A 72,089-nucleotide genomic window follows, 5' to 3' on the forward strand; every position below is an offset into this window, starting at 1 on the left:
ACAGCATCCAGCCCCCCCCTCCCCCACGTAAACACACACACACATACATAGAAACACGCACACACCTCAGCCCACTCAGGCCGTGTTGATTAGCGGTGCAAATAGCCCATAACTTCTCTTTTTCCAGGCTGAATGGAGGCGATAATGGGTCGTTATCTTACCCCGGTCAGGGGGACATTTTCGGAAGGTCTGACCCCGCGGAGAGGGGAGCTGCTGCCGAGAGGAAAACCTGCTCCCCGTGGCGAGAGGAGCGGAGGCCGGATAATGAGATATATAACGCTCAGTGGATCCAGTCTGACATGAAAATATATTCAGATGGTCAAGAAGTGAAGACAAAGAGGAACGAATAAAGGCCGTGATTAAAGTCTGACTCAACATGTTCACTTATTGTGCGTAAAAACGCACGGGTCGGGTCAGGGGAGCTTTAAGGCACTGGAGAGAGAAATCCATGTACTGTGGGCCTGACGAGATTCAATGTTAAAACCGTTTACAATAATTAATAAATAAATACATAATAAAAAAAATCAAGAATTGATAATAATAGTTATCATTATAAGCTGCACACCAATCATTAAAGCCTCCCCAAGTAAGGTCTAAATATTTCTTCCCTTTACATTTGTTCAAAATATTATCATTATTATTATTATTATTTTGCATTGCGTTTGGTGAAGGTCAGATTTTTCAGATGTTTTTATTTTTTCCCGATTTCTTTTATTTATTTGTATTGTTTCAGACGAGTTAAATTAACTCCAATCTCTGCATGCTGTAGTCTGTTTTTATTCTCATCCACATCCCTCATATTCATAAACAGCATTTTTGTAGTTTAAATGTTTTTTATTGAGGTAGCAATAACAGAACAATCAATGTTACAGATATTTTCCTTTTTTTAAATTAAATGAAGAAAAACATAAAGAACAAACAAACATACAAGTCAACATATGTAGTGAGTAACACTAAAAGAAAAACACAAACAACATTTTAAATAAGCACGTTAGTGTAGTAATGTTGGCACACTCCGTTTGATTTTATAAACGGCTTTTTTTATTATGTTTTAATGTGCAATAAAAACTAAGAGAAATATAACACCATGGTTAAACTCTGTTTTATATTTTTTTCTATTACATGCGATTATAATTTTGGAAATTAATACAATCTTTGAATAATTCACGTGACCACAGGAAGACGAAAGTTGATCAGCTGTGATTTACTGTTTGTTTTAATCTCAAACTAAAACATTCCCCCACTCCTGCTCCTTCTGACAGTTTAAAGCAGAACATGTCGGAGCTCCTCTGCTCCAGAGAATAATCTGGAGTTATTTTTTCGGTTCTTTCAGACTCTGAGTTGACTAAAAGGCCGTGTCCTGCCCTCACTGTAAACTCTGATACTTAATGTGTGTTAATGTGTCCCACATATTATGATGCCTTCACTGACAAGGAAATAATCGGATTACTGTGTGGCCCCCAGCAGCAGAGTTTCCTAAAGTCTGCAAACAGTGCGGATTATCTTAATTGAATTAATTCTCAATACACAGATCTGTGGCCGTTCACGCCGCGCGCTGCAGCAGCAGCTGATCCCAGAGCAGCTCCGCTCTGCTGTGACGTCAGCAGCCTATAAAAACCAGCCCTGCTCCCAACTGGTCCCATTAAAACCCCCCATTCCGCATCCACGAGAGACGAAGCCCGCGTAGCCGCGCATGCAGAGTGATCATGACGCACTTTTAGAGGAACTCGAACATCTTTCTGTCCGGACACCTTTTTTTTTATTTACACCGAGAAACGTTCACTTTAAAGACTTCTGCTTTCCACGTCCCCGAGCCCTCCACGCACCGGTGTGATGCCCGCTGGGATGTTTAGCATCGACAGCATCCTGTCCGGCCGGCCGAGCTGCAAGGAGCCGCTGCTGCTGCACCGGAGCGGCCCGGTGGTTCTCTCCGCCGGCCTCACGGACTCTATCTACACCGACTACAACGGACTGTACTCGGCCACGTGTGGGCCTTCTCCTCCCGGGATTCAGTCTGTGAACGGGACCAGGATTGGATATAACGGCTACTACTACGGACAGCTGCACGTCCAGGGCCCCGGAGGAGGTCCACCGTGCTGCGGCTCAGTGCCCGGCCTCAGCCCGCAGCAGTGCCCCTGCATCCCGGCAGGTAGGAACAACACAGCCCCCTCTCTGTGGAGAGCTTTTAATAAATTCAGTGTAGGCGTGGAAATAAAAGTCTGCTTCCAGAAATCCACAAGGAATAATCTTTCTGCAAATTTCTAATGCTAGATATTATTTTAAATGACCACGAAGATGTGTGTGTGTGTGTGTGTGTTGGCAGAAAGTCGCTTTCCTTAATGAATCCTGTCTTATTCTGAAACACTCTGTAGACAGAAGTTTATTTGAAAGGCTGATGTAAGTTTCTGTAACTTTTGGTGCTTCAGATTTTGAGTTTCCAAGATAAAAAAATCCTTGTGAACCAAAGTATCCTGAGACTTTTTAATTGAGAGCAGCAGCGAAATTAAACTGAGTTTTTACGCACAGAGATCTACTCCAGAAAATCAAATTTATGAGATGTGATGCTTGGTGACATTTTAGCCCTTATCATTTAGTGACACCAGCACTGCTTCTTTCGATTTACCGTCCACATTAAATGTCACTAAACTATCCTAACTGTCGCTTTACGCACGATCCAACCATCATATGAAGTTTATTTTTACGCATGAGCTGAAATGTGCAGAAGACGACATGACTTATCCCAGAGAGTGACACTGAACGCACCATCTGTAATCTGCATGTAAACAAGCAGAGCCAAAGTTTAAAATTAGCCTCATAACTCATGAACAGTGTTTATGTGCTTATTCACGCTGTGACACTCTGATTGTTCCAACTCATCCATGCCTCATGTGTCTCCCTGCAGGCTACGACAGTCCGGGCTCGGTGCTGCTCTCCCCGGTCCCGCACCAGATGATGTCCTACATGAACATGGGAAGCCTGTCGCGGACTGAGCTGCAGCTCCTCAACCAGCTGCACTGTCGGAGGAAGCGGAGGCACCGCACCATCTTCACGGACGAGCAGCTGGAGGCTCTGGAGGGCCTCTTCCAGGAGACCAAGTACCCGGACGTCGGGACGCGGGAGCAGCTGGCCCGAAAGGTTCACCTCCGGGAGGAGAAGGTGGAGGTCAGTGCAGCTTCCAGATTTTCCTTTTCTTTCTCTCCTTTTTTTGTCTATTTAAGCCACAACATGTACAAAGAACTCAGATTTCAGAGTTTGATTTTTTGTAAAAATGACAGCGAGAGACAAAACACCAGATTCACCAACAACACTGAAGTCTTTTATCCCTCCGAACTGGATCGTTTCGACATGTTTATCTCAATTTAAAGAAAGGAAAAATTATATTTCTATTAATTAACTTAGCACATAAATATGGTTATCACTAATGAAATTTCAGTATTAATAAAAATGTTTTTTAATTTTGGATTTTTCACAACAGCGCTGTTCATCTGAGGAAATATTTATCTGTAGGCTATTTAACATGTTGCCGATTTAAATTACACAAAGCAGTAAAAACACTTGGATCAAATGTATAATAATAATAATAATAATAATAATAATAATAATAATAATAATAATAATAATAATAGACTTATTATAATAATGATAATAATAATAATTAAAAGAGTATTTTACCCAGCGAATAACGACATTACAACATAATAAACATCAGTGTTCATGGACTTCATTTGAATGATTTAAAAAAAGGAAACTAATCATTACAAACAATAATTAAAAACATGACAATAAGATGCTATTCGGGGCCTTTGACTGGACTCTCTTTGGACGTTTTAAATGTTACAATATTACAATGTCATTTAGCTGACGCTTCTATCCAAAGCGACGTACATCCGAGGACAAGAACAACACAAGCAAAGATCTAGACAAGAGGAAACAAGATCAGTAAGAGTAACAAAGTGCGTCAAGTCAATTTGGGTGCAGATACTGCCAAGCAGTGTAAAGGCAATACACAAAAGTAAGTAGGGTTTTTTTTATTATTATTTTTTAAATAATAAAATAAGGAACATCTACAATGAAGCAACCAAACCATTTAAAACCATCCATTATCATCATCAACAATTAACAGCAGCACAATAATTACCAAAGTATCAAGTGCTGGGTCCCTCAAGAGCTGAACACAGATTCCCAGAGTAGAGCAGGACAGTGCGAGTCAACTGTAGCTGGAAGACATGATCTGCCACTGGGGGACAAATAAACAGACTCTTAAAAACTGAAGCTGAATTAAAAACAAACAAACAAACAGCCTCACTGTGAATAAATAAAATAATTCAGCCTAATTAATATTGAACGAAATCAAAATGTGGAGCCTCTTAAATCCTGCGAACTGTTCCGGTTATATTTGATTTAACTGCGTCAGGGACTTCTTCACAGATCATGTGATAAAAAACACTCTGTATAACTCTGGACTCGATTAAAAACCTCAAACCGTGCCGGGCCTCAGATTAAAGCTGTTCTCTTCTATCACGTAGGTTTGGTTCAAAAACAGACGCGCGAAGTGGAGGAGGCAGAAGCGCTCTTCCTCAGAGGAATCAGAGAACACGCAGAAATGGAACAAAGGGACCAAAGCGTCCGTGGAGAAAAGCGAGCAGAGTAAAAGCGACGTGGACTCGGACAGCTGATGAAAACACAGCAGGTCCACGTGGATCCGTGTGTGTACATAGAGTGGACTCGACGACATGCTGGTGGTGGTGTGATGATGATGATGATGAAAACGTGTTGCCATGTTGCACAGTTGTACATATCTACATTTTATTATTGGTTCTGTGTGTGCGCTATTTATATTTAATTTAAGTTGGTGATGTGACGCAGGCCGGGGCCCCACGTGACGCCCACTGACGTGTCTGAATATATCGTAATGATCTCTGTGACATTTTTATGGATACTAAATGTTGTAATTCTGCCTGTTTGTACCCGATGTAACTTCTCTGCAGCCGCGATGTTTATGTCATTTTTATTTGGCAGAAAAAAAATGAGAATCTACCTAAAGTGAGAAATTATAAACATTAAAATACAAATGAATCAGCATCCACGCGTGGGCTCATTTTTTAAATATATTTCCACGGGCTCTCAGGCCCCACCACGCGCCCCAGGCCGGTCTCTGTGGTCTGACCCGGTTAGTCGGTCTCAGGTCGGTGTTACACCTGAACACAGCACGCCTGGTCTGATCACTGCATGCAGTCACACGACATAGGTTCTCTCTATTGTAACAAATCCTCCTTCACACACTCTGATCAACAGATTCTGGTTAAGATGACAGAGCTCACAACACTCCCCACGCTGCTATCCGTCCCCTGTACTCTCAGCTGAACTGGCCTCCACTCCGCTCTCGCAGGCAAACACACTGGTTTCTATTCATTTATAAATCCCTCACTGGTAAACCCCTGTTATATCCACAGTTACTAGTCAAACTTTAGCCTGCGCTTAAGTAACTTTACTAACCTTATCACACCCAAAGCCCGGACCTCCTTTGGTCGCACCTCCTTCCAGTTTTTACGCGCACCAATCCCTAAAGCTGACCTCCCTCAGTCCACTCACTTTCAAAAACGTATTTGCTTTTAAGTTGTTCACTCCTGTCATTTTTTTGTATTGTTCTGTCTAAGAGTCTCTGGTTTTTGATTTATTGTCATGCCACCTGTGTTGCCTCTTCGCCCAGCTCGTTATTGTAAATAATAATAATAATAATAATTCATAGAATTTATATAGCGCTTTTCTTAATACTCAAAGTCGCTTTACATAAGGTGAAAACTAAAACATATAAATAAAACAAAACAGGGACAGAGGTGGGGCGGGGGGGTGGAGAGGTCATGTGTTGTATGCTTTTTGGAACAGGTAGGTCTTGAGGTTGTTTTTAAATGAGAGGAGAGAGTCAGAGTTGCGGATGTGTGGAGGGAGAGAGTTGGGGCAGCGATGGCAAAGGCTCTGTCCCCCAAGGTGCGGTGCTTGGACTTGGTGATAGGGGACAGGAGGTTGGCAAATGAGAATTGGTTGGGCTCAGTTGACTTACCTGGTAAAATAAAGGTTCAATAAAGAAAAGTGTGAGGGCGATGAAACCGGATGTTTCAGAGCTTCATGAGAGAAATGAAGGTTACCTCACCTGCAGGAACCTCCAGATCGACTGTGTGTTTAAATGGTTAACATTAGATCTGCCTGCGTCCCTGCAGGAAGCAGCAGAGTTTAGTTTCAATGTTAAACAGTAAACAGCTTTACGACAGAGTGTGTGTGAGGAGACATAAATCAACAGGTATTATTTTCTCTTGAACTCTTCATTATCAGAGTCACATGGAGACTAAAGACACATCGATTAGTTGTAAACTTTTCTTTAAATATGAAAAACATTTAAAGTGTTCTCTGGATAATTAAACTTCATGATATCTCAGGTTCTCATGAATCTGTGGCAGAAAACAAAATAAATATCAGTCTTAATTATGGTGAAAATTATTATCTTATGAGCTTTCATGAAACTTCAACGCTTTAAATCAATTGGAGTGAGCAGCTGATCGACTAATCGAGTAAACAGTGGATGGAAACCCGCAGTGAAAGAAATAAACGGTGTCTCTGAGCTTCTAGAGTTGATTGAGGTTCATTTTAACCCTCCTGTTATGTTCCTTTCTGTGGAACAGAAATAATGTTTCTGGGTATAATCAATTATCCAAAAGTGTCAGAACCGAAATAATCCCAATAAACACTTAAAAAATTTTTTTTTTTTTTCTCCATTACTAACCATTTAAATCAAGATGTGGTCCACTGGTGTTCTTTAATTCTCACAGATCATGGTTCAATGAGGATAATTCACTAATTTTTCATTAAAATTAATGTTTAACATTTTTTTAATGGACCTACAAATAAATACAAAAGTTTTACATGACATAGATTTTTGTTTATTTTATTTTACATTTTGATTTTGGATTTTTTTATGAAGTGATTTTGATAAAGTAACACTCTGTCACATGCTGCCCAGATTTTTGTTCTGCATTTAGCTGGTTTGGAAGGCATATATTGCCTGAAGTAGACTTTAACCCTCCTGTTATGTTGCGGGTCAAATCGACCCTTTTTAAAGTTCAAAAATCCCCCAAAAATTGTTAAAAGTATTTTTTCGGTATGAAAGTTCTTCTGCTTGACTTAATAAGTGAAACCAACATATAAAATGAAAATGGTTGATTTCACATATTTGCAACCCCCCCCCCCCCCCTGCATGTTTATAGATATACTGTTTGTGGGTCAATTTGACCCGGCAGTCAAAGTGGAGGCTGAAAGGGGTCAGAAGTGTCAAATACGAGTTGTTTCTTTGCAACTGTGTGACATATTTCCTCCCACTCATACACAAACGCACACACACACCCTTTTAAAATGAATTTTCATAAAAAACAAGTGAGATATCCTCATTAAACCATGATTTGTTAGAATTAAAGAACACCATTGCACTAAATATTGATTCAAGTGGTTAGTAATGGAGTTAATAATGAGATTAAAAAAATGTTTATTGGGATTTTCTTGGGTTCTGACACTTTTGGATAATTGAATATGCCCCGTGTTAAATTGACCCAGGAACATTATTGCTGTTCCTGGAGGGTTAAAAAGGGTCAATTTGACCCGCTACATAACAGGAGGGTTAAGACTAGTTGTGATGTGGAGTCATAAAGACTTCACACCCTGCTCTGTGTTTTTATCAGACTCACATGTAAACTAATGAAACACCAGCTGATCCTCATTCTGCTTTATGACTCTGTAATGTTCACAGTGAACGACACGCTGGTTTACTGCTGAGGTCAGAGTCACTCTGTGTTCTGGACTACATTATGTCTAATAATCCGCCCCACTAAAAGGACCACCTCTAATGTAGATCATCAGTTAAATATGTGTTTGAATTTACAGATTTATAATAATGTCAAAATAACTCAGATTTAAAAACGGTCTAATTTACAGCAGAGAGGTTTAATAATCTGCAGCACATACAGGTGTGTTCCCTGAAATCTGCAACAATAACTCATCAAAGCTTCACAGTCTGCAGAGAAGGGGAGAGAAGCCGACTTTAAATATAATTCATGATTTTTAAAAAGGTATTTGAATGTGCTGTTTGTCTGCCTCAGGGTAGATTTAGAGGGATTTAAATAAGATTGTACTTATTGAGCGTTTTGGCCTCATTACTCAGATTATAATTTGATCCTTGTGTGCAGTCTGCAGGATCAGAGGGAAGTGTGAATAAAAAGAGAACTGGATGCTTCACTGGATTAAAAAGAATAAACCTAGTATCAAAATGAGAGTAAGAATTATAATAAAAATGAAAGGTTGAGTTTGTGTTTAGAGTTTTGTTGTTGGTGTATTTTTTAAATTCCCAGCCCTGCAACTCAGAATGATCAAACTATAGATTTTATTTTTTAGAATATTTAATAATCTGATGGAAATCTGTCTGAACTAAATCTACTAACTGTGTCTTTACCCTGAAAAATCAGCCAGCACATCTGGAGCCCAGCAGCTGGTTTGCTGAATTACTTGATTCAAAGGAAATTATTGATTACTCGTCTCTGAATGAATTCCCAGATTAATTCGATGGTTAAAGTTTAAACAGCCTGATGGAATAATCTGGACTCCCTCAGTTAGAGCAGGGTATGTTAGTCACTCCTGGAGTAAGCGTTGTCGTTGTCAGAGACTGAAGCAGTGAAAATGATCGTCAGTCAGACGTGTTGTTGGTCAAAGTTTTCCACGGAGCGATCCAGAGGCATTGTGTGTTTCTCTGCTCTTTAACTCACTTCCACATCTCAGCCCTTTAAAGCTCTCTGAAGTGAAAGCTGAGACATTGTGTATTCCAGGTTTACATCCATTCAGTGTTGTTGTTAGATAAAAACAGATAAGCTGCATTAAAAATCAGTGAAACAGTAAATCACTGCAAACAGGAATACATCAGATGGTTACTGATTTGTGCTCTCAGAGGATAGCATCCTCACACAACCTGCCAGAGTTAAAGAGAGGTGAAGCTGCTGACAGCCAACAGATACTCAGACTTTTGATGTTTAACGTTTCTCTGCCAAAAAATAAAAAGCAAACAATCCCATATTCCAGCAGAGTGTTATTTATATCAGCTGAAACACAGCAGAGACAGGATCCTGCTGGAAGCCACCATATTTTAATTCTTTCAGTTTTCTGTTTTGATTTTCTGCTCAACATCTGACTGATGCAGATTCACAGAGCCCGCTTTGAGCCGGGCTGCAGCACTGAAAGCATCAGCAGAGTCTGATGGGTTTTTAAAAAACGTCTGAAGAAACACCTGATGGTAAAAATGTAACAGCAATCCTTCCTCAATATCCCAGCCTGCATGTGACAACACAAACATTACAGGTTTGAGAAATCCCTGCGTACGAGAGAACGGCTGTGGGATTATTAAAGAGGCAAGAAGGAAGTGTGTGACACTATTTAAAAAGATGTTTTTATTCAGAGCGCTGCATGAACAGCTCTTCAGATGTTTGGGTCACGCAGGTTAGAGAGGGAGACATGACGGACTTTAAATTAAGATTAACTTGGTGAAAGCAGAATAGTCTACAGGAAGACAAACTGATCCTTCAGCTGCAGGAGGAGCAGAGATCCAAGCCTCAGCGTTAGAGTGACTAATCACTCACATCAGCAGCAGACGGGAAAACAGAAATCTGTCTGATTTTTTGATCACGTGCAAAAATATAAATATACTTCTATGTGCTCACTGGAGTCAGTGTTTGGTTTCTGCAGTCTTAATGCACAGCTGGATATTTAACTCCTCCAGACATGAGGATGTTTTTGTGCACCTTTGATTTTTTCCACACAGACGACAACGACAGACAAAATATCTCTCTTTAAAACTAACGTCTGTGAGCTCCATGTTTTATTTTGTAAAGTCTGTCTTGTGAATTCAGCTTAGCTCACTTGTCAGCTATAAAAACCATCAGATCACAAATATTTTCTTCATCATAAATCATGGAGTACAAGATTTCACCTCGAGGCATCTTGATTGAAATTCAACAAAAAACAGAACAAATAAAATCAAGGTTGAAGAGCCGCTTACTGCAGCTTTAATCGAGTCCTTGGTCTCCCCTCTGCAGAGAGAGCACACCACATCGTTCTGCAGCAGCATGGGACTGCTAGCATGCTCCAATGGCGCTGGTTGTAACGGGGTTATGTGCATCTGCTCATGGTTTAAATGAATCATAACTGCAGCTCTGTAGATGCTTTTCAAGCAAAGAAACATTTAGACGACCAGGGTGAGAAAAACCTCCCTGATGGGTGAAGCAGGACGCTGAGTCAGAGAGGTCAGAGACTGAATCATGAGGGGATCTTGTGTGCGTGTTTTCATGAACTGATTTCTCTGCAGACGTCCTGCAGCTCTCTACAGAGAATGAGAGAGACAGAACTTACAGCCTTTGTGATGCTCGTGTTTGCACAAACTGGACTGAGAGACAAAGAGATGTTAGTCCTTGTCTGGTCAGTGTGTGTGTGTGTTTCAGTTAAAGTGCAGAGGGTGCAGTTTTTAAGTCTTCATCGTCTGTCTCTTTATAACTCTGCTGAGCTGATGTGCACCGATTGTACGGAAGCCCAGTGTGGCCATTTTTCAAACATGTTGAACTCAAGATTCTGGCGCAGGATCAGGGTGTCATTGAAGGAAAACAACAACCAGAGATTTCAGGTTTAGAGTTCAGATACGATGAGACAAAAGAGAAACTTCACACTCTGCTCAATTTCAGTGCAAACAGCCGTCTGCTCTGATATTCTCCTTTAAAATAACACCAACTGTGAATCACGACTTTAATCTTGAATACTCGGACTTTTCCATCTAATCCATCACTAACACTCCATCTTACAAGAACTTATGTTTATTTTTCCTTGTTCTGAGATAACAGAGCCTTTCTTTTTTATATAACATAATTATAAAATCAGATAGAAGTTGAAGCAAGTTCATATTATCACACATGACTTCAGCAGCATATCTCAGGACAGTCGAGGAGTCTTTATCAGTGATGATTGAAACTCCCTGATCAGTTTCAGCTCGTATCAGCTGCTGCAGGCGCCGTCTCTACTGTACACTCGCCTCAGGCTCTCTTTTCTGTCAGTAACGTTTTCATTAAAATTAGAAAACTGTAAATATATTTTATCTGGAGATAGAAGGACTTTAGAAAAATAATTTACATTTCAGGGTAACTACGATGAAATCATAACAGCATGGATGATAAGTCCTGTGTTCTCCCAGCTGTGATCACGTCACCGGACACTTCTGTCCCACATTAGATTTTAAAACTTAATACTTCATGTTGTTGAGACGCTTTTGCTTTGTAAATAGGATAAAATAATGTGTGACGTCTTTTTAACAAAAAAAAAAGGAACATGTTGGTGCCGGTGTTCCATCAAATATAGCTACCCATCGAGATGTGCTACTTAGCAGCTCTGCAGCATTATTGCACAGAGGATAATCTGTCCTGGAACACACACCGATCCTGGAGTCTTCCATTTAGGTTTTGTGATACAGTTTAAAAACATGCTGGACTTCTTCTGACAATGCGACGCGAAGGGAGTGATTTCAAATAACTCAACGCATACTGACGCCTCTGCAATCCATTCACATTATAGAAGCATGTTCAACAAAGCAGCACATCTCCACAGAACACATGTTCATACACTAACAATGAGCCGGAGACTTGTGTTGTAACGTGGATCACAGCATGATGATGATGATGATGATGATTGTTCGTGATTATTAAAGCTGTCTTAGTGTCGGTGCTGTGCAGATGTGCAGACGTGCAGACTGACAGCTTCACGGCTTCATTCTGATCAGAGCTGACTGCAGAGCTGACTGCAGAGCTGCCCACACGGCTGACCACAGGTGGACACAGCAAACACACACACACACTGTGCAAAACATCAACAGAGTTTCATACGACAAAGAACAGAGCACGGAGAAGTGCTGCAGCTGAAAACACGGGATGATCTGTCTGATACAGAAGCTTTGTTATCTGAGGGCTGAGTTGTTTTATTTAAGTGTTAAAAAATATAGAAAGCTTTTACTCTCATAACAGAATATACTACAAAACAAAGAAATTCTTCAGTGCAGGAGATTCAGGCCTCCACGGTAACATGGCAAGCATGCATTCAGGTACAGAGCAGCATATATTGAACTGTGAGTAATGTATTGCATGGCAGATTTTGTTTATTATTATAAAATATGATATTAAAAAAAAAAGGACCACAAAGAGGAGCTGTGAGCAGCTGTGTCGTCCTGGGTGGATCTTAATCTTCTGAAATTTGATTTAAACTTTTCTGCAGGGTTGCAGCATCTCTAGATACAAACACACCACCAGAGAGGTGATGTTTGTATTCATTAGATTCATTAGATTCATTTCTTGCAGCTTTCTCTTCGTTCATCAGTTTTAAAGCTTTCTGTAGTTTTTGTCAAAAAAGGAGATTTTAGAAGAGTCCTGCTGTTAACTGAGTATAAAAACTAATCATATACAAATATTAAAAGACATTAAATTGATTTAAAGAAGCAAAGTAAATGTCAGGATTTGATCAAATATTGTTTTATTATTTGGGGGATTTATGCGGCTCAGACATGCAGCCGTCAGAGAGGCTGCTGCTGCTCCTGTCTGTATTTAATGTGAACCTCAGCACAAACAATTTAAACTTATGACTTATTATTATTCTCACGAGCCAATATTCACATTTAAGGTTCTATAAAAAAAATGTGAACAAAGATTCAAATGGAATTCACCTTCAGAAACACAGGACTCAAGCTGTGGAATACTCCAGGGTGCGGTCTTCCAGGTCCTGAGTATAATTGAAACAGTGAGGTGTGTGAATGTGCTCTCTGATGATCTGCACCACATGATGCTGCGGCTCAAGTTACTGCAGGAAGAGGGGAAACGCCGCACGGCGTTCAGGTCCAGGTGGGAAGAGCTGAGGAACGGGAACGTCTGGGTGCCGGCTGAGAGAGCAGCTTCTTTTTAAAGAATGAAGAACGTTTCTTTGAATCATGAGACAGGATGGCGTCGTGCAGCCTGCAGACTGAACGCATCTGATTTTACTTTTGCATGTTTGAGCTAATGAACAAACCAAATGAAGGGAGACAGACGTACAGACTGCAGATGATGAAGAGGAAATGATTTACTAGCACAACACTAATATTTATATTATTAATCAGGCAAGTCAAAAAACAATAACCTTACAAACTAGATGTTTTTATTTAGATGTGAATCTTCTTTATAGTGCATCAAACAGCATCCAAATAAAGCCCTGGATCTCTCCAGCCTGTACCAACCTGTCCCTGTTTCTGAAGTGTTTTAATGAATGATGGAGGCAGCGTAGCCACCAAACAGTCCATGTGTGCCCTCTCAAATATTACTGGAACTGCGACATGATGCATCAATGCATCAGTGCAAAGCAAAGTGAGCCGAGGGAAATGTCTCCTCTCATTTTACATGTTCGTTCCAGGAGAAAAAACAGGATCAGAGAAATGTTAAAACACTGAGATGTCTCTTCATCATCATCTGTAGTTATGCATCTGTAGTATTTGTTGTGCTGCAGCCAGGCTTTGTGTTGTTGTTTTGTAGATACTGCATATACATGATCATGGTATTTAATCTATGAATCATTCATGTATGACTGAATGAATTTACAGAGCGTAGGGAAGTTATCTGCATGCTATCAGTGCCATCACCGCTGAATTCAGGGCGGGAATATAATAAAGCAACCACTTAGACTTAAGAGTATTAACGTTCAAATACCCTGTTTCCCTTTAAAGATATCTGTGTGCCAACAATGAGTGATGGCGTTTAGGTGCTCAGACACACGGGGAGATGATTCTTCTCATATCACTGAGAGAGAGTGAGGGGACTCTGAAGAGCAGCCGGAGCCAGCAGCGCTCATGTCCAGATGTGAGACTGGAGGGACACAAACCCCTCCACACGGACTGAGAATCATAAACTGTGGGTTGCAGTAGTTGTAAAGCATTTATAAATGTGTGAAATATTTCAGTTTTTCAGCTGACGATGATCAAAACAGAATTTGTGTCACATGTAAACTCAGATTGATTCATGCTCTGCAGGAACAAACCGCCTCTCTGTCTTAGAGCACGATGTTTACACTCCGCTCATGCTCAGATCTGTGATGTTGTCATGATTTGTGATCATATAGTGTTTATAAGGGAAAAATATTGCCCGGTCAAATATTAAAACCAACAGTGATTTAAAGGGTGACACAAAACAATATTGCACCGAAGCCTCGCTCGATCCGTCACTGTGACCGAGTGTTTGAATCCAGGACGTCCTGCGGTTTGTGCTCACAGCGTCGACTGTCACCTCGAGATGCTTCAGCTTACATCCTGGAAAAGGAGAATAATGCTGCCTTCTCAAATTCACGTGTCCAAAATATGTAAACCGAGTGGATTTGGCTCTCGATCCGGGGACGCAGGAATCGATGAAATCATACCCATAATTTGTTTCCAACTAAGCTGAGTCACTTAAATTTAATTATACATTTAATCACAAAATGAGCGTAAAAGTAGTCGACATGGAGACTCCACAACACGGCAGCAGAATATTTTTATAGCACTTTATGGAAACAATGACTTATTTACAGAAAGCACACCTCAGGTCTGCAGAGTGATGAGGTTATTTAAAGTTAATCACTCATTAAAAGCAACATTAATGTCACGTGGTCATGTTTTTTTTTACACTCTCGACTTCAGGGATCCCTGAGACTCTCTTTGAGAAGCTGATTTATGAAATCAGGTTTCTGTGCGTCTGTGTGAACGTGCATTTTTAACCAAAACAGGTTAGATTACATTGTCAAAGTCTGCCGAAAGACCTTTGGCACTAATCTTAATAATCTTGGCCATCTCTATCAAATGCAAAGGCCATCCTTGAAGACCCTCACCACCCCCTTTTTTCAGAGTTTAGACTTTTGCCAACAGGGAGGAGGCTCACTTACACTAGGAGGGCAAGATGGAACCGATATCTTAGATCATTTGTGCCCTCAGCTGTTGGGCTTTTAAACAAGCTGTAGGACCTTACCTTGGTCTCATGCACAGGAAGAATGATGTCATCCACGGGGGTTAAGTTATATGGATACATACTTGAATTGATTTGTGAACTTGTGTGTATTGCTTGTATGTATAAGGATGTGTGGATTGCTGTTGCGACACAAATTGCCCCTTGGGGACAATAAAGATTTTCTAATCTAATCATGGCGTCGTCATGCTCACCGTTGCTTTGCGTAAGGCATGCTCTGTCTGGTCCGATGTTTTAAAGATCAACACTAGGGCTGTTTTCAAAATGTCCTGCTACATTCTACCTACTAATGTAGTAAACAGTAGGTAATGCCGACTACATACTGTGTTTGAATTTAGTATGTAGAAAAAGAAGAGAAAGAAACGTACTTTATTAATGCCCAGGGGGGAAATTCAACTTTTTCACTCGTGTTGTTTTTTTGGTCATGCTACACTCACAGTTTTTTTGGTATATATACATACAATCATGCACACACATGCAGTGGAAATGCACTTTGGGAGAGATGTCAGAGTGAGGATATTGCCAACAACCATCGAACCCCAAGCAGTTGGGGGTTCGGTGCCTTGCTCAAGGGCACCTCGGCAGTGCCCAGGCAAGTGAACCAGCACCTCTCCAGCCACCAGTCCACTTGCCAAGCTTCATCCATGCTGGGACTCGAACCAGCGACCCTTCGGTTCCCATGCCAAGTCCCTATGGACTGAGCTACTGCCGCCCCCATGACTGTTCTGTTCGATCTGTGTTACAGTACGCTGGGCCAGTTGTCTGGTTTTGGAAAGTGGAAGTAAACAACGGCGAAGCTGATAGAGAAACTGCTTCTTTAGCATCCACTTATGATTTAAAAAGGTAAGAAGTGGTTTATATGGTATTTAATAATTTTCACAGCACCTAAAAACTGAGTTCCCCCGTCAAAAAAAGAAGAAAAAAGAAAAAGTGGAATGAGCGCTGTGCATTGTGGGAAACAGTACGCGTGGGAGACTGGTCCGATGCATACTGAGACATGTTCCTGAATCAGTAGACATCCAGGGAGTTTTAGCATACTGCAGATTTTGCTCTTGTTCACATACTGCTTACACCTGAATTTTGGCCAAATCAGTACGTACTGCCAGTAAAGTAGGCAGTTTCGAAAACAGCCTAGGACAGTCAGCTTGATGCTTCCTCTATCAAACATCATCATTAATGTTAGATTCAGCGCCACCCACTGGCCCGGCACGTACCTCCCACTTAGCTCAGATGTTTACGGTACTCTTGACTCTGGAGAGGACGGACCATAGACTGTATAAAATATGGACGTAGTATCCGTGATGTCACCCATCTGTTCCTGAGAGCTGCCAATCGACAGTGGCAGCCATATTGGAAATGCGGAACTCAACCAGGCAGAGTGTGACGTAAAGAGGCGGAGTTTGAGTCTCTTAGCCAACAGCTATGTGTTCCCGACAGGAAGTCAAGTCAGTCATGTCCTTATTTGGGCGAAAACTCGTAGTCTTAATATCTTCTGAAAAAAATTCACCCCCCGTACAGTGTGTGCCGATAGAGAGATTAGCTTTGTAGGGCCAAGCCGTTTTTTGAACCAGGCTGTTAACATGTTTATTAATGCTGCAAAGATCGTCTTTTTCCCATTCATGTCTATGTTGTTTCTGGTGTTTCTGCAGCCAGCCTCAAGTGGATTCTCGATGAATTGCAGTTTATAACACTTCCGCATGGGCTTCATAGTTTGAGACCGGAGGTTGCCGCTTGATCGCACAATGTAACAGGCTCTAATGGGGACTCCCTTTGTTTTGAAGACAGCCTCTAGTGGACACCTGAAGAACTGCAGTTTCTTTCCCTTCCACTTCAAGGCAAATATATGCATGACTTTTCACCTCGATATCGTTCAAACAGATGAGCTTTATATAAAAAATAACATCCTGAAAATAATATTATCTTTAGCAGTGAACATGGAATTTGCAGCCTGCCTCGTGTGGACACTCATGGAACTGCAGTTTGCATTTCCGCCTCAGATTATTTTCCAACAGCTTGGTTGTAATTTGTTTAGGTTGCCGCTTGGGCCAGACTCAAGGTCAGGATGAATTCTGGTTTGCAAAGTTTGGAGTTATTTTAGTTTTGCATGCATGAAATATTAAATAGCAGAGTAATATTGTTTTTGGTAGACGTCAAACATCAAGAGAAACATTTTTAAAAAATCTGTAAGCACTGAAATAAATGATAAAATCTGGGGAATATTAAATTAACACTAATGTTGAATTAAAACGAGCTTATCATATCATATAAAATCAGAATCATTCTTTGGTGCACTGGACTGCAAGACAGTTTTTAAGCTACAGACAAAGTTAACCTCATTTTATCATGTGTATTATTGTTTACACTTCCTGTTTTGCTAAATATAAGAGTATTGAGGATTTCTTCCTTAAGCAAGACGCAGCGCCGCCATCTTCAATTCAGGATCTGAATTATCAAAACAACAATTAGGTTCAAACAGAAAGCGTCGCACTCGGCTGTGTTTTGTGCAGAGTGAACAAAGTTAAAGTTTGTCACGACTGTTACAGCAGATGAAAACTCCACAGGTTCTCCCCGCTGTCCGTCACATCACCGTCAGAAGTAAAGTTACAAAGGCAGTCAGAGTAAAAACAGAGGACTGCTCACGTCTAAGGACAGCGTGCATACAGACGAAGGAAGATGTCACTGCAGCGGCGACGGCCGGACAGCTTCAGTAATCTGAGTTTTTTTTTAAAAGCTAGAAACATCCCCAAATATTCTGGTGGGGGAGGTGCACTCCGGCCCACTCGCTCGGCTTAACTTTGCTGATGATGGGAGCGTCCCTGGAGAGAAGAAATATGGAGCGTGGAAACAGAACTTCCACTCTTTATCTCTGGAAACACTGCAGCAGAATCAGTCACATGCTGAGCTGTGTTTACAGAAAGAAGACAAATACTTTCTCATATCTGCATCAGTAATCTGTTCAGTGCAGACGTTTACCCTCGCATTAAACCTCAGACTTCATGCACAGATACTGATCCTTCTGCCTTTCTATCTGCAAGTGTTAAACAATCTCTAACGAGGGGAAATTATCGCCTCTGCGCTCCGGCTCTGTTTGGTTCAGGAGCAGGGCTTCGGCAGCAGCAGCTTCTCAGGTGACTTTTGAAAAACAGATTAGAGCCGGGGCCAGATCGGCTCTCTGAGATTTGGCACTAACACAAATCCATGAAAACACACCATCCCTATTAATTCCTTGTATGTACTGCTGTGATTTATTAAGTGCTTTAGTGCACAGAACCAGAGATCCACAAAGCCCACAGCCAGAACCATTAATCTGTTTTTCAGCAGCAGTAATTTTCTATTTCACAAATTTAATACAAGTCGTTTTTTTTCTCTCGACCATTATTTCTTTGACCTTTTTATGCACAGTTCCAAGCACTTGGAAAAACAAAGGTGGAGTCCAAGAAAAATTAGGTATGGAGTTAACTTTCAGAGCAGATAAATCTTTGCTCCTTTTGCAGAAAGTTGTTTTTCATTTATCCGTCTTTCTGAGCGACGTTCAGTGGGCGAGCGGCTCTTACGTAAGCCCAGCTGATGATGCAGAGGTCTGATTTATTTACTCTTCAACAAAATACCTCCACATCTGACGCTATCAGAGCCTGCGTGTGTGTTTGTGTGTGTTTGTGTGTGTGTGTGTGAGGCCGCCGGGTGGACGTCTCTGAATGATGCTGTTAGTGTTCGGGGGTCTGGAGAGTTTTAGCAGTCGAGGATTTGGCGGCTGGACTGACAGCTCTTGGGTGGATTCCCGGCTCTAAAGATAGACAGGGGTGTTGGCCGCTCTGTGGTCCACATCCAGAAACATTTCAGAAAATGGCCTCCCTCATCACGGCGGCTCAGCCAGTCATAAACCAAAGCTAAGACAAATAACGCATATTTTTACAGAATGTAAACTTCCTCCTATATTATTACCATATTTCACTGGGATGACGCGCGGTTTGGAGTTTGTTTTTCTTTCTGTCCGCGACTATCTTTTTGGCCTCTGGATGTTTCCAGGGAGCCGAGGCTTGAGGCTGCATTAGGGCTGCATGGATACACCGACACGCATAAAGACATGTTCAAAATCTGCTGCAGAGAAACACCACAGACATTTAAATACCCAGTATGTGGCTGCAGAGTACGGAGCTGCCGGCTGACTGCCTCACCGCTGCAGCATCATTTCCACACAGCTCCAGAGGATTAAAAGTCCCTTTTGATTTATGTCACCAGCTAACACGAGACATGACAGCTTTATCTTTACCACCATTTCAAACGAGGATCTTCATCTAAATGCTGTTATTTATTCAGAACAAACAGGATCTGAATATAAAACAGCTCAGTGCAAAAGGTTTACTTCCTGGTAAAAGGTGCTTCAGAAGTTTGTTCCATTGCAGCCATGCAGCTGTATTTGCTGCAACATGATCCCTGATCAACATGAGTCCTTTAAGAGGTCTTGTTTTTGTCCCCGACAGGCTCAGGTTGTTTTTCTAACGCACAACTTCCACCAGATCCGTGTCCGGTCCATCCTCGATCCGCTGTGGTCCAGCTTCATGCTCTCTCGTCCATCAACACCCTCCGGTTGCATTTTCAGAACGCAGCACAGAGCAGGACCGCCGGACAGCTGGAGTCATGTGACCGAGGTTTTCCCGCGGTAATCACTGAATCAAGGATCCTCCTCCTCCTCTCCTCATCCATGTTGTCTTTCTGGTCCTCTGAAAACCTCTGACCTGTTGACTCCAGGCCTGGCTCCGCTCATCATGACGGTTTGTTGTTGTAGTTAAGTGAAATACGATCTGTTGATAACACAGAGTGTTTTATTTTGAAAATTAACCGGATGTTTTCATTTTGTTTTGGTGCCTGACTTCCTGTCCTGCTCCATCTGCTCTGTTGAGATTGATGCGTCGTGCTCCGGCATCTGGCAAAAATAGAAGTCATGTGTATTTAATCCGGAGGGCTCTGACCTGCCGGATCAGAGATGCAGCCGGAACGCAACGGAGCGGATCCAGTGGAAGTTAACACATTGACTAGAATAGAAACCTATCAGATCCGGATTGGAGACGGACCGTGCATGGATACAGATCTGGTGGAATTTGGCCGTAAGACCACATTACAGAAAGGATCCCACGGGAGTCTTGACCATGTCTTTGATTTGTTCAATTTCTGTCATGTAAGGGATGATGTATAGTGAGCGGGTGGTTATGCGAGCTGGCCCAACACAAAAAATAGTATCCTTCTGATTCCACGGTTGTTAACACTTTCATGCAAACGTCTCTCATCAGCCTCCTGAGGGATGAATTAATCTTAAAAATAAATGAGTCAAATGTCTCCTCTTTGAACATTGTGTCTGTCATCTCTACCTCTCCTGGTTTCAGTGACTCTGTAGAGATCAGCAGCTTAGAGATACTCTCTCCAGCTCTGGATCCCAGGACAGCATGTTGCTCCACTTCTCCCTCTCAGAGATGGTTGGTGTCCAGCAGCTCCTCAGGCTGCTCTCACATCTGTGCCCTTTTACTGTCATTATTTCCCCACGACCAAGACCAGCCTGAGACCACACTAACGTTTTTACCACAGTGTCAACAGGCAGAGGGGGAATGAGATGGTTTGGGGTCCAGTAGCTCCTCAGGCTGCCCTCACTTTATGGGGTTTTGGCCAATCAGTGTCGAGTATTTAACACAGGTGGGCAATGATGTGTGCTGTAGCTGTCAAACGATAACAAAGTGAGCTTTGAGGCGGCTGAAGAACCGTCCTGCTCTGCGGGTGAAGTTCACGTGTTAGTCTGGAAGCTTTATAAAGGGAGCTGTGTGAAGACTGAGTCTTGGTCTTCCTCTTTCACATGAAGCTCTCTCTCTGCAGGGATCCTCTCTGTAACATCATCAGACAACCTGAGCCTGTCAGGGACAGAATCAAGACCCTTTAGAGGACCTATAGTTTGATCGATGCAGGATAAATGTGGAGTCTGAGTTTCTGCTGCAGGATCTACTGAACTTTTGGGGCAATTCAAGAACTTTTCAAATACCCGTGAATCATTCAGACCCCAAAATATGTCTCAACAGTTTAAAGATATGAGAATAAGTCTTGAAGGCTGAGGTTCAGTGGTTCAGGTTCAAGGTTCTCAAAGCCTGTTTCACATCTGAACCCTGAAACAATCAAATGATGCATTCTGAAACTTTTTTTAAACGGTACAGATAAAAACGAAAAACCAGACTAACTCTTGAAGTGGATCATAGAGACAAGCTGCTGCCCCCTAGTGGCCAAAAGGAAAGACACATAATGAATAAAGCAAAGTCTCACTCGTCCTTCATTTCCATTCATTCAAAGTGTTTTGGTGTTACACTTCTTCAGGTGAGTTGAGCATGTTGGAGCTTTGTCACTTTGCATCGTGCAGAATATGTAAAGAGGAAAAGACAGACCTTACTCAGAGGACAATCAAGTATGTGAGGAAGTAACCGCGTCTTTATGTGAAGTAGTATTTGTGATTCTGATTTGGTTTCAGCGTGTATAGAGTTAAAACAGAGTCAGTCCTCCGGCTGCATGAAAAGGTTTATCATCTCTCTTCTTTGCATTCTGTAAATCACTGGCTCCTGAAGCCTCTTGTTACATACTTGCAGAGATTTCCTGTTTAAAGGAGGGATAAAGAGATGTAAATTGCTCATGCCCACCCCCACACAAACAAACCTATATTCAGCAGCATGGCAGCTCTGCCCGCTCTTCACAAACACTGAAGTGTAAGGATCCTTTTATTGGCCGAGTTAGCGCCGCCAAAAAGCTCTTAACTACTGTAATGTTCCCTCTGACCAGCCGTGTAATTACACCGCCTGTCACCACACAAATCACAGCACACCCGTCATCCGCTGACTTCAATTAGCCGCCCCCCCAGAGCCCCCACCCGGCTGCTTTAAAACCACCGAGGAGTCTTAAATCTGAGGAGAGGGTCAGAGCCGACCACTGCAAGTGTTCACGGAGGAGGAGGAGGAGGAGGAGGAGGAGGAGGAGGAGGAGGAGGAGGAGGAGGAGGGGATCTTAAACCCACTGACAACCCTGAGCTGAGCCACCACAAGGGGACCAGACCTACACTGTAAAAAGTAAAGGTACTGCTGCTATATCAACACACAACACTGTAAAAAGCAGCTTCATCATAAAGGTTCTTTCCACCTGTTTCACATTAACATTTAAAGGCAAAACAGTGATTGCAAATTCAGACAAAAACATGACATAAAAACAGACAGATTAAACAAAGGCAAGTCTAAACAGATAGGTCTACAACTGCTTTTCGAACCTGTCCACAGTGTCCACAGTTCTCAGTTCCAGAGGGAGACTGTTCCAGAGTTTAGGACCAACAACCTGGAAAGCACAGTCTCCTTTAGTTTTTAACCTGGTACGAGGCCCAACCAGTAAACCCTGATCAGAGGACCTCAGAGTCCTGCTGGAGTTAAAAGGCTAAAGCAGCTCCCTAATGTAGACTGTAGACTATTGAGCGCTCTGTACACAACAAAAAGAATTTTAAACTGGATCCTACATTTAACTGGAAACCAGTGCAAAGAAATGAGGATCGGTGTAACATGAGATCTCCTAGATGATTTGGTTCAAGGATGCATTGCTAAGACCTGTAAAGAGAGAATTACAATAATCCAAGCAAGATGACACAAAAGCATGTATAATCATTTCCAGCTCAGCTGTGGACACAAAAGGAAGAACGTACCAAACTATTCACATCCTGGTCCAGGCTAAGGGCCTGGCCCATTTGGACCTCTAGATTGCGTCGGGCAGGCTTAACAGCAGAGGACAAAAACCCAAGGCTTCTCTTCACCTCAGGAACAACACGGTCAGGAGCTGAGATAAGAACCTCAGTCTTATCTGAATTCACCTGAAGGTAATTCTCTGCCATCCAGCGCTTTATACAGTCCACACAATCAAGCAGGATAGACAACAAGCACAGCTGAATGTCATCAGCATAGAAGTGATAAGAGATGTCTTTAAAAGTTCTTATAAGATACCCCAGGGGGAGCAGATAGAGAGAAAACAACATGGGGCCCAAGACAGAACCTTTTGGGACACCACAGGACAGGTTTTCTACTGATGAGACATATTTTCCAGCATGAACTGAAAAAGTTCTTCCAAAAAGATATGAGGAAAACCAGTCCAAGGCTGTCCTAGAGACACCCACCCTGTAATCTCTGAACTGATACTCCATGATGACTGAATTATTTTATTTACATGTTTGATGTTTCATGGTTTTTAAGTATGCTCCATAATTTAAATGAGTCATCACTTATTTGTAAACACATGTCTGCCTTTTGCATTTAAAGAGTGAACAATAAAGTGTTGTTATTCTTATTTTTAAGGTTCTTTATTGTCAGATGAAGCTGCAGAAAGTGGAATTAATTTGTCTACATAGTTTTTAAGACACTAAGATAAAGCCTTTTAAAGGACACGATAACACACTAAAAGTGAAACCCCAGAGCTTGTAGAAGTTAAACGCATCATTTAAAAAATTTAAAAGAGCATCTGGAATATATGAAAAAGTATTGAAATATATGTAAAGCATGAAGTATTTTCTTTTCTCTTCTAAACCACAGTCGCTCACTGATCACCAGGACAAACACTAATTTAGATCTTCTATATCTGGGGTGTCCAAACTTTTTCAAAGAGGGACACATTTGATGCTGTCAGAATACCTCAGGGCTAGGCTCCTACTGAGACTGAGTAATCATAAAAGTTATATATGAAATCTCTATTTGATAACAATTATATTAAACATTTTCTCAATAAAACAGTAACTAGGTAGTCCTCAGGTCTCTTCAAGCCACGTAAACTTTATCTTCTTCTGGAGGAAAATGTTTTTCATTTGGGTTGGGCAATGTGGGAAAAATATTGTATCATTATTTTTCTATGGCAGGATCACAATCTGGATTTCATCACACTTCTTTTTCATGTTGTTTTTTAGACTTTTCTGACCAACAGACAACAATTTAAGAACTAAATAATTATTTTCCTGCATTCTGAACAATTTTTATTCATCAAATTTTGCCTTTTCTGCACAATTTCATAATTTTGATCTTGTCTTGTGTCCTCTTTTGTGTCTTCTGAACTTTAAGTGTTCTTCAAGAACATTTTCACATCATGATGAAAACATTGATTTGAAAACCTGTCAGCTTTAAGGGTTCTTGTGTTTCTTTTTTAATGCAGTCTTGCAGAATTCCCAGTGCTATTGATTTAGACAGGGAGTCCATATGAAGCTTTTTGAGACATTTCTTGATTGACTTTAGTTTTGTTTGTGCGCTTGAAAGAAACTGCAAATGTACAGATGATTTAGAATGTGATTCATTTCTGTGCTATAAATAACACAATTTAAGATGGAAGCTTGGGGACATAAATAAATCGACCTTGGGCCGCGATTGGCCCCCGGGCCGTACTTTGGACACCCCTGTTCTACATGTTGGCTGAGTTTAAAGGTTTTTTCACGCTGAAGCCTCGGGACGTTTTTGAATGAAGGTCATAAAACATGTACGAGCTTTGGCTTTTATAATACAGTGAAAAGAAGAAGATATAAGTCCCCTTTCTTTTGCATGAAGGAGATTGAGACTTACCTGTTGATGGGCTGATGTCTGAGTGTTTCCCTCCGTGGATCCGCCGTCCTGCAGGCGATGATCGGTGGCCTTCCCTTCAGGAGAAAATGGTTTGTTTGAGGGTTAGACAGCCGAGAGCAACAGTTTCTGACCACATCATTTTGAATCTTTTGTTTGATTTGTTTTATTTTTGGAAAGTCCACCAGAGTTTATAGCTCAGTAAATTATGTGTCAGATATTTAACAGCCAATATCTTCAAACTGTGTGTGCTTTATGAACAGAATGTCGGCAGCTGACCGCCTAAACTCAGCCGGCTAAATGACGGAAACGTTGGGATTAATCACACGAGCGGGTTTGTCTATGACGGCCATGCTTCACTGAAGAGACAGCATGTATTCTCTGTGTGTCTGCAGTGTTTGATTGGTTCAAATACTACATTACCCATGAACCACATGCAGAGTCAGAGGCGTGAATCACAGCTGCAGCAAACCCAAACACTCAGTTTATCATTGAGGAACTAAACATTTCAGAGCGGTTACTGCAGAAAGTAAACCAATCCTAACTCCAGACTATTTAATCAGATTTTTATGACGTTTTTTTTTTAAGCTTCCACTCACCCAGAGAAGCATCCTCCTTCATTCAGTGCTCTTTCCTCTAACGTGGTTTTTACTTTGTGAAGCAGAGAGAGCACAAACTGAAGCGTGTGATTCTTCATGAGAATTTCAAATTACACCAAGAGGAACTAGCAGCCTTATAATCCCTCCCTGCTGCAGGAAATTAGACGGACTAGACCAGATTAAGAGGGGCAGCAAGCACAAGATTTAACAAATACTGATAAAAGAATCTGACACAATGCAAAAAAATGAAACGCATGTTGAGTGCATTTCAAAAATACATCAAATAAACAGATAAACCAACAACACACAATGAAGAATAGTCACATACATCTGCATGACTTAGTGCATCCCCCCTCTGTATCTTAATGGTTTCATCCAGGAGCTCTTCAGCAGGTGTTCAGACCTCCTGCAATCTTTGGCTCCACCCCCTGCCAAGGAGAAAACCAGGAAGCGACGAGTACTGCTACTTTTTGGAATAGCTTTGTGTGTTAGCATGGTAACTGTGGAGGGAAAGGGAGTTTTCGGTAGTGATGGCGAGATGAAGCTTCTTGAAGCATTGAGGCTTTCCATCCAATTGGTTCACTCATGGGCCGAAGCTTCATGGTGCTCCATTTGCTCTACTGCGCCATCAAGTGGACAATAAATGTAAATAAACGCAGTGATTATAATGACACCATCCCTTTGGTGTGTGAAGCTTTGAATTGAATAAATTAAGGATGTTTGTGATGCCAATACATAAATAATGAACTTCTAAATATGGTGTCTGTCTTTATGATACAATGGCCGGGTCAAAAGGGAAAGTGGAAACAAATTGTGGGGAGAAGGTTGTGACTGTGCGCTGACCCTTATATTCAGTTGTGGTTCTAGACCAATTTTACTGGGGGGGCCAGGCTTGGGCCAAGGGTGTTGTCAGAGGGACACATTCAACCCTGACAAAAGAGACTGAGAAGGGCGAGGACCGGCTGAGAACAAACTGGCAAAACATCAGTGCATCCCTTTATACTAGACAAATATACTACTGTGTACTAGATCAACATGCAGACTGACAGCAGCTGTTTGGATGTTTACACTCAACATGAGTCCCTTAGCGCTCCAAGGGACTGGAACCAAGTGCCACACGCATGTGTTCCGCCTGTAACATCCGAGCGATACCAAAGCTTTTTTTATTGTATTATATTATTTTGGTGTGGAGGGGGAGGGGGGGGACACAGGAGGGTCCAGGTTCAGTTTTACAGGGGCACTGGCCCCTGTTGGCCCCTCCCAAGAACCGCCACTGCTTATATTTCAAATTGGCACCAAAACGGCGAACTGGTTCCTGAATCAGTCACGTGGTACAGGCGGTTCGCCAGGCTTTGAACGTCACCACATATGTCATCAACACAAGCCTCAATACGCTCTTCACAGAAATCTTCCTGGATTACTCAGCACACTCTTTGAAGCCTCGACACAAGGGGGACACATCACCAGTTTTTGGCTTTATTTCTCGAATCAAAAACAGAAAACATGAAACTTTAAAGCTTCGAGGATGGACTCTGCAGACTCAACAGCATCATGTGGTCCTAGGGTTTAAAGGAACTCACTGTTCAACTCACTGATATTTATTGAAGTCAAATGTGTGAGCAAGGAAAGTCCAACATGAAACATAAAAACAGAGGATAGTTTTGCTGACAGAAAACATGAATGCACTTTAATAGTTCAGCTTGTCATGGTCTCTTCTTCTAAATGTCCTGGCTTGCGTTTGTGTGACATCTCGTTGATGCAGTGAGCATTTTGATCAGTGTGATGAGTCTTAAATCATCACTGAACATGTTTGTCAGAGATTGTTCTGCAGAGATTTGCTCCAAAAACTAAATGAAGAGCTTTCTGGCTACATCAGACAGCTGATGCTTTTTCATTCTGCTCTCTGGGGATGAAAGGAATTCTGGGAATTGTAGTAGAAAGTTTGAAGAGAGTGGATGGAAAAGTAAATTTCCCCCGCTCCAGTAAAAGTCTTAAAATGCAGTTAACATGACAGAGTGATGCAGTGCGACAGTGGCAGTGAGTAAAGAGGTGACGGCCGCGCTGCTCTGTGGGTTTTTAAAGCACCGCTTCTATTCTGGAGGTCTTTAGGCCCTTGTCCCGCTCTGATAGGAGGGTATAACGTGTTCGCTGCGGCCGCCTCTCGCCAAAGCAAACACACATGAATAATCTAGATGAAGTGTATCTATCAAAACACGTGTCCGCCTCGCCCCGGCCTGCATACTGTGCACCGCAGCCTGGGGTAATTGTGGTTTTTCAATTGGTCGGTGATGGAGAGCGGAGCGAGCGTTTACTGGAGTGAACGTCTGACCACTTATTACCGCTGCAGGGTGAAGCTGAGGCTGCAGGCCCGGGGGACAGGGTGTGGTTTAGGGGCTGCAGGGTGAGCTAAAGGCAAAAAGAAAGAGAGAGGGAGAGAGGGCATGCAGGGAAAGAAGGATACTTTGTGATAAAGGAGAGGTAGGATGTAAAGAGGAGAGCTGAACCCAGTCTCTAACAGCTGCTGACGACCTGTGCAGGCGAGGCCTCAGCCAACATGGCCGCTGCAACGAGAGCGTCTTCTCAAGCAAAGAGGAACCTGAGTTTTGTCTTTAAAGGAATAATCAAATATGAGTTAAGGATAGAGGAAGCATCAAACAGCTGACCTATTCAACTCTGTGTGCTGTCGCTTTCTTCTCTCATTGTTGGAAACGAGGAGGATACGCTAAGCCCACATGAAACCACAGAGGTCTCCTTTTTCTCAGACTTCAGATTTTCTCTGGTTTGCGTTTAAAAAAAATAAACATCCCAGGCGCCTGCACAAATAAGATGCAGTAATCAGAAACCAGGATACAAGGGTTTAACCAGGTTTCTCTGTGTGCAGCTAAACGCCCAATATATCCCCGATATGATCAAAACCAGGATGAGGTTTATAACCGGGATACTCCGGTCCATGAAGACGCAGGTTCACACACAGAAACATGGAGACAGGTCTGTTGAGTATTTGAGGGTTTATTATAAGATGGTTACAGGAAGTCTCTTTATATTCAAGCAGACAGTGAGGACTACAGAATGCGATGAATGAGATATTTACAGTGTTGATCTTATCTTTTAATTTGTAGTCCTGGACCTTATGGGACTTGGTTCTGAGCTCCAACATGTGCTTAGTTTCTAAAAAGTGCTCTCACTGCGAGTGAATTAAAAGCACGTTTAAAATTGTATTTGGTTAATGTTAGATTTATGAAGAGTCAGATGAAGGTTGATTTATTCTGACAGCTGTCTTTATTGAGACTAAATCTTTAATTTCTTATTAAGACTTTGCAGATGAGTGTCTATTTTAACTGCTTTAATATTTACTACGTTTTTTGTTTTTTCCAAAGATTTTTTTTTAGATTTTTACACACTACAAACAAAAGATCAATGCAAACAATTCAAGTAAGTGATGTTTTTGTATAAGAGACACAATAAGTGAATATGTGATAATAATTTAAAATAAAAGATTGATAAATACATAAACAGGAGAATAAAGAATAATGAAACTTTAATACAATGAATAAGTTATTTAAAAAAAAAAGAATAATTGGAAAAGGTAAAAGAGCAATAAGTATGAAAATACAAATAAATATATACACAACATACATACATTTATATACAAACACATATACTGCGTGCACAATTATTAGGCACGTGAGTATTATTGTGAATATGTTAAAAACTATGTTAACAGTCGTTTTCAAATTTGTCAAGAAGTCAGATAGTGAATATATTTCTTCAACTGTGTGGTTAAAATGATGCTTTTCAAATTACATTGGCTGTATTTTTTAAATAAATGCAGAATCTGCAGAAATGAGCGAGACAAATTATTATGCAAGTTGGTGATAAGAGCATATAACTTGTGAAAATTAAGAACTAGGCACCATTTCAAACGTTCTGTTGATTGAAAATAATAATATTTACAACTGTATTCAAACTTCAACAAAAACAACCGTTTTCTTTAGATTTGTGTACAAAATAAAACCTTTAATGTCTCTGAAACATTTCAAATCTAAAGTGTTTCTCAAATGTCCAATATAACCTCCTTTTCTTTCAGTGAGGGTCAGCGGTCACTGGTAAACTGATTTAGTGAGGTTTCTGATGACTTCTCTGCTGACACTGTGAGCTGTACCTTGTATGGCTTTCCAAAGAGGCTCTTTTGAGCTGTATTTCTTGCCATTACTGTAAATTATCTTCTTCAGTATTGACCACAAGTTCTCAGTTGGGTTGAGATCGGGTGAGCAGGCAGGCCAGTTCATGAGGCGATCCTCTTTAAGCCAAAAAATACATGCACATACATACACATGGAAATGATTCTAATAAAAAAATGAATGGATAAATAACTATTTACTAAGTTTAAGAAATAAACTGCAACATGTAAATGAGTGTCAGCAGTAAATCCTGCTTGATCCAGATGTTGCTCTGTTTAAACGTTTTTACTGCAGTTTGTTGAAATTTAGCCTCAATTTATCCCTGTACCGGGATCAGGGATCAATATTTTAAGATAAAGAAAAATGTTTCAGGATCTAATCCAATTTATGAATATATGTTTTTTTATTTTAAATATTCACTTTCAATGTTTTATCCAGCCTGAGATCAGATTACTGGAAACCAAACTGGACTGAAGGCCAGTTGAGATGTGAGGTGAATCATTTTATGGGATGCAGGTGTGCAAAGATGCTTTCGTGCATCTTCTGCTGAGAGATAAAATAATTTTGTGCAAGAAATACTTCTGTCTGATTGAAGCTGTGGAAACAGTCTGTTGAATCCCTGTAGGACTTGTGTTTTTCTTTAAATGTGCATGAATTAGATCTCTCTAAACCTTCACTCAGAGTGATTAAAATAAAAAGCTGAGTGTGATGGAGAAGGTGTGATCAGTTGATTTCAGGGGGGAGCTGGCTCGTGTGGTTTTTGTTGAGGACCCAGGTTTGTGTTTAGGTGTTGGGGGTGGGTGGAGGACTTGTAGGTGTGCGTGCCCCGCTGACCCGCTCAGGAATGTTTGCCCCAAGTTCAAACCCGCCCTCGGGGGATCTCTGGGTCTGTAGCTGTTGCTCACCTCTGTCGGCGACATTATCCAGAGAACTTCACCACAGCTCCACCTGAACGTCCAGCAGGCAGCATATTTATATTACCCCACCACGTCAGCCCATCCTCCCCCACCCGCCCCCACCCGTCAGGCCCGGTCTCACAGTGGATCGCTTGTTTTTGACCCCAGAGTGTCCCCCCCTGTCCTCCTCCACTCTGTCTCCTAGCTGCTGAGAGCGAGGGGTAAATAAAACAATGTGTGGATTAATGATCAAGTGATTTGAAGGCTGTGTTCTTCCAAGAGCCGCAGCAAACCGCTCTTTATTTACCCAGAGGATAAATCAAAATTATGGCCTGTATCAACAATAGAACAGCGCTCCCCAGAGGAAAAGAAAATGATAGATCATCAGTGGAAAAGAGTGTGCTGTGAATTACAAAAGTCCCTTCTGTCTACTTATCTGATAAAAGCTGCTCCTTCACACGCAACAACATGACAAACAGATCATTTCAGGATTTCTGTTCAACGCTCTGAAATGATCCTCTGATGGTTCTGTCACAGGGTCAGAGAGGTGAAAGAAAACATCTCACAATCTGTAGTTTCTTCAGCACCGTGATGTGTTTATAGGAGCATAAACACAAAATCCATTTTGATCACGTTGGACAGAGATTTATCAAAGGAGAATTTTCCATCTCATGGGGGGTCCTGACCCTTCAAACTCGGCCGTGAGGAGAGGCGGAAAGCTCCTCAAAAAGGACTTTAACTCCTCAAGGGTGAAGATTAAATGCTCGTCCTCAACTTTCAAGCATCAGGATACTTAAAATATTCCCTAGTTTTTTCTTTTCCATGTTTGAGGTCCACTAAAGTCATTATTCGTCTGCTGGTCGGCACTGTCAAACACTTCTCTTCTTCCCAGCAGTGAAACCGTCTCATTCGTTCTGAGGCTTGTCTGGAAAATCATTCTTTCATTCACACTTGATTTAAACATTTTATTTCTCTTTCAAATAAACAAATTACAACCAAGCTGTTGGAAAATAATCTGAGGCGGAAATGCAAACTGCAGTTCCATGAGTGTCCACACGACACAGGCTGCAAATTCCACGTTCACTGCTAAAGATAATATTATTTTCAGGATGTTAATTTTTATATAAAGCTCATCTGTTTGAACGATATCGAGGTGAAAAGTCATGCATTTATTTGCCTTGAAGTGGAAGGGAAAGAAACTGCAGTTCTTCAGGTGTCCACTAGAGGCTGTCTTCAAAACAAAGGGATCCCTGTTAGAGCCTGTAACATGGTACAATCAAGCGGCAACCTCCGGTCTCAAACTATGAAGCCCATGTGGAAGTGTTATAAACTGCAATACATTGAGAATCCGCTTGAGGCTGAACACCGGAAACCACATAGACATGAATGGGAAAAAGACGATCTTTGCAGCATTAATAAAAATGTTTACAGCCTGGTTCAAAAAACGGCTTAGCCCTACGTAGCTAATCTCTCTATCGGCACTCACTGAACGTTGGGTGTATTTTTTTCTAACGCGACGGTTCAGAAGATATTAAGATTACGAGTTTTTGCCCAAATAAGGACATGACTGACTTGACTTCCTGTCGGCAACACATAGCTACTGGCTAGGAGGCTGAAACTCCGCTCCTTTGCGTCACACCCTGCCTGGTTGAGTTCCACATTTCCAATATGGCTGCCGCCGTCGATTGGCTTCAAAACAGCGCTCAGGAACAGTGACGTCACCGATACTACGTCCATGTTTTATACAGTCTATGGGTGTGATCTGCAGTCTCATCTGAGGTCAGCTGTAAGAACTGAGCTTATTATTTGAACCCCTCCCCTCTCGTGTAAATGCCATGAAAGAGTTTATCTTATGGCTGATTTGGCTGTCAGGGAAGCACATTGTGGCTGTTCACCAGGAGGCTTAAAGTCGGCTTCAGCTCCACCTTTTTGTTTCTAGATTAACTCAAAGAGCATCTTTGGGCTTCATGACCCCTCTGTTAAAACACTGTGAAAAAAATCCACACCGGTGACGCCATATTTACTCTCTCATCAGCTTGTTGTGGCTGTGCTTGCTCTTTTTCTCTGTATGTAATGGTGGATAACAATATATAAATCATGTAGCGGTTGTGCTAACATGTCGGGTTTCATTTTGAACAGAAGCTGCAGAGGAATGGTGGTCGACATTTAAAAATGCTGACTTGGACTATCTTCTGATTTATCCAGAAACGGGCAAAGAGGTGGATCGGAGGCTTAAAGCTTTTAAATCCTCTCTGGGATCTCTTCAGGCCTGGCTTCATTTTTTAAAACTGGAGCTGCTGTGTAGTTCCTTCCTCTTTGGTGCCTTCTAGTAGTTGCTTTAAAGTTTTTATAAGCTGTTAGACATTCAATACATTCTCGTTTCATTCTCTTATCGTAGGTTTTTACCATACGGAGACCCGCTCTGTAAATGAAGGGTTAGGGTTAAGCACACATTCCTGGGCGAGTTAATCCCAGTCTGTGTCTTTCTGTGTCTGGGGCTCTTGGAGGATTATTCCTGTGTCAGAGAGGGCTGGTACTTGTGGATTCTCTATTTTTAGTTCTGAGGGCAGCGCTGAGTATTTCCTATCTTTCAACATGTCTGTCCTTTAGAGTTTCCCCTGGAGCTGCAGCTCACCCATGAACAGCTGTCTCTGCTTATAGCTAACACACAGCCAGTAGACCCTAATTGACTGTTGCATTAGATTTGCTTGTCAGTCTGCCAACATCAGCCTTAAACAGCAAGCGGGCTGTAGTTTGCTTTCGAGGAGAGGGCGGCGTGCGTGCAGTCTGAGAGGCACGGCTCAGTCCGGAGTGTGCACAGGCTGCTTCAGCCCCCTGCTGGATCAAATCTGTACTACACTTAAAGAAACTCTGATTCTAGTCTATTTAAATTCTGCACATTTTTTATCCATTCAGGCTCCACAACAGAACAGGAAGTGATGCCTGTAGTTCACCGCTGCACAAAGTGTCCTATCTGTCCTATCACCACACCCACTGACCTGTGGACCTTAAATCACATTTCTTGAACTATGTGAGGATTACTGCTGAGGGGGGTCATGGCAGTTTGGGGGATTTCTGCATCACCCTGGAGGCCGAGGGTCCGCGGAGGTCCAGAGCCAAGAATCCTGGCTCAGTTGGCCGTCATGGTCAAGAGAATGTTCATGCTCGAATGTCTGATTATGGCGGCGTGTGTGTTTGTGCGTGTGTGTGGTATGTTGTGTTTTAATATGCATGAGCTCGACATATTTTGACCATGAAATGTAATGAAATTAAAGCAGGAAGGGTTGAACTTTGAGAGAGTTTAAACTAAATACATGTCAGCATTGCTTCAACATTCACAGTTACAGTAGTGCTGGAGTTTTTGAGAAGCATTTGTTCTAAAAGTTCTTCTCCCTGCAAAGATACTCAACACATGTATTGAAGTAAAGACGACATAAAGCATCCTCTCACTACAAGGAACATGCAAACAACACTCAGCATCCCTCCGATGTAGATTCTCAGAGATAACTCCTGTTTCCATCATCTTCAGAATCCAGTGCAACATTCCTCCATGTGTCCTCTTCCTGCAGCCTGAGAGTGAAACTACAACACCTCTGAAGTTTCACAAACTATGAAATTCACTTCAACTAACGCACACGTGTAAATATTTGACTTTTCTTTCAGGTGAGTTGAGTCAGGAGGCAGAGAGCCGGGTTATAAGATGGATGACGGGGTAAGAGTGTGGCGAGGTGAGGCGGGGTGAAGGCGGGGGAGGTTAATAGAAAGCGATATAACGTGTGATTACAGTCATCTCCACTGACCCCAGAAAGAGTTGGGTGTTGGCAGCCGGCTCGCTGTCTAATCTCCAGCTGCTCGGTGACTAATTGGAAGTGAGAGCTTATGTATTTTTGTAATGAGCTGACAGCATATTTCCACTCCTCGCTCCGAAGCCTCGCCTAATCAACATGGTCACGCTGTTTCTCTGTTAGTGACAGCTCTCACCACAATGGCCGTGACAAAACAAAACGTCAAGCACACAACGGATGCCTGTGTATATGTACGTTTATGTGTGTGTGTGTGTGTGTGTGTGTGTGTGTGTGTGTGTGTGTGTGTGTTTTGGGTGGGCTGCAGCGGCTCCTCCAGCCCTGCGTCAGTCTGCAGCCTTGGACGAGAGTAAGAGAGTTAAATATGGGTGAGGAAATAAGTGCAACAATAGTTTGGAAACATGAATGTAAAATGTACAAATGAACAATCACAATATGAAAAATGAAAACCTGCAAACATGATTTGAATTCAGTTTTTTGGAATTGAGCAGCTGCACATTGATCGCAGGCCTGAACCTGATCAAACTTATTGAACACAGCTGCAAAACTCACTTCATCTGAAATCTAAAAACACAATCTGTCACAGAGAGGGTTTGAGACGACACTTTTGGCACATTAGTGGCCGACCGTCAGACATTCAAAATCCACATTTCCTCTCTGTGTGTCTAATGTTTAAAGATAGAAGTGATGCATTCCTGTGACAGGCTGAGTTATTATCTAAAGGGGGTCAGTGATAGCTTGGTCTCTATCTGCAGCAGATGTGCTTTATGAACCAATTCTCTTCACCTTTTGGGGGCGGCAGTAGTTCAGTCCATAGGGACTTGGCTTGGGAACCGAAGGGTCGCCGATTCAAGTCCCAGTATGGACGAATCTTGGCAAGTGGACCGGTGGCTGGAAAGGTGCTGGTTCACTTGCCTGGGCACTGCCGAGGTGCCCTTGAGCAAGGCACCAAACCCCCAACTGCTCTGGGTGCGCTGGTTGACGGCCGTATCCTCACTCTGACATCTCTCCCTAAGCATGTTCACTGCATGTGTGTGCATTGTATGTATATACCAAAAAAACTGTATGTGTAGCATGTACAAAATAATAGCATGAGTGAAACAAATTGAATTTCCCCCCTGGGGATCAATAAAGTACCTTTCTTCTTCTTCACCTCCATGCATCTGTCTCATCTTCATTGATGATTTTTACCCCCGGTGTGCGTTAGTGACAAAGACACAACCGGGGGGACGTCTGTTTACTATTTGACATTTTTGCCGCTATTACCGTAAAAAGCTCTGCATCTACAGCTTGATTTATTCCAGTTTTTGGTGATACATCAGACACCTTCAGTAAGTTTTGATCAACTCCTAGTCATCAAAGATGCAGATGCATTTCAGAGTGCCATGAACTGACTGTCTGTCCAGTGCGCCTGTCACTGCAGGTACATTCAAGGACTGTCGTAAATGTGCAATACAGTCCTTTCATGGCATTTTTCTGTGAGTCAAGATAATCAAAATACAGTCACAGTGGTCACATCAAGAATGTTTTCTTTTGACATTTTAGCAGGGACAGGCTGAATTATTAAACTTAAGATATTACACAAGTAAAAGTGTTAAAGGAGTGTTGACGATTTTAACACTTGGTATAACCCTGATACAGATATCTGATCGACTATATGAGTTATTTAAAGAGTGAAGATGTTTTGGCAAAAATCAAAGACTCAAATGTTTTGAGTTTTTGTCGACTAAAACTAGACTAAAACTATAAAGGGCTGAAAAGACTAAAATGTGACTTAAACTAACAGGCATATTCATCTAAAGACTAAGACTAAATCTAAAATAGCCGCCAAAATTAACACTGCCCAAAAGTCCTTCTTCCAAACAATCTCATGAAATGTGTGTTTTTATTTTTTAATGTTTTAAAACGAACTCCTCGACTCGAGATGCAGAAAGAACAACAGATGATTATCTCCCATTTCAAACCAGTGCGTTGGATCTCAGACGATCGTGAGTCGAAGCGGAGGAGGAATAGATTCAACATTTTGATTGATATCTGTTATGATATAATTTCTGACTTCTGATATAACTCTATAAGAAACACGCGGCTCGGTCTGCGTGTCATAAATTCAGCTCCACCATGAATAAAACCAAAGACTGAGCGAGCTGTTTTCACAGCTGGACTCTGAGCTGTGCGTCAGCTCCACTGACCGTCATCACGGCGGCGTTTTGTTCCAACAAAAAGACTCAGGAAAGTTTAGTTTGTATTCTTTCATTTTTTCAAACAGCAAATCCTTTAAGTCCAAACATGTTTGACTTTCTCCGACTGTCTGATCAGGAGATGTATTTCATATTCTGCTACATCTGTTTCAGCTGAATGTTTCTCTGTGTGAGGACGTTTGGCCTGAAGGAAAGGTCAGGAATGTAACAGACTCTCAGATGCATCATGGGAAATGTAGGATTGAGTGTTTTTAGACTAAATGTGAGGAAGTTTTCACCTCTGCTGCACTGATATGATGATACTCTAGACACTCTTAGGAGGTCAGGGTAGCCTGTCCCTCACAGTGGACAATTTACCGGAGGATGGGGAGGTGGCACGATGTCAGGATGATGCTAGCGTAGACATTATGCAACGTTTATACGATTTCCACGAAGGTGCATGAAGCAATCAAGAGCGACACTGCAGTGACGGTTCTAGACCAGTTTTACTGGGGGGGCCAGGCTGGGGCCAAGGGTGTTGTCAGAGGGACACATTCAACCCTGACAAAAGAGACTGAGAAGGGCGAGGACCAGCTAAGAACAAACTGGCAAAACATCAGTGTATCCCTATATACTAGACATGTATACTACTGTGTACTATATCAACATGCAGACTGACAGCAGCTGTTTGACTGTTTACACTCAACATGAGTCCCTTAGGGCTCTAAGGGACTGGAACCAAGTGCCACACGCATGTGTTCCGCCTGTAACATTGGCGCGATACTGAAGCTTTTTTATTATATAATATTTGTTTGGAGGGGGGGCCACAGCGGGGTCCAGGTTCAGTTTTACAGGGGCACCGGCCCCTGTTGGCCCCTCCCCAGAACCGCCACTGCGATCACAGTACCAACACGCCGTCAGAAGAGTATGAAACCGCCTCATGATCACGCCAGTCTCATAAAACAAACACAGACTTTGCGTTGCTTTCACACGTCAGCTCACCAACTTGTTGCAGAAACTTCACAAAGAGGCTGGAAGGGAAAAGTCGGGTTGAACGAGTCGCTGTTTGTGACCATAGACTGTATAAAATATGGACGTAGTATCCGTGACGTCACCCATCTGTTTCTGAAGAACTGTTTTGAGACCTATCGGCGGCGGCAGCCATATTGCTGCTGTGGAGCCAGTGTGACGTAAAGAGGCGGGGTTTGAGCCTCCTAGCCAACAGCTACAGTGTTCCTGCAGGCAGCTGTGTCTCTCATTGGAAGACTCGTAATCTCAATATTTGAAATTGCCGCGGTAGAAAAAAATTCACCCCCCTCACAGTGTGTGCCGATCGAGAAATGAGCTATCCAGACTACACTTGTCTTTTGTACCAGGCTGTAAACATGTTTATTTCTGCTGTAAAGATCGGCCTTTTCCCATTCATGTGCATGTGACTTCCGGTGTTTCTGCAGCGAGCCTCAAGTGGATTCTAGATGAACTGCAGCTTTTAACACTTCCACATTGGACTCATATTTTTAGACCGGAGGTTGCCGCTTGTTTGACCCACATGAACGATTTGTGGAAACATTCAGAGCATCTTGTTTGTAAAGAAGAGTTTCTTTCAGTACAGTGTATTTCAACTGGACCGACTTGACCTCAGATGATGGTGAACTCTATGTGAGGTGTCACGGACAATTACTGGTCTGAATTCATAAACTTCCTATTTTCATGCATGATGTTTCTTTAGCAGCAAAACATGTGCACATCAGCATCCTTCTTTAAGAGGAAACTCCAGTGCTGCAGAAAATGATTCTTTAAAAGCTGCTTTAATTAAAAACTCCAAAACGACTTCACGGTTCCTGATTGGATGATGTTTTTTTAAACTCTCTGGATGGAAATGCTTCATTCAGAGAGTTCAGTTAAAAACCGTAAAGATTAAAGCTTCATACTTCTTGAACTGATGAATGTGTTAAAGGATCTTTAAAGCGTGGGAAGCAAACAGGGTTTACTGCAGTGCTTCACAACAGAACAACAAACAACCTGCAGCTAACATTTCTCTCACGAGTGTCCGTGCTCGGCGCTGTAAGACGAGACCTCTGTGATTTCTCGTCGGGTTTAAAAAGCTGAAATCAGGAAATATCAGAGCTGAAGGAGGTGAAAAGGCAAGTGATACAAGAAGGGTCCTGTCTTTTAAATCTGTAACTCAAGCTGACGGGGGCTACGTGGGAAATCAGCTTTGGCCGAGGGCTTCTCGGATTAGACCCTATCTGCTGCGCTCCCTGTGGGCCTTCAGCCTCGACCGCAAACCCCCGACCCCTCTCTCTGCACCGCGGGGAGAGGCGGGACCAGGAGGGGTCAGCGAGGACTGCTTACGGAGGTGTTCCATTTAAAACGCCAAAACAATTTCCCCCTGACCTGCTGAGAGTCTGCTTTGGAAGTCCTCCTGTGCCACTTCACCCACAATGCCTTTCCTGACACATGACACCGCTGAACCCGGGCTAACCTGCAGACCGGCTCTGCTGCAAACCGCCAGCGAGGAGGGACAAAGTACAGTGGTGTCATGAGCAGACCGTGGCAGTGCGTGTTACATATTTCCTGCAGTCATTACAATCACAGCCCCTCACTCTTTTTTCCCTTCCGTGTGTCCTTGCTGTAATCTGGAGCTCCGGGGCCGCTGCGGGGCCGCTCGGGCTCTGGTATCTGCAGCACGGGGCTCCAATCCATGCGTGACCATATGTAATATAATCAAAAGTCAGCACTGTGTTTTATACAACCAATCAGAGCCAATCAGTGTGAGCGCAGTGTGTGATGAGAGGGTGGAGGAGGGAGGGGGCGGAGGGGTTCAGGGGCCCCGGCAGAGTGTGTTACTCATCAGTCTGCGGGGCCCGCTCGGCGCTCTGTTTGGATTGCTGTGTTTGGATAAAGCAGATTGGTTTGCACTTAACCCTGTAATATATGCAAAACTATTCTCCTGATAATTCTCTTTAAGCTCAGCAGTCAGCGCCGTGGCAGATCCTGTAAACCTGCAGAGGCTTGAAGAAAAATGGCGCGTAATAAATAGTGACATGGTGGCCGGTGGGGGCACGCATGTCCCTGTAGCTGCAGCACCCCCAAAAGAGACCCCTCACGCGCTCACGCACACACACATAGTACACTAACAAGCAGGATTTGAAGTATGGTGTTAAGAGGTACAGACGCAGGTCAGAGGGAGTGTCCAGGTGAAACTGTGACGAGCAGAAATCCAGCGTCTGGTTTTCACTAGTTTGCTCTTAAAGTGGTAAAGATGGTTCTGCTGCTGGACTCCGTCAGGGTGCTGAAATAGATTATTACACGGCTGCACTGAGGACCTGATTCTGATTGGTCATTACAACATTCAGAGCAACAGTTATTTCTTTAAAGCAAACAGCAGCTGGTGTGAGGAATAACGGCTGACTCAGCTGAGACGGAGTAACCGACTCAACCTGAGACTGACTTCAACAGAATCACCGCCGACACGTCCCGTCCAAGTCAATGTTTGGTGTGAACAGCTGATTTCATGGTCAGCAGGTGTGTTACATGCAGGATGATGGATTTTTATTTAATTTAGAAAGGTAAACTTTCATTTATTCAGTGTTTGTTGGATGTGAAGGGAAACATTTCAAACCTTTGAGTTTAAAACTCATGAAACTCTGAATATTTCAGGTCTAGCTTCTGGGAAGTATGTTCCTGTATCCTGTGTGGCTCTTTCATGAATTACTGCATCTGTGTGTTGTGGAGGCGATCGGTCTGTAGCGGTCTGTATCTGTTATTGTGTTTCCGCTTGTTGTTTGTTTGTTAATCTCTTTTATGAACGTGTTAAAGATGTCATAAATATCTCATCATTGTGCACTTATGCTGACGTGTCTGTGCTTATGTGTCCCTGCAGGCAGATCTATGTGAGTATAGATAATAAACTACTTATTTCCAGAGGATGTTTTGGTCAGCTATGCATTCTTTTCTCTTTTCTCTTCAATGGTTGTGATAGGTTGGTACTGTTGTTTTTAATTTCAGTGATATATAGTGAACCCTGACTTTACATCCTGGTGTGTGGGGAACTAGGGAGTAGGGAGGGTGGGGCGTCCAATTGTTCCACGACCACTCAATTGAATATAATATGTAACTCAAAATGTGAGAAAAACACAAATAAAGTCTGTACACATAAATATCTCATCATATTAGATCATGAACTAAGTGATTAATGTTTCTACGTCTCTTGCCGAGCTTTCGCTCTTTAACTTTTTACCAAAAACAACAAAAGAAAAACTCTAAAGATGTTTGCCGTATTAGCTACTTTGAGGCTCGTTACCATCTCTCAGATTTATGAAATGTGCACGTGATATCAAACTAAAAAAGTTATGTAGCATAAAAACTCAACTTCCAATCATAAGAACTAAAAAGGTTTGATATCTTTGAACCTTTGTCTTGGGATCGGCAGAGACGACGGCCATCTTTGGTGTTTTTTTTTTAGTCTGCACTGAAAAGTCAAAGTTCTGGTTCAGCTGTGAGAAGAAATGCAGACTGTAATGGATGCATGAGAGGTTCGGATGTACAGCCGGTTTATTAGCAGTGATACAGGATACATATACTCATGCTACATGATGCATGACAGATAGCACGGACTGTTGAAGCTAAATTACCCTCCAGTATTGGTAAATAATCTACATCTGAACATTAGACTAATATGAAGTAACTGCTCCCCAGAGAGCCGATGAATACCTGCAGAGACTGAGCTTCATATGGATCGACAGCTGTGTGTGTGTGTGTGTGTGTGTGTGTGTGTGTGTGTGTGTGTGTGTGTGTGTGTGTGTGTGTGTGTGTGTGTGTGTGTGTGTAGGTGTGTGTGTTTAAATTTACACAATCATTAAAGTCTCTGCCAGGCCGCTCTGCAGAGCCTCCCGCTCTCTCACAGCCCGGATCAGATGAGATCTCCCTACATGTAAAGAGTGACCGTGTGGTTCTGTGAGTGTTGGACTCACCAGAGCTGCTCTGCTCTGCAGGAAACCTAATAAGAGGCCGGAGCTGCAGGCTGCAGCAGGGCCATGCAAATGATGACACAATCAGATCTGTTTTCCCAGAGTTCAGCTGCACCCTGAAGCTCCAACACACACACATGCTTTAACTCAACCAGCTGCAGTTAAGATCTCCACCATAACTCAACTTCATTCTGTTATATTTAAATTCTACTTTTTCATTTTTTATCTTTCATTTCATTTCTGCATCCTAAAGAGCTCTGCCTCAACAAAACAGGACTCTTTCTCCACACAGGAAGCTGCATGACGCGTTTAATGCCGTACAGATCAGACACTCAGAGGCAGGAGCTTTAAAAATAATAAACTCTATTTATAAAACACTCAGAGGGAAAGAGCCCGAAGATCTCTACATGATAATAAAGAAAGAGAATGAATCAAAATGAGCAGATTTAAACAAATGCAAATACTGTGCATTAAAACAAACAACCAAAGTTATGACATTAAACAGCCACTGACACGCTAACACTGCAAAAGTTGTGGTTTAGAAACTGTCTCAGAGTTTGTGTGTTTGATTCATGCAGTTCAGATGATCTCACTGCGAGTCAGAGCATGTTGGGTAAAACTGGTCTGAAACGTTCTCTCTCTCTTGTTCTTTGTAAAAGTGTGATTTCTGATTGGTTGGTTGATTGTGCGTAGGGTTTAAGGTCCAGGATCACACCCAGGATTCTCAGTCCTAGTTTATCTTGTGAGGATGACAGAAAATAAAAAGGAAAAGCAAATTGGAGATCAAGTGTGGAGAGGAAACTATGAAGCAGATCCTACAATGCATGAACAAATAACTTTATAATAAGCTCCTGAAGTAATACCTGGAGACTCACGTCTGCGACCTAAAGGTTGTTTGTGTTTCAGCCCTGAATAGAGAATCTGACTACTGAACAAAAAACCTCAAGTGAAATTATTTTATTTCTACACGTAGATTAAAAGTTTGGCTTGATACAAGGCACTCAGAAAGTGACTGGAAATTAGGTGCATGTGCGTTATTGTCACGTCCTGCTGGAGCCATCATGCTTTCAAACTTTGGTGATGTTATTTTTTTTTAAACACCAGTTAGTATACACTAATAATGCATCATAGGGGGCACTGGTGGCCTAGTGGTCTAAGCGCCCCACGTACAGAGGCTATAGTCCTCGTCACAGGGGTCGCCGGTTTGATTCTTGGCCGATCGACCGTTTCCTGCATGTCGTCCCCCACTCTCTACTCCCTACATTTCCTGTCTCTCTTCAGCTGTCCTATAAATAAAAATATAACTTAAAAAAAAAAGAAGAATGCATCATAGTCACATTCACATACAAACTCTCATAGACAGAAGTTGCAGCAGACGTTTGTGATTACAGACTCAGCTGCACTCTGTGTGTTGTAGGGCTGGAGAGTCACCAGCAGAGGGCAGCAGAGCTCTGTGACACACCATCACACTGGTTTTAAATCCACTTCCAGTCCTCAGCAAGTCACCAACCCAAAGCTTTAAAAACATCTGATGATTCAGTGAAAAATGGAAATCACTAGAGCATTCAGCAGGTCAAATGTATTCTCCTTTTATTCCTGCTGTTTTTATACCTCAGTGTTAAACTTTCAATTTCCTACAACCACTTTCTTATCTATGACACATTCAGGTTCATTCAAGGTGAAAAAAATACAAATCCAATATTTGCTGGCATCACAGAACACTGCTGAGCTAACACTGCAGATATCTGAATAAACACCAGGTGAAGAAACATGATGTAGTTTTCATTTCATTTGATAAATACACCGGTTGTGTTTTTTAAAATGTTTTATTTGATTTATTTGTAAAGGGACCATGTACAACATTTAACATAAATGTCACCATTTGATGCATTGTACCAGAGTTAGCTTAAAGCTAATTTACATCTGCAGTCCCTTGGCAGGTCACAATTAAAACATCACATTGTTAAAATGCTTGCACACACGCACACGCACACACACAATACTATATATCAAGTTAAGAGTATTAAATCAGTGGTTGCAGTGTTGAGTGTCCTTTAGCAGACTTTTCAGTTTGGTTTTGAAGCTGCTGAGAGATTCACAGTTCTTAATGTCCTCCTGTAAGGTGTTACGCTGAGTTGTTGCTTTCACAGAAAAAGCTGAATGCCCAAAGGCAGTAAGGTGAAAGGGTTCACTGCAGTTTCTAAATGAAGACAGTCTTATGGATTTGATGGAGTCCACTGAGCGAAAGTTGATAAACTGACGCAGTGGAGGCGGGGCCAAGCCATTTCAAATCTTATACACAAGACACAAATTTGAAAACGATTCAAAATTCTCAAAGCTCAAAAGATGATGCTTCTCCAGTATCCTACAGTGGTGATATTGCATTGTTTTTTTTTTGTCCAGTATTTTTAAGATTTGTTTATACAGAGAGTGAAGTGGTTTAATGACCGTCTCCCCAGCCTGACCCCAGCATGTGATACAGTATGACATGTGGGAAAGGATCATAGCATGCATAAAAGTCTTGGCTGCATCCACTGAAAGACAGCTTCTTATGTGTCTAAGGTTTGTCAAATGATATTGTTGTGTGTGACACGACCATAATGCTGTTGTGGTTGTTGTTTAAAGGTAGAAAATAACGCAGCTCAGGAGATATGGAGCTGTACAGACAGATTACAGGCAGCACTTGATTCGCAAACAAGCTAACGGCGAAGACAACGAAGAGAGGAGTTTGCTCAGATGTTAAGGAGACATGTGGGTGTTTCGTAATAGTTATCAAAATAAGGAACATCTACAATGATCAACCAAACAATTTAAGACCTTCCATTATCATCATCAACAATTAACATCACCACAATAATGACCAAAGTACCAAGTGCTGGGTCACTCCAGAGCTGAACACAGATTCCCAGAGTAGAGCAGGACAGTGTGAGTCAACTGTAGCTGGAGGACATGATCTGCCACTGGGGACAAAAGTGGAGAACAGTCTAGCTAAGTGCATAGTGCTTCCTAAAGAGCTGGGTCTTTAGCTGTCTTTTGAAAGTAGAGAGGGACTCTGCAGATCAAATGGAGTTTGCCAATTCATTCCACCATTTAGGGACAACAGAAGAGAAGAGCTAGTGATTTTGAGGCCTTGTGTGGTGGAAGCACTAGGCGCTTTTCAGAGGCTGAGCGTAGCGGGCGAGAAGGGCAGTAGACCTGGATGAGGGGTTCCAGGTAAACTGGAGTTGTTTTGGTGACTGCTTTGTAAGTCATGATTAGAGTTTTGTATCTGATGCGAGCTGCAACTGGAAGCCAGTGTAGTGAAATGAGCAAGGGGAGTGACATGAGCTGTCTCAGGCTGGTTGAAGACCAGACGTGCTGCTGTGTTCTAGATCATCTGCAGAGGTTTAACTGTGCATGCAGGGAGGCCTGCCAGTAGAGAGTTGCAATAGTCAATGCGTGAGATTACAAGAGCTTGAACCAGGAGCTGTGTTGCGTGTTCTGTCAGGTAGGGTCTGATCCTCTTGATGTTATAGAGGGAAAAAACGGCAGGACCGAGCAATCGTTGTGTTAGAACGTTTTAAAAAACACAACTGATAATATTTCAAAACTGGATTAAAGTTCAGTTCTAATATATTTATATGAATAATATAATACTTTCATTAATATCATAGAACATGTTGTTGATGCTGGTTACCAGAGGCTTTAAGAGTTTCTTCTTTTTCAATCCATCGTCCTCCTGCAGATACTTCACTCATCTCTGCATGTTATTTCCCAAAGCTGAGCGTAGTTACATCACACCCTCTTTATTCTACTCACAGGAAGGAGACACTGACACATCTCACACTTTCTACATTTGATATATAAAATAAGGATTTCCGGGTGTCACTGACGTGTGTTTGATGTCAAATGAAACGCAGAACTCAAACTCATCAAACTGTCGAACTTATATCCAAATCATTTTCAGGGATTTAGAAGTTTCTGGCTCACACAGATGAAACAGAGAGTAGGAATACACAGAGGAAGGAAGGAGGGATTAGATGATGTTACATCTCATTCACCTCATGCTGGGAGGGAACAGGAGGCAGAAGAAGAGACTTGCAGGTTGTCAGAGAGGAGAGGCTTTGATTACCCTGAGAAGACATGAGAGGAAATATGAAGCATACTAAGAAGAAATAGTTTCTTAAGTTTGATGTGAAGTCAAGAGGTCACAGAAGTCGCAGCGTCATTCATCCTCTGCAGAACAGGAGTGTCTACAGTACACTTTGTTTTCAGCCATCTTTAAATCTTGGTCTTCACTTTCTGGATGGAAGGCCCTGCATGAAATTACAGTTCTTGGTTTCCACCACTAGTCAGGCAATAAATGCAGACATTAGAAAAAGGAAGGGGACTTTAAATATGACGGTTATTTACAAAGCTGCTTTCAGGCTGGACGCTGCACAGCTGGACCCCCTTAAGACAAGATTGAGATCTTTAACTGAACAGCAAACGAAAAGCATGGAGACAACCTGATCACCAGCATTTCATATCACTCCACAGAAAGTAGTCTGTCTCTTTCCCCCACTGCCTGTGGACACTGTGGTAAAAACATCAGTGTGGTCTCAGGCTGGTCTTAAGAGAGGGGAAATAATGAGCAACATCCTGTCCTGTGATCCAGAGCTGGAGAGAGCACACAGTGTTTTTGCCACAGTGTCAATAGGCAGAGGTGAAATGTGTCCGGTTGTTCCTGGTCTTGCTTTCTGTTGTAATAATACATTTTATTCATAAAAGCGCTTTAAAAGTTTCTCCAAGACACTTTACAAGAAAATAAATTATACAATAAAAAATGCAAAGGAAAGCAAAGCAGCAAAACAAAACAAAATCAACAATTATAGTTTAAAATACTTTGTAAATAGATGGGTTTTGAGTCCGGATTTGAATTTGGTGAGTGAGGGAGGGAATCTGAGGTGTTGGGGGAGAGAGTTCCAGAGGATGGGGGCAGTGACATAGAAGGCCCTGCCCCCCCAGGTTCAGTGCTTGGTATTGGTGAGAGGGGTGAGGAGGTTGGCTTGGGTGGAGCGGAGGTTGCAGGTGGGATTGTATGGTTGCAGAAGGTCGTGAGGTAGGAGGGAGCTAGGTTATGGAGGGCTTTGTAGGTGATGAGGAGGATCTGTATTCGGGAGGTGATGGGAAGCCAATGGAGGTTCTGGAGGACTGGGGTGATGTGGTCTCTGGAGTGAGTGAGGAGACGTGCAGCTGAGTTTTGAATGTATTGTAATTTGTTGAGGAGGGTGTTGGGTGTACCGTAGATCTAGTCTTGAGGTGATGAAGGCGTGGATGAGAGTTTTAGCAGCAGTAAAGGAAAGGGAGGGGTGGAGACGGGCAATGTTTTTGAGGTGGAAGAAAGCAGTTTTTGAGATATTGTTAATGTGCTGGTGAAAATTGAGGGACTGATCGAAAATGATGCCAAGGTTACGGATGTGTGTGGATGCTGAAACAGTGGATTTATCAATAGTGAGTGAGAAGTCCAGGCAGGTGGAAGTGAGGGATTTTGGGCCTATGATAAGAATTTCTGATTTATTACAATAGTCTGCAAACCCCTGGAGCTCTCGTGAAGATCAGCAGATGGGGAGAGGTATACTGATGGTTTGTAGCTGCAGATGTTTCAGCCTGATACCTGACAGCTGCATCAAAATAAAAACAGTCAAACTGATCTGAGGACTTCAAAAAAGCCCTCTGACATTTGCATCAGGAGAGGTTGCTGAGAGCCGTGGAGTAAATGAAAACTATCGTCAGAAGACAGTCGGAGAGATTCAGAGTAAATTCAATTCACCACAGCGAAGCGAGGCGGGAGAGAGGGAATGCGTTCTGTGAGATCCACTTGGTCCAAATGAGACTCAGGGGGAATCAAAGCAGAAAACACGATGTTAGACAACACAGGCTAATGACAGGACTAAGAATATCTCCTCCGCAAATCACTTCACAGAGAGGAAGAGTTTCTGAGGAAGGTTTCCCCCGGGGATTTCAGGTTGCTACTGTTAACAATGAAGTTCTGACTGTGTGTGGATGTTGTTGTGGAGGGAAAACAAGGTAGATCTATGGCGGTACTAATGAGCTGAATAAACAAGGCCTCAGAGACATGCATGGATTATTGAACAGGTCTACAAGGCACAGCTTCAGGGGCCCGGGTGGTTTGGTTTCCCCTGGTCCAGAGCCTCTAATAAAGTGGAGGTTAACATTTCTAGTTATAAAGTCAATTAGATGGCAATGAAGCAGCAAGTAATACATGCAGAGGACCACGACTGGCTCCAAACATCCACAGATAATGATATAACAACCCACTGGAACAGAAAGAGATGCTATCTGAGCGCAGATCAACCACCACACAGAACACAGAAAGACAAAGATAAAGAGATGCTAACCACATACAAGAAGATAACAAACATCAGGACAAAGAGATGCACAATAACCACAGAGGCACACTGAGTACAGAGGAGCTTCACAAGGACTCTGGATTTTATTTCTTTACTCACCCACGTGCAAAGATGCAGTATGAACGTGCAGAGATGCAGTATGAACGTGCAGAGATGCAGTATGAACGTGCAGAGATGCAGTATGAACGTGCAGAGATGCAGTAAGAACGTGCAAAGATGCTTCAGAAGCTACACAAAACCCCTTTTCGACTGAGGCAGTTTCAGGGCCGGTTCGGAGACGGTTTTTCGTGTTTCGACTGCGAGTGAACCAAAATAAAAGAGATTAATGGATTCCAAGGCAAAGCAGCGGTCGGCTGAGGAGACAAGCTGCTGTTGTCCGCCATCGTTGTTGTTGCAAGGGAAAGTTCCTGCTCGCACTGCTGGGAAAAGCTGGAAATACAACCTGGTTCACGCTGGTCGAAAAGGGATAAGGGAGGATGTGAAAGAAGCTACAGAAAGCTAGGAAACAAAAACAGAGACAAGCAAAACAACTACAGAGGCCGATTCATCGATAAGAGGTGTTCAGCAAAAATACACAAGTCATTCAAAGTTAGACATGACGAGGGCGTAAAAGTAACACCCACCAAGCGCCAATGGCGGGTAAGAAATTAGTTTGGCGTGTAAAACAAAAACACACACCCGCCAGTGGCCGATGGAAAATGTTGTATTGCATGTGAGGTTTTGTTTTTATACTTTCGCCCATTTCTGCCGACTGTCAGGCTATTTTGACCCTCGCGGCACGCTGTACTTCTGTTGTGATTCGCCGGGAAGAGAATCTTTCTCTTTGCTTGAAGAAGCACGGCGGGAAGCTCGTTTTCGAGGAAGATGTGGCGACACATTCTCAGGGTGAAGCCACCACAAACAAAAAGGATAAACAAAGAGGCAGGAGATGATCAAGAAGAGGAACAGACAGCTAAACAGATTAATGTCACTATGTGAGACAGACATTTGGCTCACTCAGTCAATGTAAAAGGTTGCACTTTTGAATATTTCTAATACATGATGATGCAGAAGTCACCTCGAAATGAAGTATGACCTAATAAAATAGCAATAATCTCATTTTATCTCTACATAACTGCATTCTTTAAGTGATGCTTAAGTTGGATTTTCATAATAAAAAGGTATGGTAATTATTTTAAATCAAATAAGGCATGATTTTTTTATTTGGCCGGTGAAAAATATTTTTGGCCGGTACATTTTTGGAGGTCAGTAGCCAATGCCAGATGAAGTACAAAGTTAATTTTGCGCCCTGGAAATGATGCACTGTGCTTCTCTTTTTTCACAGTGAGTGGTGTAAATCAATCAATCAATCAAGCTTTATTTATAAAGCACCTTTCATACAAATCACATGCAACCCAAAGTGCTTTACAGGGATTGAAAAACAAGAAAGAAGCAGAAATGAAACAATGGCAAGACATATTAGGGGAAGATAATAATAATAATAATAATAATAATAATAATAATAATAATAATAATAATAATAATAATAATAATCCATCCATCCATCCATCCATCCATTTTCTTCCACTTATCCGGGGTCGGGTCGCGGGGGTAGCAGTCCAAGCAAATTGACCCAGACATCCCTCTCCCCGTGACACTTTCCAGCTCCTCCTGGGGAATCCCGAGGCGTTCCCAGACCAGGCGGGAGATATAATCCCTCCACCGTGTTCTGGACGTGCCCGGAACACCTCTAAAGGGAGGCGTCCGGGAGGCATCCTTATCAGATGCCCGAACCACCTCAGCTGACTCCTTTCGACGCGGAGGAGCAGCGGCTCTACTCCAAGCTCCCTCCGGATGTCCGAGCTCCTGACCCTATCTCTAAGGCCGAGCCCAGACACCCTTCGCAGGAAACTCATTTCAGCCGCTTGTATCCGCGATCTTATCCTTTCGGTCATGACCCACAGCTCATGACCACAGGTGAGGGTTGGAACGTAGACCGACTGGTAAATCGAAAGCTTTACCTTCCGGCTCAGCTCCCTCTTCACCACAATGGTCCGATACAACGTCCGCATCACTGCTGACGCCGCACCAATCCGCCTGTGGATCTCACGCTCCATTTTACCCCCATCCGCGAACAAGACCCAGAGATACTTAAACTCCCCCACTTGGAGCAAAGTCTCACTCCCCACCGAGAGAGAGCAATCCACTGTTTTCCGGCAGAGAACCATGGCCTCAGACTTGGAGGTGCGAACTCTCATCCCGGCCGCTTCGCACTCAGCTGCAAACCGGATAATAATAATAATAATAATAATAATAATAAAAATAACAATACAAATTAAAAATAATAGGAATAACATAAAATAAAATAGAGACTAATGAACACCAAAAATAAAATATGTGTAATTAAAATAAGTTAAAGCATCAAAATTAAGAATAAAAATAGTTCAAATAAATAGATTTAAAAAGGGTAAGGATAAGGGTTAAACATGATATATTAAGGCTAAAGATATTAATAAAACTGAGTAGATAAATAAAAATAAATAAATGAATGAATGAATAAATACATAAAAATAGAATAAGATAACAGTTAAAATTACTAAAATAATAAAGCAACATTTAAATCAATATTACAGTAAAAGGTAGGTAATACAATTGTTAAACCCTACATAAAAGCCAGACTGAATAAATAGGTTTTAGTTTACATTTAAAAGTCTCAATATCTCTATCAGCGCCTCTCAGATCCTCCGGCAGGCTGTTCCATAGTTTAGGAGTGTAGTCGCTGAAAGCAGCGTCACCAAATGTCTTTGTTCTGCTCTGAGGAACAGCTAAAAGAGAGGAGCCGGTGAAGGGGACAGAACGTCAGGCTAAGTACAGAAACACAGAATAATGAGCAAAAGATTCAACAGCTACAGAGACTCAGTAACCACAGGGAGACTCTGAATCCACTCTGTGACCACTGAAGGATGTTTAATGATCACAGAGAGATTCTTAATTTACACAAACAGACACTAAACGACCTCCAAGAGAGGCTGAATGATCACACCTTTACATAAAGCTGCAACAGAGTGGAGGAAGGGGAATTTATTTGTGCTCAGTGGTGTGTGTTCTGACTTTCTTTGCAGAGGTTTACTTCCCCATGAGAAGACAAACAGTCCTGGCCCTTGAACTTGTCGATGTGTCCCCTCAGTGTCCTCTAGATGGCAGTAAGACGACACACTCCCACAGATCCCTGCAGCACACACACTGACAGTCCATTTCCTGCTCTGTCACCACATCATTATTCCTCACCAGCGGGCAGCCTCAGGCACAAGGTGGAACTTTAATATGTATATTTTCCACTGGCCGAGCTACATTTAAGTGTTTCACAAACAGGGATAATTATTTGCGAATGGCGGATGTGTGAGCGCTCCCCGCTGACCTCTCTACCTTCAGCTGCCGCGTCTCTCAGTCTGTTTCACTCACGATTATTTCTCCCCTCCCGCAGCTCCCTCAAATCTCTGCTCTCAGTGTTTAATTGGCATCATCTCCAGCAGAACGGGGGAGCAGGCGGACTGGTTAGGCTTGTGACAGCTGCTGCTGAGAGCGTGAACACACACACACACCATCACAGATGAGCCAGTTTGTACAACATTCACAATAACACAGACGCAGGAAAGGAGACATGCCTCACTAACATCGCTCCTGACGTCCAGGCATGGTCACGGTTCATAGTTTAGAAAGACTGAGAGAAGGATGGACTGATGAATGGAGGGGTAGATAGATGGACTCCAGAGTTAGATAAGAAGGTCTCAGAAGAAGCAGACAGTCACTGCGTTTTGTTTTCACTTTTCTCAACATGACTTTCTCTCTCAGAGATACTTGGATTAAAGATGTTAGACAGCTGCTGACGATGAAGGTGCTTTCATCAGGTCTACATCTCCTCCAAACCCACCGCTGCCATTCCTCACACCTCCCTCATCGCCTGCCTTGCAGACATCCGGAGCTGGATGAGCAGGAACTTCCTGAAACTTAACTGGAATAAAACTGAAGCCCTGCTCATCGGCTCCAAATCCACCCTCACCAAATCTCAACACACCCCAGCCCCACCCATCATCATCTACGGATTCCCTGTACCCTTCTCCCACCAAGTCAAGAGCCTCAGTGTCATTCTGGACAGCACCCTCTCATTCGCACCACACATTCAAAACATCGCCCGGACTGCCTTGTGTGTTGGGGGAGGGAGTTCCAGAGTCTGGGTGCTGAGCAGCTGAAGGCTCGGGCACCCATGGTACTGAGGCGGGAAGGTGGAATTGTCGAGGTCGCGGAGGTAAGTGGGGGCCAGGTTGTGGAGAGCTTTTTAGGTGGGGAGAAGGTTCTTGTAATGGATGCGGTATTGGACAGGGAGCCAGTGAAGTTGGATGAGAACAGGAGTGATGTTGGGTGATGATCCGGGCGGCCGAGTTCTGAATGAGTTGCAGTCTGTTGATGAGTTTGGTGGGGAGTCCGGTGAGGAGGGTGTTGCAGTAATCGATACGGGAAGTGACAAAAGAATGAACCAGGATTTCGGTGCTGGATTGGGACTGTGATGGGCGGAGTCTGGAGATGTTGCGGAGTCAGACTCCATAAAATCATTCAAATCCCAACTGAAAAACTCACCTGTTCAAATTAACATATTCTCTCTAACTGGACTCTCTGAACTTCACTAGTTTTTATTTTTCATTTTTTTACTTTTTGTTTGTTTGTTTGTTTTTATGATGTTTTAATGATTGATGTTTTTATTATCTGTAAGGTGACCTAGGGTGATTTGAAAGGCGCCCAAAATAAAATGAATTATTATTACTATTGTAACATGAGGGTTCGATGGGTGATAGTTAGATCACTCTATTAATAAGAAACAGCAGGATGGAGATGGATAACTTTCTCAAAGTACTTTACTTTAGGCACACTGGATCGGCATAACAACACTTCCTTGTCACTCAATCACATGTCACAGAACCAACCAATGAGAGGCCAGGATGACTGAGCTCCAGGTAAAGGTAATTAGAACCACAGAAGTACATTCAACACGTTTGGTCCCAACTAGATGACGCCGTAGAAATAATTATAACAATGTAAATACACCAATAATAACTTACAGAAACTTGTATGTAAATAGTTACCATATAAATAATGTAAACACATTTTAATCTTAACTCAAATTCCAAACTGTCTTTCTTATTAAAGCTTACAGTATTATCAAATCATCTTCACATTTAACAGATCAGACATCAGTTACAGTAACAGCCTGGTCACATGATGGCTAACGAGTCAGGACCTGGTCAAGTTCAGAGTCACAGCTTTAAATCGGCTGCAGCGGTGCAGACAGTCTGTCATGTTTGAAAATGTTGAAATCCATAACTTTACTTTTTTTAAATCAGAACTAAGCCGTGCACTTACAGGAACACACACATTACAGATCACAGAGCCTCTGAATTCACTTTATGATGGATGTAATATCATCTTAAAACTTTCAGTACTTTGATACTTTTCTGTTTATGTGATTTAAAATAACACAATACCAGATACATGTTTATGTTAGCTTATTATACTTATTTTGTTGCTGTGAGCAAACGAATCAAAGAGAGAGAAAGGGAGTTAGCATCAGATTTGGTTTGTTTGCTGCTTGAGTTGCACTTCCTCCTGCCTGCTGTGTGTCTCTGCTCGGCTCTCCGTCACAGACACTCCACCACACACACTCCTCCTTCACAGGTCGACAGATACAGAAGTTTGCTACAACCTTTTAGCATCTAATACTTCTGCACCGGCTCAGTGTGCAGGCTAGAAATCAAAAAAGACAAATATAAATATTTGTTACCTCGTAATGAAACAGGTGTGGATGATGTTTGAGTTTTACTGCATCGTACTCGAAGGTCAAAAATCTGGTTTGTTGACAACTCTGATCTGACCTCCCCCAGCCTACTTGGTGTTTAAAGATACACTAATAACTTTTATTAACATGCACATTTTCAGATGCATTTTATTGATATAGGCACATATCTTCATGGTAACTTGTGCAGTTCCTGTGCTTTGTTTTGTTTTCAGTGGGTTGCAGCTTTTTGCCATTTTCAAGATAAAACCTGGTTTTCTGCCTCTGTGAGAAATCATGACTTTGCTTTGTGCTCCGAGCCCCTGAAGTACAAAGTAAAGTCATGTTCAGTGAACTCAGTAACGCCCTCCTGTCAGGACTTATAACAACAGACATCAGCTGTCAGTGCTGTTTAAAGCTCTGTTTAATCCTGTCTGACTGCCTCAGACCATGGAGGTGCAGGTACTGCATGCCAGCACTCACCCAGGGAACATACAGCAGTAGTTTTTTATGTGGAGCCCTGTGGGAAAGGAAGTGTGTTTGGTCACAGTCATGCCTAACGCAGAGACGAACGCTGGAAACTTAATAACTTCAGTAAAACGTGTCTGGCCTCGGGTTGTCTGAAATGTCTGTAAGCAAAGTAATGCATTAAAGTATTAAAGAATGGAAAGCATGAATTGAAAAACAAAGTACAAAAAGAACATTTTTTTTGCCCTTGAATGCATCACATTAAGTCCATTAGGTAAATGTAGCCTAAAGAACATTTAGAGCGGGACTCTTCTTGCGTTTTATGATAAACAAAGCACAACGTAATGCTCTGCCAGAGAGTCTGCAGTTACTTTAAATCACAACCTTCATATTTTTCTACCTTAGATGGATTATAAATGTGAAATGCCTCTGCAGAATTAACAGCACAGTAATGAATGTCAGACTTTTATTACCTTAATGTTGTTTTATGAGACCGTCATCAGCAGGAAGACATTATCTATCAAAATGTATAAAAACAGAGATGGGAAGGGAAAAAAACACAAGACAAGTGTTGTTTCAGCCAAAAGGTTTATGTAAGGTTGGAGGAAATACAGATGAAAGCCATCTTAATTATTTAATTCAATGACATGTTGACAAAATGAGAATAAATGGAAGTGACTGAGCCAAAAATATGTGCAGAGGCTGACACTTCTCCATAAACGAGCGTATGCAGTCCTTTAATTGTGCATGGGTGATAAGGTATGCAAGTTTAGTAAAAGTGTTAAGAACAAACTGTTTGAGACCAAGCAGCAACCTCTGGGGTTAAATAATAATAATTCATATCATTTATATAGTGCTTTTCTTAGTACTCAAAGTCGCTTTACATAAGATAAAACTAAAAATAAAACATATTTGTTTTACAGGTAGGTGTTCTTCCTGCATGGTCCTCGGCCTGCCGCACCTCTGGGGACCACCGCTCATTGATGTTTCGCCCCTTGGCCCAGAACATCTCCTGTTGGCGGGGCAGTGAACAGGGACGTCTCCCTGACACTCCCTGCAGCTAACCTTCTTCGGGAGCTGCTTGCTCCCCATATTTTGTTCCTTCTTCTCAGCCATAGCCAGAAGCTTGCCTTTCCGGCCTCCTCTGAGAACTCCCTGGTTGCCTTGTGCAGCCTGGCTCCCCGACACCCCAAGTCTTTGAGTAGCGGTGTTGTTGAAGCTCCCACAAAGCCTCTAGCCCCCACCTCCACTGGGTAGAGCTTTACGCTCCATCCTCCTTCCCTGCACTCTGCCACCAAATCAGCATACTTTGCCCTCTATCTCTCGTGGGCAGCCTCCAACCCCTCCTCCCATGGCACTGTGAGCTCCACAAGGAGGGCAGATTTTCCTGCCGAGGACCATAGGACCAGGTCTGGCCGAAGGGTGGTGCTGCAGATTTCTGCTGGAAAGTGGAGCTGTCTGCCCAGGTCCACCTCAATCCTCCATTCCAACCCTGGTGCTAGAAGCTTGGGTATCAGTGTCCTGTTGGTAGCAGTTGCAGGCTCCCCCTGCTTGAGGAAAGTCATCCTCTGGTGGCCCCTAGTAGGGCTCTCTCTGTTAGCCTCAACTCTTCTTCCCTCCACTACTTCAGCTAGCTTCCTAAGCACTTGGTTGTGTCTCCTTTTGAAACGACCTTGTGCCAGTGCAGTTTTGCAGCCTGACAGAATGTGCTTGAGGGAGGCATTGATGGTTCCACAGAGATCACAGGTTTGTTCTGTCTCAAATAAAACAAAACAGGGACAGAGGTGGGGGCGGGGGGAGAGGTCATGTGTTGTATGCTTTTTTGAACATGTAGGTCTTGAGGTGGTTTTTGAATGACTGAAGTGAGTCAGAGTTGCGGTTGTGTGGAGGGGGAGAGAGTTCCAGAGAGTGGGGGCAGCGACGGCAAAGGCTCTGCCCCCCAAGGTGCGGTGCTTGGACTTGGTGATAGGGGACAGGAGTTTGGCATCTGATGATCTGAGGCGGCGAGATGGGGAGTGGCGTTTGAGGAGGTCAGTCAGGTATGATGGGGCGAGGTTATTGAGGGCTTTGTAGGTGATGAGGAGGATCTTGAAGTGGATTTGGTGCTGAATGGGGAGCCAGTGGAAGGTTGAACAATGAAGCCAATGCAGAAGTTCAGGAAACTGCAGTTCCTCCAGCACCCACTAGAGGCTGTCTCGAAAAAAGCCAAGGGATCCCCCACGATGGCGTTGGCGCTGCATCACGGCGTGTGGATGGATGATGCACTCATAATGTACATGTTTTCTGCAGTCTATGTTTCAGATGTGCAAACATTTAGATGTAAACTTTAGAATAATTTATGCAGAATAATATCTCCAGTCTTCTACTGATAGTTATCCTTATTTTGTTATCACAGGTGGTTTGAGGCGTTATCATTGGCTGTGCAGTTCCCCGTATCTATACTGTCAACCTGTGAAGAGTCTCTCTGCTCACTCCATTTTGTTCCCTAAAAATCTTCCCTGTCTGCTCCCGTCTCGTCTCTGTTGTTTTCCAGCAGCTGTTCTCTGTTCAATTAAAAAAGGGCTCTGATAAAGTCACAGTACACACCTGCTCAGCAGCACACTGCAGACTAACACAGTTGGCGGCAGGGTGCTGAGTTTTTAGCAGCTCAAGAGCCAAATATCTTCAGAGCCACAAGCAGAGAAACTAAAACTAATGTGAGAACAGCATCAGGAAGTCCAGGGGTGTAGTAATGTTTAAAGTTTGTCCATAAACAAACTGTAAATAAACCCTTTTATGGCTTTATACATAATGACTGTAATAAAGAATCACATGTTTATTTCTGCTTTAACGATTGGCTGTTTTAAATGAGTGTGTATGTGGTTTCCTTGGCTTTTGCAGCCAGCCTCAAGTGGACACTCGAAGAACTGCAGTTCCTTGGGCGCTCCTGCATCGGCTTCATCTCTCAAGAAAGGACGTTGCAGCTTGTTTACAACTACAGCAAGCAATTAATGTTAAATCTGCCACTTCACCTTTTGGCCTCAACAGAAGTATTTTACTAAAACAGGTAGGAAGGAGCACATTTCAGTGGAATGAGTATAAACTCATGCATGCTGCAGTTTGAACTCTGGTTGTTTGTGCTAATCCGAAAGCATCGTAACTTTTTTAATGATTAATGATTAAATCAGGAGTCCTCTGATGACTCAGAGCTGCACAGAGTTTCTTTGACACAGTTTCTCTGCAGCGATGTGTTTGTGCTGTTTTCCGTCTCTCTGTGTCAGAGCTTTGTCAGTGACCCTTTAAATCTGTAATTATCATCAAAGCTCGTTCGGCTGAATCTAACACTGAAACACCTGCTTTTTATGGACTAATAATCAAACAGTGATATTTTCTGTTTAATGCCTGACTGAGGACGCGTTCATCCAGAGATGTGGCTTCACTTGAAAACAAAATCTTCATTATTTATTTATCATTTACCTGTTTAAACAAAATATACCTTTCATGATTGATATAAAACTTATTTTATATCAATCATGAAAACGAGTGTGAAATTAAATGGTATGAAAAAGCTCCACTGTTCATGCCCTTTATACATACATGCTGACCCTGCTGAGAGGCTCCGTGCAGAGCGCTGGAGAAAAAACTCCCAAATTATCTGTCCATTCATCCACTCAGCCACTGATCCATTCATCAATACTTCCATCCATTTATCCATCTTTCCATGCATTCACCCATCACATCCATCCGTCCGTCCATCCATCCATCCATTCATCCATCCAATTATTTGTCCGTCCATCCATCCATCCATCCATCCATCCATCCATCCATCCATCCATCCATCCATCCATCCATCCATCCATCCATCCATCCATCCATCCATCCATAACTTTGATTCATCCATACAATTATTTGTCCATTCATCCATTGTCAATCCATCAATCCATCCATTTATTCATCCATCCATAACTTTAATCCATCCATCCATCCATCCATCCATCCATCCATCCATCCATCCATCCATCCATCCATCCATCCACTTATTCATCCATCCATAACTTTTATTCATCCATCAAGTTAATTGTCCATTCATCCATTGTCCATCCATCCATCCATCCATCCATCCATCCATCCATCCATCCATCCATCCATCCATCCATCCATAACTTTAATCCATCCATCCATCCATCCATCCATCCATCCATCATCCATCCATCCATCCATCCATCCATCCATCCATACATTCATCCATCCATTTATTCATCCATCCATAACTTTAATTCATCCATCCATCCATCCATCCATCCATCCATCCATCCATCCATCCATCCATCCATCCATCCATCCATCCATCCATCCATCCATCCATCCATCCATCCATTCATTTATTTATTCATCCATCCATAACTTTAATTCATCCATCAAGTTAATTGTCCATACATCCCTTGTCCATCCATCCATCCATCCATCCATCCATCCATCCATCCATCCATCCATCCATCCATCCATCCATCCATCCATCCATCCATCCATCCATCCATTCATCCATCCATAACTTTATTTCATCCATCCAATTATTTGTCCATCCATCCATCCATAAGTTAAATTACAGGGATGCCCTTCGGACATGTTGAAGTGAACACAGATTTTTTGAGTTACAGTCGGCTGGTCTTTTAAATCTCAAACATTTATTCAGATTAAAGTTGGAGTATCTCAAACATATGTCATGTAATCTTATCAGCTTCAGCTAACAGACCACAAGCGGACCAGGAAGTCCTAAATAATTTAGGATGCTTCATAAAGAGTGATTAACTCAAACCTGTGTATGTTTTTTGTATTTTACTTGGAACAGATAATTTAAATACACATGTTTACTGGTGGTGCATTAAAGGAAAGACTAACTCATCTTCTCATGCAGATCATGTCTTTGAGCCCTGAGCATTTCTATAATAGCTGTTTACTCCAGCATGGATTCCCTTCCTAGATTGTGTTTTCAATAACGAGCTTCTCTTCAAAGAATCCTCATTAATCTTAGCTGGAACTGTTTCAGATTGAAAAAAGGAAATTATCCTCTGAACCTCCGCTGACTTTAAATGAAGCTGCAGAGGAACGCTCCGAACTCAGAGGTAACTTCCTTATGACCCGTGTTTCCTGTTTCTCTGCTTAATTGTTTGTGCAGGATGTTACCAGGCTATTAGCAAATCCTCAGATCCCCAGCAGTGTCTTTTCACAGCTCAGGGGAAGCATGGAGGCACGCTAATCCTTTCTCAATCGGTTTGGGAGGAGAGAGAGAGAGAGAAGGAGAAAGAGAGAGAGAAAGAAAGAGAGAGAGCCTTTGGATAACCAAAGCTGTGGAAATACATCAGAGTGATTACATAACACAGACAGAGAGCTGCAGGGTGTGTTTCTGTGGTGAAGCATATTTACATGTCATTCCACTGCAGACAAAATTAGGTCAAGTGTTTATTGTGATGAGACATGTGACTTAATGAGGGACTGAATTCATTTTCCATTTCCAAGAAGCTGCAGTTTGAGGATTCGGTTAAGAAGGCATGCCTCTGGCTTTCAGTGCTGCAGCTTTAAACACAACAATTTATGCAAATAATATTCAAATCATTCAGAAATACCCCTCATGAACACACACCGCTTGTCTTTCTATCTACAAACACAGGAGCAAAGCTGTGTGCAGCACTGTGGATCGAGTCTGCAGCAAAACGTATCGATGAAAAAATCCAACAAAATAAAATCAATATCTGTGTTTTTGCATTTCTTCACTGAGTTATCATGGAGCTCTTCTCTGTGGCAGTCTGCTGTCTGAATCCCTTTGTTTTCATAGAAGAGACAGCAAAGACAAGAACGTACGATTAGGATGGATGGAAACAATAAAACGCTGTAAACGCAGGACAGATGGAGCCTGGTGTGGTGAAGCAGTTGTACAGGTGTGTAAGAGAGTGTAACCTGTATGTAGCTGAGATGTTAGCATAGCTGTGTGTGTTCAGGTGACTGTAGGAAGAGGAAGAAAGACAGAAGCTGTGACAGGAGCAAGATGCTACTGTTGGAGACTTCCACCAGATCTGTTCTCTCTCGTCCACCATTGGCTGGGTTTTCAGAGCGTGGTAATCACTGAATCAATGATTCTCCTCCTCCTCCTCTTCTCATCCATGTTGTCTTTCTGGTCCTCTGAAAACCTCTGACCTGTTGACTCCAGGCCTGGCTCCGCTCATCATGACGGTTTGTTGTTGTAGTTAAGTGAAATACGATCTGGTGATAACACAGAGTGTTTGATTCTGAAAACTAACCGGATGTTTTCATGTTGTTTTGGTGCCTGACTTCCTGTCCCGCTCCATCTGCTCTGTTGAGATTGATGCGTCGTGCTAAATAAAGAAATAGAAGTCTTGCATTTCTGATGGATGGAGGGCTCCGACCTGCCGGATCAGAGACACAGCCGGAACACAACGGAGTGGATCCAGTGGAAGTTAACACATTGACTAGAATAGAAACCAGATCCGATTAGACCTGGTGCTGTGACGGATCAGAGACGAATTTAGCCGTAACTTTGAACCTCCATCAATCTATATGACTTCATTGGAGAAGTGGCAGGATGGAGCAGTGCTGGGGCGCTGGTGGCCTAGCGGTCTAAGCGCCTCACATACAGAGGCTACAGTCCTCGTCGCAGGGGTCGCCGGTTCGATTCCCAACTGGTCGACCATCTCCTGCATGTCTTCCCCGACTCTCTACTCCCCACATTTCCTGTCTCTCTTCAGCTGTCCTCTCAAATAAAGGCACAAAGGCCAAAAATATAACTTTAAAAGAAAAGGATGGAGCAGTGCTATGTGTGTGTGGATGTCTACGTATGTGTATGTGAGTTCCTGCTCTACTCTCTCAGTTCCCACTGCGTTACACTGTGGCAGGATGAGTATAAAGGTACAAAGACGTGAGCTTTCATCCACGCAGTATGAAGATTACAGCGTGGATGAGTCAGGGTGTTGTATTGGTGCAATGACTGGCGTGCTCAAATCAGATATCCATGTGATATAAATCTTGAGGTCTGATACTGGTAAGACACTGAGGTCAGTCTCAGTACTCTGTCCATGCTGAACACCATCTCCCGTAGGAAACACCTGAGAATCGGTACAGCTAACGATCTGGTCACATAGGTACCACAGACCAGAATCCATGTACGTCCTCAGCTGTGACTTTGACAAATGGCCCATACGAACCTCATCCTCATCGGTTCAAATCGACCATAATCAAGATAAATGTTTCTTGCCGCAGCAATTACGCCCACACGGCTTGTGGCTCTTTAAACTCTCATGTTTTAGCTCAGCAGAAATCAATAAGTTATTTATTGTGGATTTTTCTCTCTTGAAGTTGGAAAACTGTGCGTGGCCGTAATAGGTAGAGTGGGTGTTTAATTCAGTTTCCCAGTGTTCATAGGGTTGTTGATGGACGAATGGATTTCCTCCATATTACAAAGTAATATTGGAAACAAAGCAAGCTAATATGAAACTGAACAGATGTGGAGGGGAGCAGTTTCACATTCACAGGCAGTGTTTGTGTGTTTGTGATAGGAAAGATCAAGAAGCACCCACATGAATTTTAAAGGTTGCTGCAGTTATGGCACTAAATGAATAAGTAATTAAGCCCAGAGTTTCCATCAAACACTTAGAATGTAGTCAGCTTTGAATTAACCGATCATCTGGTGTTTCCTCCTTAGCAGTGTTCATTTTGGCGGCTATTTCAGATTTAGTTTTAGTCTTTAGACGGAAATGCCATTTAGTTTAACTCACATTTTAGTCTTTTCAGCCCTTTATAGTTTTAGAAACATCTTCACTCTTTAAATAATTCATGTAGTGGATCAGATATCTGTATCAGGGTTATACCAAGTGTTAAAATCATCAACACTCCTTTAACACCTTTGCTTGTGTAATATCTTAAGTGAAATAATTCATCCTGTCCCTGCTGAAATGTCAAAAGAAAACATTCTTGATGTGACCACTGTGACTGTATTTTGATTCTGTTGACTCCAAAAAAATGCCATGAAAGGACTGTATTGCACATTTGCGACTGTCCTTGAATGCACCTGCAGTGACAGGCGCACTGGACAGTCAGTCAGTTCACGGCACTCTGAAATGCATCTGCATCTTTGATGACTAGGAGTTGATCAAAACTTACTGAAGGTGTCTGATGTTTCACCAAACTGGATTAAATCAAGCTGTAGAGCGGCAAAAACGGCAAATATCAAATAGTAAACAGACGTCCTCCGGTTGTGTCTTTGTCACTAAGATGAGACAGATGCATGGAGGTGGGGAGAGCTGGTTCATAAAGCACACCTGCTGCAGATAGAGACCAAGTGAACACTGAGCCCCTCAAATAATAACTCAGCCTGTCACAGGAATGCATCACTTCTATCTTTAAAGACACACAGCGGGGAAAACATGGATTTTGAATGTCCGACGGTCGGCCACTAATGTTTCTGTTTCGTAATGGTTCTCTACCTGAAATATGTGTCCCTGGCATGTCTACAAACCCCCCAAAAATGAAAAAAATCCATTCTGCCCCTGTTCTGATTTCTCCACCTTTCTGTAAATGTGTGCTGAAACGAGCCGTTTCAGTTTTCAGTGTTTTTCATACGTCACAACGACATCCGGTCTGTAACAGAAGTCAGAGCTCGGAGCTTGTTCAGCCCATAGACTGTATAAAATACAACTCAACCCCTCCTCCGTTTTTCATTCCCTGCACACATGTGTGCTAACAAGGAGCTTAGGAGGGAGGCATGCTAGTTGTAGGCTGTCTTAATAAACACAAAGGTCGGTTTTACTCCCCACGTCTGCAGATTTGAAGATCTAGTGGATGATTTTTATTTAACATGGAAAAGTACTAGCGCTAGTTAGCATAGCCACATAGCTACATGTTCGACGCTGTGTACCAAGACACACGTCGACATACTGACAAATAAAACAACAAGAAACACAAAATCTGTGACCAATGGTTCAGAAAGGTCCTGCTGCAGGCACCTCTCCGTCAGGATCAGATTCTGGATCTGATTCAGAGGGTTGAAGTAACGCGGGTCTGTGAGCAGCCGTGTATATTCAGCCAACATGTAAACATTAGATCAACGTGCTGGACAGCCGAGGGCACACCCACTTCCTGAGGGGGCGTAGTCAAAGGGCTCATTCTCATTTAAAGGCACAGACACAGAAAACAGCCTGTTCTGAGCAGGGCTGAAAAAGAGGGGTTTACAGGCAGACCAAAATCTGATTTCAAAGTGTTTTTTTGAGCATAAACTTTAAAGACATGTTTTGGGGACCTCTTAGACCAATATATTTTGATGAAAAGAGCGTGATATGTCACCTTTAAAAAAATCAGTCGTTGACGAACATTTATCGTCATAATTTTGTTAACAAAATTTGTCAGATTTCCAAATTTTTTAAGAACAAGTTGAAGAAAAACTGTAGAAAGAACTCTGTAAACTAGTCTCATCATTCATGACTCCACAGCTGCTGTCTTTGCACATTCAAGAAATGTTAGTGTGCCGTCTCCTGTAACTTGTTAGAGTGCTCGACATAGAGCAGTGATTTGAACTACTACATGTTTGTATGTTCACCGGGAGAGATTAACATCATCTGTTATGCTGTCTTCATTAAAGAGCTAAATGCTGCGAGCAACATCTGAACTTTGGAGCCTTCGCTGATTAAAGACGGAGTCTCGCTGCTACTCGACGTAGTGAAGTGGAAATTTGGCAGGTTACTTTAGTGAGAAAACACTCTCTGATCAGTCTCCATTACTGACCTTAATAAGTCAAAACAGTTTAGTAATTGGTCCCATAATCTCCAACCAACACGGAGACTGAGTGATGTGTCATCTGTAGGGATGATGCTGCAGTCTGGAGGATGATGGCCTATTTTCAGAGAGGAAAGTGATTCACTGTATCCTAACTCTGAGCAGGTGACGCTTTCTGTACCATGAAAAGAACCACTCATTTATTTTCTCTGTCTCCTCCTCTGGCTTCATCCCTCTTTCTCACCTCCAGTCTTCTTATTTATGTCTCTCCACACCGCTCAGTCAGAGAGTCTGCTCCTGTTTGTCCATGTGTCTTATATTTAGCTTTACTGAAAGCAGGCGGGGTAGCAAGCTCACCTTTAGTAAATAACTGTGGAACAATTTTGGCCACTGCCCTCATCCTCTACGTAACTTGATGGCGCTGATCATTAATCCGGGCACGTCATCCCCACAGGTCAGCACGCACATGCACTCCAGACTGGACAGGACCCTCTCTGTGTGGAGGTTCTTTCCATGCATGCACAGGATCTCTGCAGGAACTCAAGCATCCTCCCACAGAGGAGACATGCTCCTGTGGTTAACTGGTGGCTGTAAATAGCCTGTAGGTGTGATTGGCGGGGAGCGTGTCGTGTGTTGTGGCTAGCATCGTGTCTCACACACTAGGAAGTTCTGTAGATCAGGATCTGCAGCACCCCGTACATCCGCGGTTTGGTGCACAAGAAGAACAAATCAGATGATGGTAAGACACTGACTGTGCAGAGATTTGATCTTCAGGGGGTCACAAGTGCCTGCAGGATGGATTAAGTATCTGGCTATTTTCGTGACCAAAGTGTGCGCTGTCTCTCGACGAATGAAGACTCAGATCCCCGCCAGTCCCCTGCGACCTCTAACAAGAAAACACATAATGAACAGATGGATGTAGATTTGCATTTAAAGATGGATGCATCCAATGATTGGAGGTGTGGGAGGTGTTTTATTCAGACATGAATGATTATGCATCAACATCAACATCTGTAAGTTTTGCATGGGACCAACTCTCCAGGCTGAAAGTCACGTGTTTTTCTGACACCTCCATCATCCTCTGCTCTCACACGGAGCAGAAAACATGAAGTCCTTCCAACCGCCTGACTTCAGACTAGAATTAAAACCACAGGTCAGAGAACAGCATTCAGAAACGAAGCTAACCTGCAGCGTCATATCTTTAAACACTGGGTCGTGCTGCAGCCTGGAGACATTATGTCCTGGACCCAGACAGCGTGCGGCTCAGTGATATGACTCTGAGCTGTTGTCATGTTTCAGGCTCTCACTGACTCCTGATGAAAGTCAAGGATGGGACAGAGGAGGAAAAACTGCCTGCATGACCTGTAATAATTAGACATGGAGAGCTGAGGAGCCCTGAAGGGAAGAGGAGGAGGAGGAGAAGGAAGAGAGGAGAGAGAAGCAGGGGGAAGCACAGGCAAGCAAGAGATAAAAAAAGATGGAGGTTTGTGCATATGCAGAAGAAAAGAGCCAACCCAGGGTTCCCACGCGTCCTGGAAAACCTGGAAAACCTGGAAACACCTGGAAAATGGGATAAAAAGTGAAATGTCCTGGAAAATCACATATAGTCCTGGAAAATTATTCCAACATGGCTGCGTGCAACCTGACCCGATTAACAAAACACATCCCCATTCATTGAAAGTTGAGTGCATTGAGCTCAATTACCGTACTCTAGCTGGGGGGGAACCATAGCGTAGGATTATGGTTAGGGTTAGGATTAGGGTTAGGGTTAGGTTTGAGATTAGGATTAGGGTTAGGGTTATGATTAGGGTTAGGGTTAGGATAAGGGTTAGGATTAGGGTTAGGATTAGGATTAGGGTTAGGGTTAGGTTTGAGATTAGGATTAGGGTTAGGGTTAGGGTTATGATTAGGGTTAGGGTTAGGATTAGGGTTAGGATTAGGGTTAGGATTAGGATTAGGGTTAGGGTTAGGGTTATGATTAGGGTTAGGGTTAGGATTAGGTTTAGGGTTAGGATTAGGGTTAGGATTAGGGTTAGTATTAGGGTTAGGGCTATGATTAGGGTTAGGATTAGGGTTAGGATTAGGGTTAGGGTTAGGATTAGGGTTAGGATTAGGATTAGGGTTAGGGTTAGGGTTAGGGTTAGGATTAGGGTTAGGGTTAGGGTTATGATTAGGGTTAGGGTTAGGGTTAGGATTAGGGTTAGGGTTAGGATTAGGGTTAGGGTTAGGATTAGGGTTAGGGTTATGATTAGGGTTAGGGTTAGGATTAGGATTAGGGCTAGGGTTAGGATTAGGGTTGTGATCAGGGTTAGGGTTAGGGTTAGGGTTAGGAGCAGGGTTAGGGTTAGGATTAGGGTTAGGGTTAGGATTAGGGTTAGGATTAGGGTTAGGGTTAGGATTAGGGTTAGGGTTAAGATTAGGGTTAGGATTAGGGTTAGGATTAGGGTTAGGGTTAGGATTAGGATTTGGGTTAGGGTTGTGATTAGGGTTAGGGTTAGGGTTAGGATTAGGGTTAGGGTTAGGGTTAGGATTAGGGTTAGGATTAGGGTTAGGGTTAGGGTTAGGGTTAGGATTAGGGTTAGGGTTAGGGTTAGGATTAGGATTAGGGTTAGGGTTAGGGTTGTGATTAGGGTTAGGGTTAGGATTAGGGTTAGGGTTAGGGTTAGGATTAGGGTTAAGATTAGGGTTAGGGTTAGGGTTAGGGTAAGGATTAGGGTTAGGGTTAGGGTTAGGGTTAGGATTAGGGTTAGGGTTAGGGTTAGGGTTAGGGTTGTGATTAGGGTTAGGGTTAGGATTAGGGTTAGGGTTAGGGTTAGGATTAGGGTTAAGATTAGGGTTAGGGTTAGGGTTAGGGTAAGGATTAGGGTTAGGGTTAGGGTTAGGGTTAGGATTAGGGTTAGGGTTAGGGTTAGGGTTAGGGTTGTGATTAGGGTTAGGGTTAGGATTAGGGTTAGGATTAGGGTTAGGGTTAGGGTTAGGGTTAGGATTAGGATTAGGGTTAGGGTTAGGATTAGGGTTAGGGTTAGGGTTAGGGTTAGGATTAGGTTTAGGGTTAGGGTTAGGATTAGGGTTAGGATTAGGGTTAGGGTTAGGGTTACGATTAGGATTAGGATTAGGGTTAGGGTTAGGATTAGGGTTATGGTTAGGGTTAGAACTAAATTTAAGCAAACAGAACCAAACCAAAGCTAACCCAACCAGAACCGAACCAGAACTGAACCAGAACCGAACCAGATCCGAACTGAACTGAACCAGAACCGTACCAGAACCGAACCAGACCCGAACCAGAACCGTACCAGAAACGTACCAGAACCGAACCAGAGCAGAACCTAACCAGAACCGAACCAGAACCGAACTGAACCGAAACAGAACCATACCAGAACCGAACCAGAACCGTACCAGAACCGAACCGGAATCGAACCAGAACCGAACTGAACCAGAACCGTACCAGAACCGAACCAGAACCGAACTGAACCGAACCAGAACCGTACCAGAACCGAACCAGAACCGAAACAGAACCATACCAGAACCGAACCAGAACCGAACCAGACCCGAACCAGAACCATACCAGAACTGAACCAGAATCGAACCAGAACCGAACCAGAACCGTACCAGAACCGAACCAGACCCGAACCAGAACCGTACCAGAACCGTACCAGAACCGAACCAGAGCAGAACCGAACTCAAGCAAACAGAACCAGAACCAATCTCAAGCAAACAGAACCAGAACCAAACTCAAGCAAACAGAACCAGAACCAAACTCAAGTAAACAGAAACAGAACCAACTCAAGCAAACAGAACCAGAACCAAACTGGAGCAAACATTATTAATGTCCTCAGGTTGGCATTGAGAAAATTCTGATGCGTCAGCTTTGATGGGCTGATCCGATTTCTCCTCACAGTGAGTATTTGTGGTGGTCTTTAAGAAGACTCTCTGAAGGAACAGATGAAGCCAGGATACACAGCCTCCCCTCCATCACCTGTATCCTATATCCTCACATGTGATTGGCCGTATGGCCGCCATGCTGACCAATCAAAACAAAGTCCTGCTGTGAGCAGAGCTGGGGCTGAGCACTGTGAGAGCTAAGCAGCGAAAGGAAAAAGCTGGGAGCCGGCTCTCTCTTGATGCAACCGGCTCTTTTGATTCACTATAAAGCATCGACTCTCAGAGCCGCAGCTTTTGATCATGACAAATCACTAATGTGCTTAATCTGTGTTACAATTATGAGGGGGCCTTGGACAATTTTCTCACCTGTAAGGGGTCCCTGGCTCCAAAAAGTTTGAGATCCCCTGCTCTAGCTAGTAGGAGTGCAAATTCCAGAAACTGAAAACAAACGGAACAAAAAGAGCAACACAGCTGCACAGAAACTCCACGTTGTAGACATCGCTGATCATAATAGACATCGCCATGCAGGAAGACAGTTTACATTTTTTTTAATCTCTGAGAGACCTTCAAATACAGAGTGCGTCTTTACACCAGTGCGATATTTTCAGAGTTTATGGAAACTCAAATAAAAAATGTGACATTTGCTTTGTTTTATATTGACCACTAAGCAGGATGAATATCATGATTAAGCAGGTATATTTTGAGTTTGAGTTGAGTTGAGAAACATTTGTGGCCATTTTTGTCATTCAGTTCTATTTAGGTCAATCAATGCACTGATCCTCTGATTATTATTAATATTTCTTTATTTCAGTAAGGCAGCTTCCTGATTCCTTTGCTGGCTCTTTTGTTTTTTTCTTAGCTAATTTTATATTTTTTCAGAAAAGAGAAAGCTGAGAGAGTTGCCCACCATTGTTACTTGGTTGCACTAATAAAGTGAAGTGCTGTACATCTGTGGTTGCATTATTCTATAATCAATTTGCCATAATTTTTAAGTATGAAAGAGGTGATTGCATTGATAGCCATAGAATGCATGTCTTTCAATGTAGACTTCCACTGAGAGGAACATATTAGACTATTTAGGAACTGAATTAGGAACTAAATTTAGACTGTCATACCAGCTTGATCATCAATGAAAATGTCCTGGAAATGTCCTGGAAAATGATCTCTGGAAAAGAGTGGGAACCCTGCCAACCACTGAAGCCGATGTGTGTTTGATAACAGGGAGTTTACACACACTTTATAGTGATTAAGGGGTTTACACACTTTGAGTTTATTTGGTATATATTAGACAGACTTACAGACAGACTGATGGACAGACAGACGGATGTTTTATTGATCTGAGGGAAATTCAGTCATCCAGTAGCTTATAAGTCACATGACTTCTGTCATGTAATACCCGCCCCCCTGACCCCATATATGTAAGTTAACCTGTACAGAAGTAAAAATGAAACTGCACTGAGATGATATGAAACCTGTTAGCGCACAAGATCAGTTTCACACCTGCAGGTTAAAGCAGTCTACTGATGCAAGTATAAACATTTTTGCTCTATTCATCCTTTACCTGGAGAGTCCACAGGATGCGTGTGCACCGCATTTCGGCTGCAACACGGCTTTGCTCCGTCCGAGGGCTTGCGCCCTGGTCCACAGGACGCTTGTTTGGAGCGTAGCGCAGCTCAGAGCAGGCAGGATCAACTGGGTCCAGCATAGAGAGAACCACATACAAACAACAGGTTACAGAGCCTTTCTGTGGTTGAATTTCTGCTCATTTGGAGAGTATTTCATTACTTGTGTGCTTTAATCATCACTGAGTGTGCTGCAGCACTGTTAAGTTTCGTTTTTGCAGGTTTAGATGAGTTTAATAATAATAATAATTCGGCTCTATTTTGTTGTCCTGTTACCTTCTCAATCAATCAATCAATCAATCAATCAATCAATCAATCAATCAATCAATCAATCTTTATTTGTATAGCGCCAAATCACAACAAACATTATCTCAGGACGCTTTAACAAACAGAGGAGGTCTAGACCACTCTATGTCAAATTATGAACAGAGACCCAACTTCAAGACAGGGTAAGACTCAGTCTGACCCCACCTTAATCCATCATGAGCCTTGCGCATCGCAGTATTTAGCTAGTTACAGCGGAGAGGACAAACTTCCTTTTAACAGGCCGAAACCTTGAGCAGAACCAGACTCATGTTAGACAGCCATCATGCCTCGACTGAGTTGGGTCGTGAAAGAGGGATAGAGGAGAGTAAGAGAGAGAGGGGATAGTGATGAGACGAGTAGTAGTAGCTGTTGCCGCTGGCGTCCAGCACGTCCATATCAGCTGGAGTCTGGAACGTGGACCAACAGCAGGAGGACGTCTACGGCAGCTCAGAGGGATCTACGAGACAAGGGAGCTCAGGGACTCCAGAAAGGTCTGGTTAGTAACTTAAATGGGACAGGCAGAGTTAAAGTAAGTGATGAGGGGGTTGGGGGGAAGGGGGTGAGCTAGGATCCCAGTGTGTCAGTGCGCCAGTTCCCCCGACAGTCTAAGCCTATAGCAGCATAACAAAAGCTGGTCCAAGCCTGATCCAGCTCTAACTATAAGCTTTATCAGCAAGGAAAGTTTTAAGCCTACTCTTAAAAGTAGTAACTTCTGACACAGTTATCATCTTAAAGTCCTGTTGTAGTCCACATGGATCATTGATGTGAGTATTTCTGATCTATACGATCTCCAAACGGTCGGGAGTCCTTATATGGTGCTTTATTTTTAAATTGAGTGAATGCTGCATGTGATCCTCGTGCCTGACTTCCTGTCCAGGTCATTCTTTTCTGTGCATATTGACGCGTGCTGGGCGTGGGCTCCGTCGAAAATAAACTTGAAGCATATCTGTGGCGGAGCGGCGCGGGGGCACGCACCCGAGAAGGAGCTGAGACGCGCCGCAGCGTGCCCTGTGGACCCTAGATCATCGACTAGAATGGGAACGTGTCAGCCGCCGCCACGCATCCTGTGGACCCGAAGCTTTAGACTTGAACATTTTTAAAAATACCGTCCTTTACTCTGACTCAAACTGTAAGGATTTATGTCCCTGTTCTCTGAGTATCTGTAAACCTCTCACACTGTTAGCATGTAAGAGTATCTGGGCAGGACTTTGGTTTGGTTCTCTGTATTTAAACCTGTAATCAGTTTCCTGCAGTGACGTGGACCGGTATCAGAGGAGTCCACAGAGCTCCTCCAGCGTTTTCTGCTCACATTAACTTTACTCACGCCTGGTCTAACCTCTTATTGCAAATCCAGGTCAGGAGGTTAGGTTTTGTTTCAGACCAGCAATCATCTCACTGCATTGAACATATTAGCTTTTTCTGCAATTAATAATATTTTCATCCCATTACCTTCGCGTGTGTGCCATCAGAGGCCTTTGCACACGCTCATTTCCTTAATGACCTGCTTCCCTCTAACATTCAGAGCTTTAAATAAAGAAGGGCCCAATTATTCCCCGGCATTAATATTCATCAGCGATTCATTCCACCTTATTAGGCACTTAGAGAAAACAAACTGTTCAGGATCATTAGAGTTGAAATGTAAAGACAAAAGGTGGAGAGGAGAGGAGGAGGAGGAGGAGGTGGAGGAGTTCTCTGCAGCCAGAGAGAAGAGTGTGAGTCTCTTTGAGCTGCTGATAAAGAGCGAGCCATGCTAAGTGGATCAATTATTAAAAAGCTGCTTGGATCTCCTGTGACTCAGCAGCATTAAAACCCTACATTACCTGCATTAAATCGCACCAGGCGTCTGCACATTAGTGTGATATAGAAGCAACTCAGAGAGGATGTCTGGGATGAGTGTTAACTCATCGTAAAGACTCCGAAACACAAAATCCAGCAGCATGAAAGCGACATATTTCTGCAGTGGGAACTTTCTCCACTTGTTCTGCAGACTTCCTGAAGTCTGGGTTCGTTTTAATAGAGCAGAATTATTCGGAGCTACATCTGGCAAAGGAGCGACTCATATTCTATTCCTTTTAATCAGAGCAGATTCTTTCCCCGTGGACGTAATTACACGGTTCATAATCCAGACCTGGCGCTCTGCAGCCGCTCCACAGAACAGAACACTTGTTTCCGCCTCGCAAACATGTTCTCTGTTCTCTGACACAATCGCTGTTGGATGTTGATGTGATTGTAAACCTCAGAGCTACATGTTCACAGAGCATGCTGTTACAGGCCTCGTGTTCTCAGAGGATCAATCAAACTCAGTTAACATGCTGAGGTGTGCTTATTTTCTCAGTTTCATTTACGCAGAGAAATGACATTTCAGACAGCGCAGAGGGAGTTGATGGTGAAGTTACCTCCAGGTCAAAGTTTCACACTTTACAAGACCAACATTACTTTTAGCTCCTCGTCTTATTAAACACAAATACACGTCTCAGTCGTCAGAAGCTGTCTCCTCTCAACGGACGATGTCTGTTACGTGCAAAGAAAGCGTGACACATAAAATGTGACAGGGTGAT

The 72,089-nt window shown here is 42.7% G+C and overlaps 1 protein-coding gene and 1 long non-coding RNA gene across 2 annotated transcripts; one reads left to right on the forward strand and one right to left on the reverse strand.

The window, feature by feature from the left end:
- The first annotated feature begins 1,616 nt into the window (after positions 1 to 1,616).
- On the forward strand, positions 1,617 to 5,082 carry gsc (goosecoid). Its single transcript, XM_034674353.1, has 3 exons — positions 1,617 to 2,149; positions 2,903 to 3,162; positions 4,527 to 5,082. Exons 1-3 carry the CDS (start codon positions 1,834 to 1,836, stop codon positions 4,674 to 4,676), a joined length of 726 nt encoding a protein of 241 aa, XP_034530244.1. The 5' UTR covers positions 1,617 to 1,833; the 3' UTR covers positions 4,677 to 5,082.
- A 1,069-nt stretch (positions 5,083 to 6,151) lies between these two features.
- LOC117805799 lies at positions 6,152 to 25,373 on the reverse strand. The gene is made up of 3 exons (XR_004629525.1): positions 25,270 to 25,373; positions 24,674 to 24,747; positions 6,152 to 6,212 (listed from the first exon to the last, which is right to left on the reverse strand). It is a non-coding gene; the product is annotated as an uncharacterized LOC117805799 (long non-coding RNA).
- Between the last annotated feature and the right edge of the window lie 46,716 nt (positions 25,374 to 72,089).

This window comes from Notolabrus celidotus, chromosome 22 (genome assembly GCF_009762535.1).
Source record: "Notolabrus celidotus isolate fNotCel1 chromosome 22, fNotCel1.pri, whole genome shotgun sequence".
NCBI lineage: Eukaryota > Metazoa > Chordata > Actinopteri > Labriformes > Labridae > Notolabrus > Notolabrus celidotus.

Coding starts and splice junctions, on each gene's coding strand:
- gsc (XM_034674353.1), top strand. CDS start 1,834: ATGCCCGCTGGGATGTTTAGCATCGACAGCATCCTGTCCGGCCGGCCG. Junction 2,150..2,902: donor GTGCCCCTGCATCCCGGCAG/GTAGGAACAACA, acceptor GTCTCCCTGCAG/GCTACGACAGTCCGGGCTCG. Junction 3,163..4,526: donor TCCGGGAGGAGAAGGTGGAG/GTCAGTGCAGCT, acceptor TCTATCACGTAG/GTTTGGTTCAAAAACAGACG.